The sequence below is a fragment of the Dreissena polymorpha genome, chromosome 9 (genome assembly GCF_020536995.1).
Source record: "Dreissena polymorpha isolate Duluth1 chromosome 9, UMN_Dpol_1.0, whole genome shotgun sequence".
Taxonomy (NCBI): Eukaryota; Metazoa; Mollusca; class Bivalvia; order Myida; family Dreissenidae; genus Dreissena; species Dreissena polymorpha.
In genome coordinates, this window is record NC_068363.1 from 99154340 (window position 1) to 99226428 (window position 72089).

Here is a 72089-nt window from a genome sequence, read left to right on the forward strand (position 1 = left end):
CAGGCAGCCACGGGTTACGGTTCCTAGCGTAGCTAAGGCATACTGATTTGCAAAATTCGATCTGCATTATTTGTGAGCTAACGCTCACAAATTGTGGTTAGGTTTGTATTCGTATCATATGTTTCTACTGTAAAAATTAATGTTATGATTTTTTGACACTCGAAGGTTTGCACAGAGGGGATTTCGGTACTGGCGCGCGTTTAATTTCTTGTGTAAAACTACCGAAATCCACGCTAAGAGGCAACACATGCTTAATAGTTACTAAAATGGGAGATTGTTGAGAGTCAACGTAGAACATCTAAGTATAAGTTGTTCACATATATTGCCAAAACATCCTTGCCAATTATTTCCAAATATATATTGCACAATCCGTGGTTTCTGCAAATATATCCTCAATTAGACATGGCGCATGCGTTGTTTCTGCCCCGATGTGCATTGTATAACTTTATACCCTTTTATCCTCGGCAAGACAACGTTGCTCATCTTAGAAGCATTTATACTCAGATTAAGCTCGTTTACGTCCTTGTCATGTAATTCCAAATAGATATTGCACATTCCGAACTATCGCAAAATGCAAGCTCAAACAGGTATATCATATGTGATAGTAATGTTGTTAATGATCAGAAAATGAATTCCAATTTACTCTGACCTATACACGCTGGTCGTGTAATTCCAAATAGATTTTGCACATTCCGTGCTATCGAAAAAAATAACTAGATCTATTACACTTGCGTTCAATGTGTTGTTTTGCTCTGAGGTGTGTTGTATGCGTTACACGCACGCCTTAACCAAAGTATAGTTAACGCTAAGAGAAAGACATCGTTGCACATCTAAGCAAATGTTTACACATATATTGTTTATTTCCAAATAGATTTTGCACATTACGCGCTTTCTAAAAATATAAAAAATATAACTCGAAATAGATATTTCGCATATTCGGTTAAAGTGATATTATGGGCAACGAACAGTATATGCTGTGTATAGGTGTCTATCGCAACCGTTGTTTATTTTTCGTGTTTTCACTTCATATACAATTATTTTTGTTAATGCAGCATCAACATACTAAAACAATATCCCGGAAAGAGAAAAATAATGCAGTTGAATATCAACCGTACTTTCGTTTTGACAACTGATGACAGAAATGATTCGATATACGATGTGAATCTAAATTTAGTTTTAGTGCAGATTCGTTCATACGACACATGAACACTTACTCCGATCCTATTAAAAAGACAGTTCTGCTCGGCTTAGAGGACTGGGTCAATCGTGTAAAATATCGAATAGTTTTATAAACAGCTGGTAGAAAGATGAGTTTCAGATTATTGATCAGTTAGAAAAATACAATACTGCACGTCTGAGTATAATTTACACACATATATTGCCATAAACTCTGGTAAATTATTTTCAAATAGATATTACACAATCCGTGGTTTCTGCAAATATATCCCAAATAGACATGGCACATGCGTTGTTTCTGCCCAGAAGTGCATTGTATAACTCATTGAGATGCCTCAAACTTGGCAAGATGACGGTGCACATCTTACAAGAATTCATACACACATATAGGAGAAACATCCTTGTCATGTTATTTTAAATACATATTGCACATTCAGTACTATCGCAAAATGCAAGTTCAAATAGATATCACATACGAGCTGTTAATGTAAAGAAATGCATTCTATCACTCAGTCGCACGTCTTATTAATAGTCAACACTCCCTGGCCATGTAATTCCAAATAGATATTGCACATTACAGGGTATCTTAGAAGAATACATACACATATAGGCCGTACATCCTTGTCATGTAATTACAAATAGATACTTCACATTTCGTACTATCGCAAAATGCAAGTTCAAATAGATATCGCACATGCGATTTTAATGTTATGAAATGCATTTATCACTCATTCACACGTCTAATAAATAGCCTACACTCACTGGCCATTTAATTCCAAATCGATATTGCAAAACCTTACGCGCTATCGAAAAAATAACTCCAAAATAGATATTGCACATATTCTGGTTAAGGGGCCTTTTCACAGATTATGGCATGTATTAAAGTGTGTCATTCAATGCTTTATACTGATAAATTTAAACATTGGACGTCAAAATCTCCAGTAAAAAAAAACAATAAGAATACTATTAAAAAAGATTAAAAAAAACCCACTTGGGCTCGAACCACTGACCCATCGAGTCCTAGAGTAAAAAGTCTTCCGCTTAGACCACTCGGTCATCCGTGCTCATGCTATGTGGAGATGTATTTTTTTACTTTATATAGGCAATCCCTCGTAGTTTAACACAATATAACGAAAACAACAGAAATTGCCAAATTATTCAATCGTTTCGCGTTGCAACGCTTTATAATTTTCAGGTTTTCAAATCGTCAAAAGCTGCATATAATGGATATATTAGAGCATGGATGATTTGCAGTATTGCGGTTTCCTCACAACTAGCATAACTGAAACGAAAATGTGCGAATCTGAAACAACTTTTTTTTAATTTTGTCAATTTACCAAAACGTGAAAAGGCGCCCCTTCAATGCTCCGTAGTGCATCTTTCACACGTTCAAACGCCTTCCACTTGACAAAGGATCATACTCGCCCGGGGAAAGACAACATTTTACATCTAAGAATAATTAAGACACATATATTGCCAAAACATCCTTGTCAATCATTTACAAATAGATATTGCACAATCCGTGGTTAAGGCTAATATATTTCCAAATAGACATGTCATATATGTTGTTTCTGCTCCGAAGTGCATTGTATAACTCTTTCATAAGCCTTAAACTTAGCAAGACAACGTTGCACAATTTAGAAGAATTTATACACATATTAAGCCCGTTTATGTCCTCGTTATGTAATTCCAAATATATGTTGCACATTCCGTACTATCGCAAAATGCATAGATATCGCAAATGTGCTATTAATGTTGATTATGATCAGACATGAATTATTTTAATCAATCACACGCCTAATGTATGTCCTATTCACCATGGTCATTTTATTCCAAATAGATTTTGCACATTCAGTGCTATTGAAAAATATAACTTCAAATACATACTACACGTGCGTTGTTTTTGCTCCGAGGTGTGTTGTATCAGTTATTAACACGCCTTTAACTTTACCATGGTAAAGTATCGCTAAGAGAGACATCGTTGCACATCTAAGCAAAATGTGTACGCATATAATTATAGTCTTTACACCCTGGTCATGTAATTCCAACTAGATATTGCACATTGCGCGCTATCGAAAAATATAACACCAAAAAGATGTTGCACATATTCTGTTAATGCCCCGTAGTGTATTGCTGCACTCATTCACATGCCTCAGACTTGACAATGGATTATACCCGTTCGGGGCAGACAACGTTGCGCGTTCGAGTAAAAACAATGTATACACATATATTGCCATAAACCCTGGTCAATTATTTCAAAAACATAGTGGATGATTCACTGTTTCGGCACAAATATCTCCAAATAGACATGGCACATGTGTTGTTTCTGCTCTGAAGTGCATTGTATAGCTGCTTCGCAAACCTTAAACTTGGCAAAGGTTGATTCTCGCTCAAAGAAAGACAACGTTGCATATCTCAGAAGAATTTATTCACATATATATAGCCAATACATCCTTATCATGTAATTCAAAATACATATAGCACATTATGTACTATCGAAAAAATCAAGTCCAAACAGATATAGCACATATGATGTTTACGATCAGAAATGAAATATTTTACTTAATCAGTCGCCTAATATATGTCCTATACATCCTGGTCATAAAATTCCAACTAGATTTTGCACATTCCGTGCTATCGAATAATATAACTCCAAATACATACTACACGTGCGTTGTTTTTGCTCCGTGGTGTGTTGTATCAGTTATTAATACGCCTTTAACTTTACCATGGTAAAGTATCACTAAGAGAAAGACATCGTTGCACATCTAAGCAAGATGTGTACACATATATAGTCTTTACACCCTGGTCATGTAATTCCAACTAGATATTGCACGTTGCGCGCTATCGAAAAATATAACACCACATATTCGGTTAATGCTCCGTAGTGTATCGTTGCACTTATACTTGACAACGGATGATATTCGCTCGGAAAAAAAACGTTGAACGTCTCAGTATAATTTATACACATATATTTTATATTTTTACAACCCGCTAACGGAAATTATATCCTACTGCTAACATTTACCGGTAATTATCCGTTCATAGACCGTTTGCACACGTGGCTTCTCCACTCGTGTATAAAGCAAACGCAAAATAGTTCCCATAATAGATTTAAAACTTTAGATTCAAATTTTTAAACGCATACAATATGGTAACTGATTTTATGAAAATATCTTATTTTTAATAAGAATCCTTCATCCGTATAGAATATTTTTGTAAACAGTATTTACTGTATCAATCCTCATTTGATTGATGTGTACCTGTTATTTGTGTCGTATCTATCTGGAAAACAATGCCGCCCGGGTGGCTTTGTGTTAGGAGATCCCCGAGCGTGTTTTGACCTCTCTGCCACACCGTTCGCAAACAAATGGCATTCTAAAAGTAAACAAAATATGAATATAAGTTATCGACAATCATGATAATTTCGAGTAACATGAACGTAGGATTATCATATTTAAGGCGCGCAAAACACTACCAACAATGTTTATTGACCAACTTGTGTTATTCAGACAGACTTTAAATATTATTGACGTTAATGTCAATCTTTCGATTCTCTAGTTTAGTTTGTATACCACACATAGCATTAAAAAAAATTGTCCCACACATAGCATCATTACTTTTCATACACACACTCCGAATCAGATGTTTTTGCGCAAACATACAATGTATGTAGCTTCTCTATGAAGAATTACAATGTACGCCCTATTTTTTAAACCCTCGACAACATTGTAATCAACGTTTTTGTTGATCGAATAAAAAATATACCACACAGAGCATTTCACTTCGTGTGTTTTCAAGCGCGCGGTTGCACTTTTTGGAAAAATTACTTAATTAATTTAGCGCAAACTTACCAAAGTTGTGTCTTTTGAAATGACCGGGCACTCGTCTTTGTTTTTTTGAAAATGGTTTTGAAATAATGAAGAAATTATCAAAAACGTTACCTGAAGCGACGTTTTGTTTACATCCGATTGTCCCACACATAGCCGAAAAAGTCACGTGGTTCAGGCACCTTGAAATCGAAATATCGTTAAATTTGGCAAATAAATATTTTTCTGATGAATTTCAACCGCAACGTTTCAGAATATTGCTCATAATCACAGGTAAAACTTTTTTCTGAGACTAATGCTTTGAACAAATCTTTTTTTTAACAAGAGTTCATTTAGTAGTGAGGATAATAATAATAGGGTATCGCATAGATCGAAGCAAATAATTTCGACAGAAATCGGGATTCAGGATAGCCTGATACATTTTAGACGGATTATATTTACCGATGTTGTGTTTGGAAAAAGTTATCGCGATTTGTGGTAAACCAGTCTGTGGCTTTTGGCTTTTTCCCGTAAAGCCGGGAAACAGGATTCAAACCAAACTTAAGTTAAACATCGTATTGGGCGGTAAAACATGTGATGCAAGAACAAAGAGTACTTTGCGCTACAAAATAATGATTTTCCTGTCGTATTTAGTATTGAGATATGTATATTCGTTTGATATATCATTTATCGGAGTTTTTATGGTGCTTAAAGGGTCTAGGATTTTGCATCGCGAAAAGTGGTGACGCGGGTAGAATTTTTTTAGTCTCATAGGTCTGTCTTTATTTACTAGTCTGTCAGAAAAAGATACGGTCACCGCACGCCGCTGCCCGTCGTGCTTAAACATGAGGGGTGTTTTTCAAAGGATGATTTACTAAAACATACGAATATCAAAGTGCACAGCCACAGTGCGTGGTACTTATGAGTTGTGACGATCAGGGGCGTAGCTGCTATTAAGCACAACAGGCCCGGGCCTACATTTTTTTGGAAAGATGAAAAAAAAAGGTTCAACTTCGGAAAAAGCATTAAAATGTTGACCCTGAGGGGCGAGGTGTTAGAAAAATGCACTTCATATTGACATAAGCATCAGACAATGGATTATGGTCGTGTTTAAATTATCAACTCTACTTCTGTCTATGTGCATAGATTCTAGCTCGCTTCTTTCCACGTGACTTGCTGTTACAAGTTTACATAGATCTACATGAGAGCACCATGTCTGGTGAAAGGCTGTCTGATTTAGGACTCCTAAACATTCACAGAGAAACGGATGTTTCGATCGATGAAATCATCAACACATTTGCCTCGGTTAGGTGTAGAAATATTGTTTTCATGTAATTGATGCACTGGTTAGAACAATTAGTGTAATAGATCGACTACACTCAACACGTTACCATAGGCGGATCCAGGGGTGGGTGGGGGGCGGACGCGGCCTAAAATCGCTAAAGTAAAGTCAATTCATTTGATGTTTCACACTTAACTAGATCTAAATCACCTATTTAAACTTGTCAAAGCCTTCAAAATCACTAAAATCGTGGAACTTCTTTTTTGGCATTATAAGGAGGTACTTTGATGAAAGTATATAAGGCGTGACATGCTCGAGAAGTGGTTGTCAAAGCCTTCAAAATCATTAAAATCGTGAAGCTTCCGGGGGGGGGGGGCTTCGCCCCTTGGACCCCCTAAACAATAAACTATGCACTTTTTGGCATTATAAGAAGGTACTTTGATGACAGTATATAAAGCGTTACATGCACAAGAAGTGGTTGTCAAAGCCTTCAAAATCACTAAAATCGTGGAGGTTACGCCCCAGCAAATCTTTGGGAATTCTTTCCAATAAAAATGTCTGCGTGTCTAAAACGGCACCGTAACCACGGGCGGTTCAAGGATTTCTGGTTTGGGGGGGGGGGCGGAATATTTAATGGTTTGACTTGTGAATAAGTGGAATGTTACACTTTTTAATGTTTTTCTGTACCATATTGTTTTAAAATTTAGGTCTCTGGTAAAAAGATAATACAGTAAAATTTAGTTCTCTAAAATAGAGATAAAAACAGTAAAATATCAAAGAAAAACAGGCCAAAGTCTTATATTTTCTTATCTTATAATTTGTCTAGATATGCTTTAAATCTCACCACAGGCGATATAGGATTTTAAAAAAATGTCAGGGGGAGGACCCCCGGAAACCCCCGTTTTTATGTACCATATCCGGGCCTACAGCTCAAAAAAAAGCTAGCTACGCCCCTGACGATGCAAGCTCTAAGCATTGTTAAATAAAACCAATAACCTTATATTTACGTGGTGGGAAGTTCAATTAACCTTGATACAATTATTCATAGCCATGTCGGTAATTCATCAAAGGGACAACACTTAATCGATTGCATTATAAACCATGTGCTCTTTTTACAGATACAAATAATAACCCATGTTTAGTTAACTCGAGCATAATTTGACAAATATCTACTGGTCAGATATAGCCCATGCGTTTGCTTTTCACAAATGCCATACAAGTTCGTCCAAATTTTGACTTTCACATGGGACAATACATGTCAATGGTACCTCTTTTTTTTTTAAACTTATGTGGTTATCGCCAAACTGTTTTTGTTCACCATACAATGTCTATTAATTAATAACAAATCCACAGCAATAGTGATTGTATTGTTAATCAAGGCATATACTTGCAAAAAGCTATGATTCAAATTTCTGCACACTTTATGACGTTTATTGCCTTTTTGAAATTCAATGTTGACAAACATAGATTTTCACTTCAACTACAATATTTCCGTTTAATACGTGGACCTGAAATTCTAATTCCAACTGAAGTTTCGCAAATTCGCTGGTATTCATCGTTACGCAGACTAGCTCGCCACGTGACCAAATTGTATTGGATCACGTGACCTAGGTGTACTGGATCATCTCGGCCCAGTCCACCTCCATGGCGACGTCGTCCCCGTGCCACGAGCCTTGCCAGTTGTTCCTTGCGTTCCAGAAGGAGTTTTGTGCGTCTCGCTGATTCTGACCGTTGTTCCACGGCTTCTGGGAGCTGTACTGCACGTTTTCCTGCCAGTAGCCACTCGTGCCGCCTACTGCCACGTTCAGGATCAGGTAGAACTACAAATACAGTTAACCAGTTACCTCTCAGTTACGCAATTTGACCTGTTTGTAGTCCCTTAGAAAATTAAATTAAATGGCAGACTTTTCTAAATGGATTCCAGTTAAAAAAAAACTTCACTTCCAAACCTTAGATACTGTTGAGCACAAAACAGCACAAAACCTGAACACCCTCCGAAATACACGAAGGTTGCTTTGGTTGTATGCTGGTTCCATATTGAAATGTTCACTTCATATATATATATATATATTCTGAGTGGGAAACGGTTAAGCTTAGGGAATTTTCTGGCGATATGTATATATTCATTATGATTAATCACGAGGCATGAGGGCCTCTTATGTTGCATTCTACCTTCCGACAGCATTTTATGATTAGATCGTACAGCATCAGGAAAGTATACTGTTCACATTCAAAATCTCTTTCTGCGTCATGCCTAATTAAAAGTATACTGCGGGGACTAAACACATGAGTTCTCTTGAACAATGCGAGTTTAGAACGCAAATAGCTTCAGTACTGACCGCTTGATCAAAAGGCGCCGCCTTTGTTCCGCTTCCCCAGATATTGTTGCCACCAAATCCGCCTTTCTGCCAAAAACCACCGTTCTCGATGTTCACCCAGAGAATATTCTGGCCGTCAACGAGAATCCTGTTGAAAAGTCGTTCAAGTATAAAATGCTTGCAATTTACCTCGATATCATATGCTCTACAGGTACTCTAGTTTATTAAAGACACGGTCTTACAACGAAAGGTCTATCTTCAAATTGGAACATGGACATCTCCGATATGCAATCGCTTAAGTTATATGACAACTGTTGTTGAATAGAAATGTATTATGAAAGAATATCCTACTGTACGAAGTATAATTGCCATAGCAACTCTAGTACATCGTACGTACTGAATGTGGTCTCCGGTCCATTCCAGTGAGTAGGTGTGGAATCCCCATGCATAACCGCCGTTTCTGAAGACACAGTGCAATGAATACTTATAATAAATTGATCAATGGAGACAAATATCGTCGTCTAGAGATTTTGTAGATTTTATCCACCAGTAAGCACTTAAGACAAGTACATGAAAGCGGAAAATGAACAAGAGCTCCATAGGGCGTTGACTTGAGACCCAAAGAACTAAACTGATCTTATCAGGAAGTGTTCCCAAATGAACTGCCCCTACAGCTGTTGTCCATTATGTTTTATGACAAAACATGATATTTTTACAATTATAACAACATACTTTTGATATATTCTTCGCAAGTTAGGTGGTGTATTGTCTGCATATGTAATTCAAGTGTTCAAATGTTTTGACTAAAGCCAGAAAAACTGCCCCGCCTCATGGTTGCCATGTTTTTCAATCGACTGGAATCATATCCTTTTGGTGGAGAAATCGTTAGCACAAATGTTCAAAGTTTCGTGAATATTGGGCAATACATGTTGACGAGTTTCTAACAGATTGTTCTTTATATCGACCTAGAGACCTAGCTATTGAAGCGATAGCGAATCGAGATATAATTAAAACTAATGTTCTGACCAAGTTTCGTGAAGACTTAAAATGTGGCAACCATAAGTTTTATTTAATTTGACCGTATTACCTAGTGTGAAACCCAACGAGATAAATTTTAAACGCGGTTGTTACGATTTCATTGTGAAATGTTCTGAAGAAGTTTAATAGAGATTGGGTAATACATGTGGTATCTAGAGTGTTCATATAACCTATTCTTTAATGTTAGCTAGATCCATGTATTGTTTTTAGTCCACATGATTCACTTTCGAAATCAGTTGAAATATAGTTGCGAAAATTGGTGTGAAAAGCTTCAAATAAAGATTCAGCAATACATGTGGCCTTTAAATTGTTCACATGGCTCGTTCGAATTACTATTATGACGAATGTTTTGACAAAGTTTTAGTGAGTCTTGGGCAATAAATGTGGCCTCTAGAATGTTCACAATGTTTTTCTCAAATATGATATTGTAACTTAGATTTTAACCCCATGGGACCCAGTTTCAGCAGATATATCATTGAGACAAATGTTCTGACAAAGTTTCCTGAAGATTTGCAAACAAAAATGATCTCTGAAGTGTTCACAAGCTTCTGTTTTTATATTGACCTGGTCATCTAGTTTTCAACCCCTTGTGAACCAGTTTTGAACTTGATTGAGATATTATTGCTATAAATGTAACCTTTAGTGAGTTCGCAAGCTTTTTCTTAAATTTGAATGGTGAATTAGATTTTGAACTAAAGCGACCAAATTTCGAACTCTATGCTTTATCATTGAAACAATTTTTATTGGCAAGTTGCACAAATATTTGGCGATAAATGCAACTTATATTATGTTTACAAGGGTTTACTAAAGCCATGTAAGGTAATTTTCCCCGCCTTCAGGTGGCCATCTTTTTACTGACCATAACCAGTTTTGAAATCGGCAGAGAAGTATAAGAACAGATCTTCTGAGTAAGTGTCATTGGTCAAAACACGTGACTTTTCATTAGTCAAAACATTTGACTTCCATAGTATTAACGGTAAGTTTTCACTGTGGCAGTATACAGGAAATTGCCCGCACTCTGGCTATGTTTTTGAATAGACTGCACCTTTTCTAACTCGGCTGAGTTATCATAAGCACAAATGTTCTGAGAAAGTTAATGGTGAATTAGGAAAAATTGTGACTGCTAAAGGATTCAAAATGTTGCACTACAGCCATAAAAAGAAAAATACCCCGCCAAATTGCGGCCATAATTTTTAACGGATTTTCAACGAACCGGAACCAATTTAGATCTTGGCCAAAATATCATTGGTACAAATGTTATGAACAAGTTTCATGAAGATTTTTGTAAAATGACGCCTCCTTAGTGCTCAAATACTTTTTCTTTAATGTTATATTGTGATCTAGTTTTTGATTCCATGCGCTCCACTAACGACTTCGGCCGAGATATCGCTGGGGAATATAATGTAAGCTAATAGTGTGTTCAGAAGGCAAATGTTAATCATGAGAACGTTGATTTCAAGTGCAAAGAAGGTAAAATGTTAGCGTAGCTTTAAAGAATATTGTGTTGTTGTTTTTTCATCCAAATAATTCGCGTATGCAGTGGACAGTGTACCATTTCGGTGTGTTTCAGCTGCAAAAAAAGTGTTTCCATGAAGAAACAATTAGGCCCGTACGGACGATGCCGCCCTGATCCGCATTCTCTCGAATTGCTCTTCAAACTCACTTATCGCCGTGGGTCATGTAAAATCTATTCTGGCCCGGATCTGGTCCCCAATGCAGAGTGGAGCCCACTTGGTTCATGCTTATGTCTCCACCATCGGGGGTCTGGGCCCGCGAGTTCCCTGCACGAGGTGTACAATACAATTTGCAAATTCGTTGACAGTCAGTGCAAGCTAGCATGTCAGTCACATTAAATGTTTTCCAGAATTGCACTGTGTGGTGTGGTGTTTACATGTTTTTTACAAGTTTTTCACGAGGCTTTTTATCGTCCTGACAAAGACGTACCTAACCTTTATAACGACCTCAATCTTGACGAGGGCTTTCAGGAAAGTTCATTCTCAGTCTTTTATATTATTATATACATTAATACATTTTGATGATATTTATCAAAATATAATGCCGTCGTAACATTGCTTCATAGGAAATTGTAAATAACATCACCAAAGCAACGGACTCGCCGTCTATTTCGTTTTCTAAAGAAATACCACAAACCTCTGCTCTCCATCAGGTCGATCTCGCCGGATCTCGGCCACTGGCCGTAGCGACTGTCTCTTGGCAACATCCAAATAGCTGCAGATATGAGACATAATGACATGCCCACCTTAGGAACAGGTAAAATAATGAGGGTATTTGCAATTTATCTTTTCAATGTGAGAATGTATTTAAGAATTATAAAATCTGCTGAGGGCGGGTCAACAATCGAATAGTAAGTAATGGTTGACATCAATTGTTGATGAAAGGGTTTTCAACTTTTTTGGCACGGTTATTGAAATTCAAGTATACATTGGGATACATACCTGGCCACAGCCAGTCACCTCGAGGAATCCTGGCACGAACATTGACCTTACCAAACCGGATTGTGTTCTTGCTCTTCAGTTTACCGGACATGACAGGTGGGAGAATGCCATCACGGCCGCTTCTGTGGCAGCCATCGAGATTAGGCTCCGTGCAGGATCCGCACAATTCTGGTACGATTAGAAACTTAATTTTAACACTTAAAGCTCTCCAGAGTTGCCGGTTGTGTTTAAGAAACACTTTGCAAAGGATTACTTTTCTTTACTTGGCAGACGATTCAGTATATCGATATATTAATGTGCTATGTCTATGGAGTCACTCGCCTGGCAAAAATGAATGAGGTTTCTTGTTGTCCATACCCAGAAAAGCCAAATAAATATTTTTTGTTTAAACACATTGGATATGCATTTTATATAAATTAAATATGCTCAGTTGATAACAAATATGGGGAATAATGATGATTTTGTCCTGAAAAATTAGATGTCTTGAAAATTGAATCATAGATATCAATATTTTTGTAAATACGAACGCGTCATGTCCATAGTTCCAGAGTGAAGGTACCCCTCGCCGTACTTCTCCGACGTCAGTGTCTGCAAGGATAAATGGTAGAAACTTGATAGGTTCTCTAACAACATGCTTTATGTAGACGGTGTTTACAGTCAAAACTGACCTAGCGTTCAACTGAGAACAGCGGTCAACTGAAGACAACGGTCAATCTGGAGCCCCAACCCCACCCCGACGAAAATCATTCTATATTACACTTTTAAATACGTTTCGCCCAGATTTCGACTTTTGATTGGCCATTTAAGATCAACTTACAACAAAAACATGTTACGTAAATGGGTTGTCTTTACTTTTCACTTTGTATTCGGAATTGTCAACACATTTGGATAAGATCTTTGCATTTTCGGGAGTTAGTTGATCCTACTGCTCACCCCGGAAACAACTCTGGAGACTGACTCGAGATCTTTCGAAACTTGACTGGACGTTCCATTTTAGAAAAAAAGGCTATACAATGGCCAATCAAAAGTCAAAATCAGGGCGAACCGTGTTCGATCAATGTTCGAAATCTTTACGCGTGAGTAATTAATAAGTTTTCTCGGCCCGAAACAAGGGAATGCCCTACATCGTCAGAGAGGTAGGTACTTAAGTACTTTACGTCTCAATTATATGCAGTTTTAAACTATATAAAAAACTAAAAAACTAATAACACATCATAGGGTCCATTTTACGATGTTAATTACAAGCAATCCTACAGACATAATAATTATTGTAAAATTGCATATTACAAACGCAAAAGAGTTCTAAACATAAAACCTAGTATAATACAATCCTCATTTCAATTGCTAAACATGTGTGAGATCATGTTAGAATCTAAATAATTTTGGCATAATAGGTTTTAATAAGAAACAAAAAAACTCGTCTAGTATTTGGAAACAACGATAATATAAAAATTGACCATCTCACAATACAAATAAAATATTTAAAAAAAAATCTTTAAAATTTGCAAGTACATATTCATAATGCATCACTGTGATAGTGTACGATTTAATTGCTACACTTTCAGTTGATAAAGAAACTGCTTACCGGCTTGATGAACAAGTGCCCGTCGCGTAGGAACACGTTCTTGGAGTCGCATGTATACACCTGGAACTCGCCGTTCTGGAGGGAAAACAATACAGGGCATGCTAGTGTTCGCATTTTAATTATTCCGGTCCACATCAAAGGCTGTATGTTCCACCTCTGTTGAACATATTTACAACCAAAATTTCTAAAAATTTAGGCAAAGTGAAACTTTAGCTTTGCCAGCTGGATAGATACCTTAGTATAGCATGTGGTCGGTTAATGACAATGGACCAATTGCCTAATAGTGATAAACATACCAAATATAATAGATAAGAAAAAGAAGAAGAAAACACGAATACCACGTTACTGACCGCCTTTGAACGGTAAATACAATTAACACTAACTAAACTTCCTTGAGTGAACCGATATTGAGACGACCACTAAAGGTTTGAGCAAATATCCTATCATACCCGTAGCCAGGGGGTGCGTTGGGTGCGTTCGCACCCAACATTTTTTTTGACGAGTAAAATTTAAAAAAAGTGTACTATGCTCAAGACAGGATAATTTTTTGGTGGTATGGCAAGAAAACAAATCATTTCTACAAAGCAATGCGGCTTGTTGTAGTTTACCGACCACTTAATGGTGGCATCTGTTCTGCTCCACATACAGAGCTTTCCACAATGGTTTAATTATGTCAAACTTGACACTAGGAAATATGTCCTACTCTTACACAGTTGTTATACTGAATTTAAAACGTTATAACATATGCTCAGGTGGACGTTAACGTTTAATTTTCATTAACTGTGACGGATCCTGAGCGTAATGGGCAAAAAAGGCCATCTTTTTTCTTCAACGTCCTGGTATTCATTGTTAAGGACCATAGGGCCAGTAGTTTGTGGTTATATAGTCTTTATGAAGCCTTAATTCGTTTAGAAAAAGATAACTAATTTGTTAAAAATAGTTAAAAAAATATAAGTAACCAGTTATACCATTTTCATTTCTGGAACACCCCCTCCCGCACCTCCCCCCTTCGCCACTTCGTTGCTCAATAACAATCGTTGATGGGAAAATTCGCACCCCCTTTTTAAAACACTGGCTACGAGCCTGGACTATACTGTTTAATCTTAAACAGAAGCACATAGATGATGGAAACGTATGTGTGTACAACCGGTATATGTTATATCATACACGCAACACTTTCAACAATGTGAAACATATATACATATTAAAGTCAACGTGAATAACTTTGAAGTTAGATTAATACCTGAAATGAAATGCGTGGTTTTATATTCGGTAACGTCAGAATATAATGTGAATAAATAAACCCTATCACTTACATATCCTCCGTACATGGACAGCTCTTAGTCCCAAAGGCCCCTGTTAAGGGAACTACCGTCAAAGTCGTCACGCATCACTCGTTGTTCCGCCCTGCGTGACCGCCCGTTCGGAAACAGGATTATTGCTGGTGGAGCTGGTAAAAGAAAACTTTATTCTGGTATCATTTCCGGTTTTTGCGTCTTATCTCTATTGTGAAACGTATTTCTGGAAAGTAGAAATTAAGAAGTATACGTACGTTGGCCTTATAAAATTAAAACGCTTTGGATTAGGTGCTGAATTAATTTTAACAATATTTGATGCGATTTAATCAGAATAAATTGTACTTAAAATTGTCATGTTATACGAACAATTTTTCATTGAATTCATTGCATTATTATAATAAAATTACACGAACCATTAATAATCTTTCAAATTTAAAAACAATTAAACAAACACACAACAGATTGTTCAAGAAAACACATGGTTCGACTGCTTTTTAGGGATATTACACCAGCTTTGGTGATTGTTTTCACATTTATAAATAGTTTCGATTTTTTTTCTAAAGATCACGGTGCCTATACCACGTGACTTTTTAAGATCTGTGTTGGGAGAATAAAGCGCGACTCATGCAGTTAACATGTTTAATGATGTCTTTTTGAATATTTCACCATTTTTAATGGGATAATGTGAAGAGCCCGCTTATTCGTGAGAGTTGTGTATAGGTATCATGATCGTTTTAAACAAATAAGTATTTTTTTCAGTTAAGTGCAAAAAATACTTATCTGTTTAAAAAGATCATGATACCTATACAAAACTCTCACGAATGAGCGGGCTCTTCACATTATCCCATTAAAAATGGTGAAATATTTAAAAAGAGATCCTTAAAAATGTTAACTGGGTCGCGCTTTCGCGCTTTATTCTCCCAACACAGATCCGAAAAAGTCACGTGGTATAGGCACCGTGAAGATACAAGTAAGGCTTGCAAATAGTATGTGAAAATGAAATAAAAACATTGTGTCAACATGCTTTGTTTTCATTTTATTTTCTCATGCAACAGGCATTTTTGCAATAAAATGCCTAATTTCTCCTTGTTTCCAAACTATATGAAATCACTTACAAAAGTTGACAATGGGAAAATGTATATAGTTTGTAATTCCATGTATAGCTATTAACATTGAACTTAAACAATTTTAACCAATGCAATCCTTTTCAGACACATATTTAAGATTTATCAAATATTCTATGTTATAGAATTTTGCCAAACTTTTTAAATGCATTTCTTAATATATTCTCACCATAAAACAATATTTTAAATAACGGTCACTGCAATATTTTTAGAATGAAAATTAAAAATGTATAAATATGACAAGTAATACTTTACATTATTCTATAATTTAGTAGACTTCAGTGAACCTTTTGATAATACGAGAACACCTTAACGAAAAAAGTACACCATGAAAAATATTACATTTAAACTATATATGCAACCTCAATCACAACATAACTACAAAACCGATAATCATATTTATGATGTGTTGTATTTTATTGTTATTATTTCATCACACAATATATTGTTTTAAAGCGTATACAACATCTTTTGATAAGAATCCGTCGTCTAATCTGCATACACAGAACAGTTCCGGTCTCTACATTCTAACATGTGGTTGAACATCACAAATCCGCAAAAAAGTATATTATATTGCGATTGAAATATCCTAAATATGTACGTTTGGCACCAACCAACAGAATCCTACGATCGGTTATTTTATGTTGTCAGTTTAAAAACTATAACAATAATGTCTCCAAAGAAAGATAATACATTTTGTACAGATAACTGATAAGACACCAAGAACGGAGACCAGGGCCCATATTGTCCAAACAATTTATAAACTTTAATATAGACATACAGAATATGCTTTCAACTGTAATAGTCTAATAGTATAATACAGTTGAATATGGCATGGAATTAAACAACACAGTTCAAAATTTAAAATACTGCATTTACCGTTATTTCATACGAAACATTTGTCAGTAGTATCTATTCAAACACTCATAGTACTTTGTTATATGTCTATTCTTTATTCTTTAGTCTTAGAATTGTTTGGTGTATACGACTCCAGGATACCTGTGTCCTGGGAGCCGTCAGCCACGACCATCTGTCCGTCCTTCTCCCCGACCAGGGTGTAGTGGACCTTGCCACCTAGTCGACCTGCGTCAGGCTTGTGGTGGTAGAAATCACCGCCATCTACAGCAAAGAACAGTAAGATAGACTGTACGTTAATCTTTGTCTAAAATAGTGTCGGCATGCGTATTGGTATGATTACTCTTTATTATAAAAAATGTTTTAAAAGTGCTATATTAAATAAAAGGGTACTCATTGTTTCAGTAAAGCGTTCTAAATTCATGCATATTTATCACCATATCCTGTTTCACAACATTTCAATGGTTAACATAAACATAAATCCAAACCACGATGACAGTAATGTGGTTACGACTGAGTGATGGTTATAGCACGAGCGAGCGCGTCTATACGAGACTGTGATTTATTTCAAAGGTAACAACGTCCTATCGGAACACCGTAACCGTGTGACTTACGCGACTTGTGGAAGACGCCGGTTTGCTGTACGCCTTCGATGGTATACCGAACCTGCTGCCATTCAATACCCGGGGAACCTGAAAATCGTTGCACAATATACGCCTTATGTTTGACATTAAAAATATATGATGAATTTGATTTTTATTGGAGCAAATGAAATTGTTGCCATCACAATGCTAAGGTACATGTATACAACACGAAAAGTTCTGCACACAATTGCATGAATGTCGGTTGTTAAATTATTAAATGCTATCCTCCAAAACATTTTGTACACCTGATCTTCAGTAATAAATCATGTACAGTTAACTTTCAGTTGGATAAGCATAAACATTACTATATTGTAAATTAAAGGTCATATACACGTCTCCTCTTTTACGCAGTCTCTGAATACTGACAACGTTTTTATTTTTATATTAATTGGATTAATATACAAGGAAAACTACAGTGCTTACCTTTGACGGCCAATTCTATTTCGCCCGACGGTAACTGGGAGATTCTTGGCTCGGGGACATTGTCGGTGACGACGGCAACAAACAACACCGGCAAGACGAGTAACATTTCGTCGCAGACACGGGAATGTCTTATCAATCCATGGACCGCAGTTTTAAACGCGCAAAGAAGGTCAAGTACGAGACACGTTGTTTTCGCACACTTAAAGGCACATGCGACTTGTACTCGGCGATGCGTAGGTTAACACTATTTATGAAGTCTTTGTATCATAAGTGAGCAATTAAAATGTTTGTCAATCCGTCATTTAGGATCTTGACATTCGCATATATTATAAAAAAAACGCGTTGTGCACGCATCAATAACGGTAACACGCATGTGATTCGCTGGAGAGATCTTATCGGTACAACTGTATTGCGTAAACTCCAAACAGAATTGAGATGAATTTATTTAGAATGCATATTATAAAGCACAAAGCGTTGGAAACAAATAACTTTTTTCATCCATTGGTCAAGTTTATTATATAAAATACAATGAGCATGTTTACAAATTGTTAAAGACTTGACATATCTTTCGAATGAAACCATTGACAACAATAGGACTTAACTCTTTGATATGTTAGCTTAAAACTATTAATTTAAGCTCGATGGCATCGAAAGCATTGCTTATTCAAACGCTCTAAAGTCCGCTTCCTGGGCAGTACTGCACTTGGGTGTCTTTGGGGCGGTCTAAAGAGCGCCCCCAGTAAAGATCAAACCCGTGATCTCGGAACGGCGATCTCTCTTTGATGTACATGCTATAATGTCGTCTAAGATACTAGTGAAAAGATAACTGAAATACTAAGTATAAAACACTAATGTGCTGCGATTTGCCTTGTCTTAACATTGTGCTGTCCTACAATTTGCCTCGTCCGTTATGAGCTCTTGTCCTCTAAATCGAATCAGCCAGTACGTCAGATGAAATGTTGGTAGACCTAAGGGGTTAACAGCAGTTCATTATCTAGATGATTTTCAACAGAGCGCATGATAGACCAATCTTTAAACGTCTCTTTTCACAACGCGTTTTTATCAATTTTTATTTAAAGCACACTGGTGCCTTAAGTTGTGTTTAATATATTATTGATCCATGCTAAAATACAATATTATATAATGAATCCGAATAAGCAGTAAATCCCATTTGAAACTAATTACAAACTTACCAGTAAATCGTACCAATCGGTACGTCACTTTGTAGATGATTTTCAACACAGGACATGATCGACCAATCTGTAACCGTCTAATTTCACAACAACGCTTGTTAATCAAATTTTGAAGAAAATATATGTTCATCGTTTGAGTTCGCGAAAATATTTTTCCATAATGCAATGTGATGAACCCTTGGCGATTTTGGCGATACCGACTTCTTAATCAAATGTTTAAAGTAAATAGTACCATGATTGCATAACACAATAAACAATACCAATTGCTCGTCCATACGCCATTTTATTAATGGCTCTATGAATAATTGCTATGGATTGAACAAATAAACCAATTTAAGTTCCCAAATCTTCTGAAAATGTATCAACCCCGAACAATAGGATTCAAAAACCTAGAGTAAAACTGTAGTAGTTTAGCGTTGTAATAGGACGCAAACCAATCGATATCTGGTTTACTCAAACCATCGAGCAGCCCTTAAACGTTGCGACATCCTTTCTTATAGCGGAGGAACTGAAACGAAAGTAAATAAATTCTGTGCTGAAGGAACATGTCGTTATGTTTAATAAAAAATGAACGAATGTGACATGTGAATAGTGCAATATTATTCATATTAATCAAACGGTAAGCCTAAACTAAGAATCGTAAAAGTGCACAAAGTGAAGCATTATTTTTGGTAGCTTCAATATTTGCAAATTTTATCCATTACCACCAATTAAGAGAAGTACACATGACTTCACGCACACCAATACAATAATCGGTAGGAATGAACGATTTCGGTAAAACCGCGAGCGGGATAAGCAAACCTATTGCTCATCTGTATTTTTTCCTTTAATATCATGGAGGGTAGTATGCGGACCTATGGCTCAAGACCGGTGTCAAGATGCCTTCATCGCCTTCCGAAACTTCAAATTTAAGAGAAATCTACAAATCAGAAGCTTTTACCATATCGTAAACATTAAGTAGTCTGTAAGCAAACCATGTAAATAACACATGGTCACATTCATTTCGACAATTCACATAGTAAACTTTTAAAGCATCCTGTTTACATCAATACAAAACAAACCAATTTATCAAACCATTACATTCATCAACTTACACTTCAAAATAGTATAAATAAATAATAAGAATTCGAATATTATGTTTATATGGTAAAAAACTATATTTTGCATGAGCTGCAGACATACATAAACGATTTCAAATGCCCATTCATTCGTCCAAGTTATAGGCCAAAAATAAGGCGACATCAATTCCTACCTCCCTTTTCAAACCAGGAAAAGCTACAATATTTCGTATGAGTCATGCAATCTGAATAAGATACTAAGCGCTTGTCAAATAAATAAATATTTCAAAAATCTTTAGAACACCGAGAGATACAGACATATAATACATACCTCACTATATATAGTAACAAATTTGTAAAGTATTTCATGCCATTATCACCATTGCGGGGTCATTATAAATAATCGGCCCTCAGAATGTGTACGCGTGACGTTCAACTGGAAAAATGGCGTCCACATTCAGTCTTAGCCACAAATCAACGAAATAATCAATCATAATTAGATTATTTAATGATAGGTAGCACGCATGCAATTTGGATAATACAAATATCGATTGAAACTGAAACTCTGCTTCACATTAGATAAATGCCCCTATTCGAGCTTTAACAGGATTCACCAAACGGCAAAATTTAAAAAGTCAAAGACACACTTACCTCTATGACACACTTAATCCGATGCTCATAATAATAAAATAAAAACGATGTGCAATCCGTTTTCTGTTATTCTATCCGTTTATCTATATTTATTTTGAATCACACTTTTTTAAACGATTGTAGCGAATGCTAACCACTGTCACCAAAACACGATTTACAAAATCGAATGACTTGTCGAAGCGATTACAAGAATTTAATCAAAGCTTCCAATTATGCACGACAAATGCACAATCCAAAATACGTTTTTGTTTTCGTTCGGTGCTTCAAAAATATTTAATATAACCATTCACTTTCGAATAGCTAAAACTGGTGTTTTCATGCCCCCGGATCGAATGATCGGGGGTATATAGTTTTTGGCCTGTCTGTCATTCATTCATTCATTTTTTCATTCATTCATTCATTCATTCATTCATTCATTCGTTCATTCATTGTATGTGTGTGTCACAAAACTTTAACCTTGGTCATAACTATTGCAATATTGAAGATATCAACTTGATTTTTGGCATGCATGTGTATCTCATGGAGCTGCACATTTTGAGTGGTGAAAGGTAAAGGTCATACTTCAAGGTAAAAGGTCAAATATATTGCTTCAAAGCGGCGCAATATGGGGCATTCTGTTTCTGACAAACACATCTCTTGTTCGTCACAGAAATAACGTTACAGAAATACGTCATAAATTGTGTTATCAATTGAATGAAAATTAAAGTACGGAAAGCTGGTTCTGTAATAAATTTTAGAAAAAGAACCAAACAAAGATAAACAGAACAAAGTAAGATATATATTATAGAAGTTAATACACGGAATATGACAGAAGGAGTGTAATTGCTATGGCAAAATATATGCACGAAGCGTTTACTACTCGAAAGAAGTTTTTGATTGATACTTAATTGAATATTACAGTGTTTCATTACGCTATAAGTACTCTTAGTATGAAATATATAACTTCAATTACTTACATGTCAAAGTTATGATATGATATGATATATACATTGTATGCTTATGTCTTTGTGTTACATGTTCTGCTCGTTAATAATATCTTATTAATTAACATATCTCTGTTGTCACCACATTGGATGATTATTGAACAATTGTATTTTCGGCCGGAGGCCTTGCATTTCAATTAACCATAGATTATGTTATGTTATTATAAATCTTTTTTTTTTATAAAAGAATCTTTTCTTTATCCATTTTTTTTATAATTATCTTCAAACTTAACTGAATTTTTCCATAACTGTTTCAACCTCTTTTAAATTCAATATCAAACACTCTGTGCCGAAACTATTAACCGAACCGAATGTGGCTCTATACATTTTTTAATTTAACACCTATCTAACCAATCATTTAAAGCTTCAAAAGCAAAATCAGATTCTAAAAGAATATACTTATTATTCTTACAAACTATTTTGTTCGGCTCAATGAACATTATTATTTAAAAACCATTTTGTATAACGATCTATAAAGAAATCGTTTGTAATTATTGGCGTCGCCCTGAAGGGCGGCGACTAGTATGTAATGCATTTTGTTTTCGCTTATGGGAGGAGAAGTTATTTTACGGATCAATGTATATATTTTAGTTTTAAAAATATCTTGCATTGTGGTGATTTTTAGTGTAAATTAGTGTAAATAAGTACTGCATTTGTGCCTATTACATTTATTGCAACATTTATTGCCAATAATGCAAAGCTAATTGTTTTAATTAATAACTGACCCACAACTGATCACAGGGGAAATATCACAGGGACTGGGCAAATACGCGAAACTTTCTGGTTTTGTATAAAACAAATGATGTTTTGTATAGAAACAAAACATAATCAAAATATTTTTATTTTGTGGTATTTCTAATTTCCTTATTTAGTGGAGAATCAATGTAGTACGATATTTGACGATCTATCGCGCAAGCAAGTTTATTGGAAGGCGAAGTGGTACGAAAACGTACAATGTATTAGTTTATTAATAGACATATAATAACGATCGCTATACACAACTTCACCAAATAGCAGTAAATAAGTGAATGTCAGCCGGAATAGCTCAGTTGGGAGAGCGTTTGACTGAAGTTGTTTACGCAACAGTCATATAAAGGCCCCCGGTTCAATCCCGGGTTCCGGCACGAACGGAACAGTTCGGCGGCTGACAATTTTTTTCAGTCAGGTTAATAAATATAATAAAGCTTTATTTTATGTAGACATTTTAAAATCCATTTTACTACAATTGGACATTTTTATTAAAATTAATGGATGCAACGTGGTGACAACGTTAATTAAAATTTCTAACATCACTTAAATATCTTATAAAAAATACACGTGTTTTCATATTAACAAATAAATGCAAACAACACATCTATTATCCATGTATTTTTATGGTTGTATATTATAGGCCTATCCCTACTACATATAGAGCGCGAAGCGCGACACGTATTATTGATTGTAACAATGAGTTGCGATAAAGGAAGCAGCCGCTTATCAACGAGGAGCTGTGTCCGAGCAACCCGTTTCCCTAGAGTCAAGCACTCCTCGGAGTTTTTTTAAGAACCACATATAGAGCGCGAAGCGCGACACGTATTACTATCCAGGTGGTATGGGACCTTTAGCATTATCCGACCATTACGTCCATAGTTATCTTCCTTAGAATTTGAGAAATTTTGAAATCCTTGTTCGAAGAACAAAATTTTCAACCAATTGTTCCCAAAATTTCACAGGTTTTTTATCATTGAGGACCCAACCCAAACTCTATATGAGCAATATCGGAACATAAGTCCAGAATTATGTCTCTTTGAATTTAAAAATAAAAGTGAAAAACTGCTTGGTTAGGTGATTATGTCAACATTTTTCATCAGATTCTTTTCAAACTTACAGTGTGTTCATATCAATAAGCATTTTTACCTCATTTAAAATGAGAAACATCGGGAAAATAAGTCCAGATTTTTTTTCCTATTACATTTGACAAAATAAACAATTTCCACTTGTTTAAAAGATTTCACAACTTTTGTCTGAATCTTTCCAAACTTGTTAAGTGTTTTTATATCAGTATTACTCGAACCCTATTGAAAATGATGAATATCGGAGCAATAAATCTATTATAATCTTTTACTGAATTCAAAGTATTGTGAAATGCAGCTTCTTTATACAATTTACAGTTTTCATTCATTTTTTTTCAAACATTTACAGTGTTTTCATATCAATGAATACTCAACCCCTATCGTAAATGAGCAACGTAAGAATAAGTTCAGAATCATCTCCCCTTGAAATTGAGAAAAATATGAAATTACGCTTACAAGATGAAGCAGATTTTTTAAAACCTACACAGTTCTGTTCCATTAATGAAAACTGCACACGGATACCAGTATAAAAAAGAAAACCAATGTATATAAAATAAACTATGAAATATTTGGGAGTTACAACACAAAATCATGGATAATGGTTATTTGGGGGTTATAACACAACATCATAAATAATGGTTATACCAGGTTTTTTTTCTATTTTGTTTAAAATAATCGGCCAATATATTAATATTTACAGAAGAAAAAAAATCGTTCCATGTAACTTCATTGAGTGCCTTTTACACCGAAATTCCTGACGCCCTTTGATGCTTTGCATCAATACTTATCTTGTACTCATCTGTGATGGATTATTTGCCTAGCAACGAGGAGTTTATGCGACGCTGGTAAAGGCTCTGACATGAGTGTAGTTGCTCCGGAAGTGGGATGTCTCTCCGCATGCAAAGCAGGGGCCCGGGGCAACTGCTCTAGTAAACCCGGTGGAAACCCTGTATCCAGAACCGGATGCAGTTCCGGTTTACCAATGTCTATCGACCATGAATATGGTTTTACTTTCTCCAACAGCGCATTGATAAATCTGACCTGAACACTTTTCCCTCCAAAACGCCATTTTATGTCATTGCCAGACTGCTTTTTTTCATTTTGAAAGAAATTAAACGAGAATTAATTTCTTTTTTTATTCAATATAAGACACATAATGTATACATGTGTACACATGTATATAATCATAAAACAAAGTAATTCCATGTACCAGCAATAATGTTCAAACATGTTATACAAGATATGCTAATATACACTTTTTGACCTTGTGGTTTCCTTTTGATTTAAAGAAGTGAATATGTATTTTTTTCTTAAGTTGTTGGTGATAGGTGTTTTAAAAAAAGAAAAACAACGAAAAACCACAGAGTAGTTATGAATAAGGCTGAGTTGCATAAAGTGGGTAGAAAGCATACTGGACTTGTTATAAAAGTTTAATGTGTTTTCATTTGTGTTCATATATATGAAGTGTTTCATTGTTTAGGGCTATTTCTTTTTCAATTTGAATCTGCAGTTTTAAATAATTGATAAAACAGTTCATTGTATGTGCTTGTTTTCTGTATTTCATGCTGAATAAAAAATATTTCATTAATATAATTATGTAATTCACAGCGTTATTAACCTCTTGTATTTTGAAGGTATTTACCCCAAAACTGATGCCTAAGAGAGATAGTTTAACATTTAATTGTTGTTTCTCTAGAAAGGTTGTCAATTGATTCCGCAGAGGTTGAATATGTTTACACTCCCAGAAAATGTGTTCTATTGTTTCAATATCTTTACTACACATATCACATAGATTTGTGTTGGATAGGTTGCACTTAAAAAGTTATTTATTTGAAGCTATGATTCTCTTGATGTATTTATATTGAAAATTTCTCAGTATGCTATCAGTAGTTGTTTATATGGCATTACAAATATTTGTTTCCAATTAAAAAAAAAATCTCCAAGAAGGTTTTGCCATTTAGTTTGAGCTTTAGAGATTTCGGCAGGGTATTTAATTTGAAGTGTGTAAAATATTGTGTTTGTTTTGTGTTTTTTTTGCAATTATGTTTTCTCAGAAAAGTTTTTTTAGTACATGGTGTGTTCTTTGTATTGGTAACTGCTTTACTATGTATGGTTATACTTTTGATCAATATGTAGTACATGAGGAAATTACTTGTAGGTATTCCGAATATGTAGCATAAGTTATTAAAAGAATAGAAGTCGTTTATTCTGTAGTCGTACGATTGATCTACATATTTTATGTTTCGTTCGAATCAATTTTCATAGAAAAAACGTTTTGTTATTATGAGTTATGTCTTTATTGTTCCATAGAATGATTTTACTGTGTATTTGGTTTCGAAATTATAAATAACTTTACACCATGTCGATAGAACATTCGATAGAAATATGTTTTGGGTTGAAATTTCGTCTAAGATATTATTGTCGATATTACATTCAAAAAGTAAGGAATCACCATATATTTTAAGGATTTTCTGGTATTATAATTTCCATGGACTCGTATTGGTGTTATCTAAATATTTTTTGACCCGACTGCATTTGATTGCATTCAGGAATGAATCTATATCCGTTAGTCTGATTCCTCCATATTCTACTGATTGAATTAATTGAGTTCGCTTAATTTTATCAGGCTTACCGTCCCATATGAAATTAAATATTTCTGATTTTATATCTTCATTAATATCATTTGTTGGGTTTGAGAGAACTGTTAGTGTAAACATTAATTAAGGGAGTGCAAACGTTTTCAACACGGTGTTTTTTTCCGATTAGTGTAAGTTTACGATGCTGTCATGATTTCAAACAATTTTAAAATTGTTGTAATTCAGGCAATATGTTTTTTTAGAATTGTTTCATTTTCATTGTTTGAAAAGGTTATTCCTAACGTTGTTGCTTCATCTGATGTCCAGTTGAATTTCATTTCTTTTTTAAGATGAACATTACTTTGTTTAAAATTACCAACTCGTAGCACAGTGCATTTACTTTTGTTTAGTTTAAGACCCGATGCTATTCCAAAGAGGGTTAGCGATTAAATAAGATTATCGAATGAGTCACTACTGTCATTTAAAAAATATGTTGCATCGTCAGCAAATAGGGATTGTTTAACGAGAATTACCATGCATTTCGTTCCTTCAGGCTAGTTCCGATAAAATATCCTTAAATTGAGTTTGTATGGGAGTGAAAACTCCACTGCTACTATCAACTTAACATAGTGTGTCCAATTTTTTCAGGGGGGGGGGGGGGGGCAGGCGTATACGGGAGCTTACCGGATTTAAGTGAGGTTAGTTGGAACGAAACTTACAAGATGGCGTCGTTTTCGTGTTTTTCGTGAATGAGTAGCGGATATGTTCACCCGGTAAGCCGGTTTATATTTATATTTCTTTTAAATGAATAAGCCCTTTCGGCTCTACGGTGTTTGTGCTCCCCTCGGTTTTTTGTTTCAATACCGTAGACGTCGGAATAATAAAGTTATTGAAGCAAAACCGTCCACAAAATTGTTGTTTAATTTCTTTACCTTCGAGATGTTGGTTGATCGAATATCATTTTCTCCCATAATAAACAGTATTTTTGCATGTTTACAGTAAAATATAACATAAATCACGATTATTTTATTATCTCGATGCGTTTTTATGTCTATTAATTCATTTAATGCCGACTTATAACAGTTTAACACCCTTTTTGGAACTAACTTCCTTTTAAGCATATTTTGGGACCTGACTTCCAAATGATAAACAGCGCTTTTCTATGTTAGAAGGTTTTATAAGAAATAACTGTCGTGAATAAATTCCGCATTGGTGCGAATGTTTTGGAAAACGTTTTCACTTGAGAAAACCAAGAGTTATCTTTTTTTTTTATTAATTGTTATATTATTCATTTTTATTATTAAATGTTTTATCGTATACTTAACGCTAACATTAAGTGTGAGTAATATAAGACATTCGACGGTATTATTAACACAGTGTAATTCTTACTTGTTTATTTTAACACATATGGACATACTTATGTTTGAATATGTCTCAAACGGAATACTATGCTTACTAAACGGAATACTATGCTTACTATTTCCAGATATCAATACGCCAGTTGTATATGTTAAGGATGCCAATATTAAAAAGACGGCGTAACGAAGTGTCTACCGCTCTAGAAAGCGAAAGGTACATGACAACCCACCAATTAAACAAAAAATATTACGTCGAAGTACCACGCCAGTTAAACACACAAAACATCCACATATACGTGCAATATAAGTGTAATGAAACAAAGAAAAGTGTAAAGCCGGTTCGTTGCTAGTATAAGGTTGCTCTAACCAAATACTACAATTATTGCGATTTGGAATTCATATAGAAATTTGGAATACCTGACACCTGCTTAGAAGATGCATATCGGTGGATGTTTTTTTATGCAAATTTAAATAATAATTGTTTATTTAATACAATGGCATTTGACGCGTTTTACCATAACGATACTGATACATATATGTCGCTTTGATGTGACACATTTTGGACGACCTTCTTTTAAAAAGTTCTGAGTTGGTCACTATATTAAAAGTGATATTCGCAAAAAAGTGATATTCAAACATCCAACATCTCGAAGGTCAAGAAATTAAACAACAAATTTGTCGACGGTTTTGTATTGAAACAAAAAGCCGAGGGGAGCACAAACACCGTAGAGCCAAAAGGGCTTAACCATTTAAAAGAAATATAAATACCAACTGGCTTACCGGGTGAAAATATTCGCTATTCCTTCACGAAAAACACGAAAACGACGCAATTTTAGAAGTTTAGTTCCAACTAACCTCACGTAAACCCGGTAAGATCCCGTATACGCATGCCCCCCCCCCCCAGTTTTTTTAATCAAACCAAACACGAACTATGTGCACGCGTACATCAACAACAAACTTTACTGTTCGACTGTCCGATGCTCTGTGGCCGAAAATCACCAAACACACTCGATTTCCTTGTGCACACTTTCAGTGCGCCATATCGTTCACAGAGGGTGGGGGTGGAAGGGTGGGGGCATAGTTAGCCTGGAGCTTACTGGGTATAAGTAAGATTAGTTGGAACTTAAATCCAAAATGGCGTCGGTTTTATGTTTTTCGTGAAGGAGAAGCGGATATTGTCATCCGGTAAGCCACTTTATATTTATATTTCTTGTAAAGAATACGCCGTTTCGGTGTGTTGATACTTGCCGCGAAGTTGTTTTTTTTTCAAAACCGTAGACGTCGGAATAAAAACGTTGTTGAAGCAACACCGTCCACAAATTTGATGTTTAATTTTTTGACCATCGAGATTTTGGGTGTTCGAATATCATGTTATCGTATAATAAATATTATTTGTGCATGTTTGCAGTAAAATATAACCTAAATCGCGATTATTTTATTAGCACAGTGCCTGTTTATGTCTATTTCTTCATTTGATGCTGAATTATATAGAGGATATTTGTTGGATTTGGTGGAATATCGATTTCAACTCACGAGTGATGATCGAAACTTATATACGAGTAAAAAAATATTTTTTCTATGATCACGAGTGAATTTAAATCAATATTCCAACAAATTTTCTTTTTTATTTTATGCTTCCAAATAATTATTTTTGTATTTTTGCCATTCCGGACAAAATAATTCCCCGTTGGGCGCCCCCGTGTATTTTAAATTGGAGCTCTTCAGTATGTTTTTATAAACATCTATGCGGAGTAGCCCCCCCCCCTTCTTTGTAAAATTTGCCTTTTATTGGGGGTCAAAATGGGGAAATCAAAGATATCTAAAAATAGTTCAGGTAAAACAATGAAAATTATCGATAATTTTGACTGTTATTTTTCACTGTTTGAAACAGTGAAATATCAGTTTTAATTCACTCATATTTCTCTATAAACCATCGGAAAGCATACAATAAAATGGTTTAACCCCCCTTTTTGGTGCTGACTTTCTTAAAAGAATATTTTGGGACACATTCAAAAAATATTTGAATCTTTTTAGAGAAAATTATAACATAGAATTGTTAAAAGGAAAAGATAAATTTTAAAAGGCTAATGAAATTTGTAACATGAAAACACCTACTGTGCTTTTTGCATCAACGCCAGTTACGAAAGTGGGGTTACTATGCTCACCGGGTATGAGATATGGAGGTTAATTTTCGAATTCTGATGCATATATTGCGCTTGCCTGTTGGAATGATCCTGGTGTTCATACACGGTAAACTATGATGGGTTTTGAGTCCACCTTTCCATGAAAACTGCTGCGGACACCTTACATATGACCTAAAAATGCACATACAATGAACAAATCGTAAACCATCAAGCCCTTGCGTATAAAATCTTCAATAACTTTGTTAATATTGAGTGTGATTGCATTTACAGGATTTATTACAATGTTCAATGGATATCATTAGATCATCCTGCGCGTAAACTTTATGTCGAATAAGAAAGGTAAATGAACTCACCTTTCAAATGGACGAAAACGTCGCACAATCAGTCGTTGGCCGCCATTTTTAACATCAGTTACTATTTTTCTCACTAACGCCCCACCAGTTACTTGCGTAGACTACAATCTACCCCCTGTATTAAACGAATGCGATCAAACCTTATTACTTTTAGGTTACGAAAAATGGCATTATTAAAAAAAATACATTAATGGCAAACGTGAATGAAATATTTAGAAAATAGGTTTTGGAATTTTTCCAGATAAATGAACTCTTACATGTTTTTCAACATATTTTTCACACCAGTTTAAACATCGGTCAATTTAGTTTAATTTAGTTCATCCAAAAAGTTTTCAGACTCGCACAATCACAAACCATCACGAAACGTGAGGACCTTTGTACGTTGTAACATGTTGGAGTTTTGAATGCAAATCGATGTTTTTGCCTGTGTGACGAGTAAATTTCTACACAATTAATCGCTAACGGCTTCACTCGGTTTTTAATTTCAAAATGTAAGGCCTGAATGGCACTTCTGTCGTGGCGATTGCACATGATGTCTAAGAGGTTTTACGGATTGTAAATGAATTCTTATGTCATTAAGCTGCGAAGGGTTTACTTTATCGGTAAAACAAATAGCCATGCACTTGTCAAATATCATGTTTGAACACTCTCTAATGAGCTTCTCCGCAGCCTGGCGTAAAAGAGGCTACTCTGTGGTCAGGATCACCAGTTCATGTATCACACCATGATTAACAAAGCCTTCAACATCTCTGTTATAAAATATGTTACAGTTTCCCTGTCATTGTTATTGGTGACTTGAATTTCATCTAAAGTACACGTCTATCAACTTTGGTGCACAGTTCGCATCAAAACCGTTTTAATTCACAGCCTTTAATCACGGGCGCCGCATTATTTTTGCGATGCATCGGTAAATGAGCCAATGCTACTTTCGATGTGGCGCTAAGAATCCGATGTTTTTAAATGTCAATGATATTTCTACAGAGATAGTAGGTTTTATATCTGTTTTTTTTTAAACATATTTTGCATTATTTTTAAATTCGGTCAATGATGTGCAATTCAGCGAAGATTTATTCATCCACACATGTACAGAAACATATCATAACAACCTATTTGCAAACGTGATCGTTTTTATAAGTTGTGGCATGGTAAAGATTTTAACAGAAAATCGATGTCTTTTGCCTGTGTGACGAGCACATTTCCACCCAATCAAATCGCTTGCAACATCAAACTATTGCTTTGAACATGTTTAAGTTGTTTCATGCAGAAAAAAGGCTTCTTGTCGATCTCATAGATAATTATGTATTTTCCAAAAGAGATGGAATCAATGCAAAGGAAGTGGCGTTAATGACAGGAGGTGGCGCAAATGCATATCTACAGCTATTTTAATTGTCGGTGCTTACAACTATTGGGTCGTATTCCAGGTTGAGTGTTCGATCTTTTTTATCAATTTAATCATAATGACATATAATAAAACATTTAAGTCCATATTATTATGAAAACAATGTCTTTCAATGAGATTTTGAAGATTTCTGTCATTAAACATACTATAAAACTGGAAAGAAACGATTAAAGCCTGAGCTATCCAAATTGTTTTTGCTGATATTAGTAGGAACAAACGACATATTTTAGCCTATTTATGATTCGGGCACCTTTGCCTTTAAGTGAATAAAGCAATTGGAACAGGGGAAAACAAATCACCGCATCAAGTAGAAGTAACATTTTTTTAAATTATTTAATGAATAATGTTACTGCGGTAACACAATTTTTGTGAAAAAAAAATATTTTGAGAATATTGAGAATCAATTATTGGATTCATTGAATATTATATATTTTGGGTTTATTACGTACAATATGTATTCCAGATTATTGACTTCTTAATTGAGTCGGTTATTTATATACTTAAGTATGTACATCTTGTTTTAATAGAATGTGTATATGTTCTGTATAGATTTGGATTTGAGTGTTTACGTTGAAAAAGATAAAAGAACAAGAAACACAATCTATAACATGTAAGTCATGTGATGGTTCATCTATCGTGCATGGGCGCAACCTCATGACCTTATCACCACCTCATTGGCATTGACTCAATCTCTTTTGGACAAATACAAAATTATCTACTACTTCAGCAAGAAGCCAATTTGTTTACACAGGCAGCAACTAATATAATTAATCGGGTGGAAATTTGGGCAAAAGACATCGATATTCTTTCAAATACTCCACCATGCCACAACTTATAAAGGTCTTCGCATTTTCCAATGGGTTGTTTCTGTACATTTGTAAATAAATTAATCTTCGCTGAGTCGCACTACATTTTCTGATTTTTTTAATAATGCGAACTTGTTTCTATGTTGGAATAAAAATATTAAACAAACTCGCCCTGAAGAATTATCCATGAAATTTCAAAACATCCTGTCATTAGCGCCACCTCGGACTCGGGAGTAGCATTGGCTCATTTACTAATGCATCGCCAAACAGAGGTTGCGCCCATGATTAACGGCGATGTTATTGATAAGCTGCTGTCGCGCTTTTTGTTGACTATCCTGATGAAAAAATTGCATGTGTTAAAGTAAGCTTCATCCAATTTATTTTAATGGTTTTTAAGAGCCCCAGGGTTCCTTAAACATTAATTCACGGCGTTCTATAATTCGTTTGAATCCATGTGGCATGTCCTTTGAATTACATTACATTTGTCTTTAGAATTAAACATTAGTTTAAAAATGAATATTTATCACAGTTATGACCCGATATTCTATCCACTTTTATTGCATATTCGGGGTGTTATGCTGACACCATTTGTAATCAAGTTTGTAGAACCTTCTGACACTATAGTTTGAGGAGATGGTGTTGGTAAATGTTGTGAACATGAGATTTTTTTTTCAAAAGGTTATTTACTAAAAATACTAAAACATACGAATATCAAAGTACACAGCCACAGTGCGCGGTACTTATGGGTTGTGACAATGCAAGCTCTCTGGATTGTACAATGAAATAAACAACACTTTATTAAAGTGGTGGGTAGTTCATTTAACCTGGATACAGACATTCCTAGCCATGCATGTCGGTTATTTATCAAAGAGACAACATTAAATCGATTGCATTATAAAATCATCTGCAATTATTTACCGATACAAATGAAAACCCATGACTAGTCAACTAAAACATTAATTAACAAATGTCTTCTGGTCAGATATAGCTCATTCGCTTGTTTTCCTTAAATGGCATACGAGTTAGTACAATTTTAGACTGTCAAATGGGTCAATGCATGGCAATGGTATCTCCAACTTTTTTGGAGAACTTATGGTTATCGCGAAACTGTACTTTGCCACCATACAATGTCCATTAATTAACCACAAATCTACAGCAGTAGTGATTGTTAAGATAACGTGGCATTCAATGCAAATAATTTCAACAAGCTACGGTTCAAATTTCTGCATGCTTTATATCGTTTATTGCGTTTTTAAATTCAATGTTAATAAACAATTACAACGGATAAAGTAAGATTGTCACTTCACTTCAAATTCAATCCGTAGAAAATGGAGGTATCCAATTAACGAACATTGACTCATTCTTGAAGGCAATCAAATGCAGCTGGGTCAAAAGATACCTAGATAATACCAATACGAGTAAATGGAAATTATTCTACCAGAAAATCCTAAAAAAATATGGTGACTCCTTACTCTTTGAATGTAACATCAGCAATACTATCTTACATGAAATTGAAAACGAAAACATATTTCTGTCTGATGTTCTATCAGCATGGAGTGATGTCACTCATAACCTAGAAACCAAAACCAGTAGTAAAACTATTTTATGGAACAATAAAGACATAACTTCAAACAATAAGACGTTTTTCTATAAATATTGGTTTGAACGAAGCATTAAATATGTCGACCAATTATATGACTTCAGAATTAAGGATTTTTACTCATTTGATGATATATGCTACATATACGGAATACCTTCAAATAATTTCCTGAAGTATTACACACTAATCAAAAGCATACCCATACATATTAAATCTGAAATCAATACAAATAATACACCATGTACCCAAACAAAATTCGTAGAAAACATACTTGGAAGAAAAAACAAAAATAAAATATTTTACACACTACAAATTAAAAACCCTACAGAAAACTCCAAAACCCAAAATAAATGGCAAGTCCTTTTCGGAGAACATGAACTTAATTGGAAACACATATTTACCATGCCATATAAAGCAACTGTTGAAAGCACACTGAGAAATTTTCAATATAAATACATCCATAGAATTATAGCTACAAATAAATATCTCTTTAAATGCAAATTATCTAATTCAAATCTGTGTGACTTCTGCAGTGAAAACATCGAAACTATAGAACATCTTTTTTGGGAGTGCAAACACATCCAGCCTATTTGGAATCAATTAGCAATTTTTCTTGAACAACAGCAACTAAACGTTAAACTATCTTTCTTAAATGTAAGTTTCGGAATTACCTCATTGAAATCAATAGACTGTAATAATATTGTTAATTTTATTCTTATAATGATGAAATATTTTATCTTTATTATGAAGTACAAAAAACAAGTACCAAATTTTAATTGTTTTGTCCATAGTCTTAAACTAAAAATCCAGATTGAGAAAGAAATAGCCCTCAGTAATGACAGATTACAAATCTTTGAACAAAAATGGAATCGGATTAAATTCTCATAATGTTTGTCCACTTATATACATTTCACTCTTATGTTAGTTTATCTTTCTGAAATATATATATATATATATAGATATTTCAATCTTATAAGATCATTGTGAATGTACAACAAAACACACAAGTCCAGTATGCTTTCTTCCGACTCTATACAACTCATCATTTTTCATAACTATTCTTCTGTTGTTCTTTCCTTTTCTCTTTGAAAAAAATATATACATATTAGCATATCTTGTATAACATGTCTGAATTTATTGCTTTGTACAATCACTATACTATGTTGTATGATCATATACATGTATACATTGTATGTATAATATTGAATAAAAAAAAGAAAAAAGATTGTCACTTCACATTCAAAATTTCAATTTCATACGGATACCTTAAAATCTTATTCCAACTTTTTACACAAGTTTATTAAAAATCGTTGTTATTCATTTTAACGCGGACTAGTTCGCCACGTGATCGAAGTGTATGAGATCACTTGACCTAGGTGTACTGGATCATCTCGGCCCAGTCAATCTCCATGGCGACGTCGTCACCGTGCCACGAGCCTTGCCAGTTGTTCCTTCCGTTCCAGAAGGAGTTTTGAGCGTCTCGCTGGCTCTGACCGTTGTTCCAGGGCTTCTGGGAGCTGTACTGCCAGTTTTCCTGCCACCAGCCACTCGTGCCGCCTACTGCCACGTTCAAGATCAGGTAGAACTACAAATACAGTTAACCAGTTACCTCTCAGTTACGCAATATGACCTGTTTGTAGTGATTTTCGATTTGGTCTTGCTCAGGATATTTTGAAATTTGGATTGAGACTAAAAAATAAGTTTTGTTGAACATTGCGAGTTTAGAACGCAAATTGCTTCAATACTGACCGCTTGATCAAAAGGCGCCGCCTTTGTTCCGCTTCCCCAGATATTGTTGCCACCAAATCCGCCTTTCTGCCAAAAACCACCGTTCTCGATGTTCACCCAGAGAATATTCTGGCCGTCAACGAGAATCCTGATGAAACGAGGAACAAGCGTAAAAATACTTACAATTTATCTCCGATATCATATGATCAACAGTTACTCTAGTTTATTAAAGACGTGGTCATACAACGAAAGGTCAACGATTATCTTCATATTTGAACATGGACTTCTCCGATATGCAATCGCTTATGTTTTATGACAGCAATATGAATAGAAATATATTATAAAATAATATACTCATGAACATAGTATAATTGCCATAGCAACTCTAGTACACCGTACGTACTGAATGTGGTCTACGGTCCATTCCAGTGAGTAGGTGTGGAATCCCCATGCATAACCGCCGTTTCTGGAGAAACAGTGCAATAAATACTGTTGTTCATTTTCTTTTATGACAAATTATTTCATTTCTACAGATATAACAACATACTTTTTATGTATTCTTAGCGAGTTACTTGATTGTTTTGGCTACATGTGTACTTTCTAGACTGTTTAAAGGTTTGACTGCAGTCATGGCGGCCATGTTTTTCATTGAATCATATCTCACTTGGTGAGAAAATCGTAAGCACAAATGTTCAGACAAAGTTTCGTAAATATTGGGCAATAAATGTAGCTTCACGAGTTTCTAACAGATTGTTCTTTATTTCGACCAAGTGACATAGCTCTTGAGTCGGTAGCGAATCGAGATAAAGCATTTCTTTTAATTTCACCTAGCAACCGAGTTTTTTAATTCCATATGATCCAAATACAAAGCAAACATTGGTCTGAACAGGTTCAAATGACGATAGAGCAATTAATTTGGCATCTTAATTGTTCACAAGCTATTTTCTTACGTTTGACAAGGAAACATGTTTTGAATCTTCTTCATCCAGTTTCGATCTCGTTTCAAATACCGTTAGAACAAGTGTTTTGACAAAGTTTGAGTGAAGCTTGGGAAATAAGGCCTCTAGAATGTTCACAATGTTTTTCTTAAATTTAATCTTGTTACCTAGATTGTAACGCCACGCGAGCCAGTTTCATACACAGTAGATATATCATAAGGATAAATGTTCCAACAAAGTTTCATGAAGATTTGAAACAGATATGATTTCTGAAGTGTTCAAAAGCTTCTTCTTTAAATTGACCTGTTCATCTAGTTTCAATCCCTTGTGACCAAGTTTTGAACTTGATCGAGAGAGAGTTCTCAAGCTTTATCTTTAATTTGTCTGGTGACTTAGATTTTCAACCCATGTGACCAAGTTACGAACTCGATACTTCATCATTGAACCAAATGTTATGGCAATTTTCACAGAGATTTGTCGTTAAATGTAACTTCTAGAGTGTTAACACAGGTGTCCTATATTCATTTTAAGGAAAATTTCCCCGCCATCCGGTGGCCATGTTTTTACGGACCAGAACCATTTACGAAACCGGCTAAGATATCATAAGAACAAATTTTATTGCAAGTTTCATTTGTCAAAAATGTGACTGTTATAGTATTAACGGTAAGGTTTCACAGTGGCAGTGTAAAGAAAATTGCCCCGCACCCTGGCTGTTTTTCAAAGGACTGCACCTTTTTTTCTTTCTCGGCTGAGTTATGATAAGTATTCTGAGCAAGTTCCTGGTGACAAGGAGAAAATGTGAGTTCTAGAGTGTTCACAATGTTACACTGCAGCCGTATAAAGAAAACTTCTCAGCCAACTTGCGGACATAACTTTTTACGGACCGGAACCATTTTAGATCTCGGCCGAGATATCAATTGGACAAATGTTCTAAACAAGTTTCATGAAGACTTTTGCAATTAATGGCGCCTCCTGAGTGCTCACGTGCTTTTTTAATGTAATTTTTTTATCCGGTTTTAGATACAACTAACGACCTCGGCCGATTTATCACTGAGAGAAATATTCTAAGCAAGATTCATGAAATTTGGGAATAAATGTGGCTATAAGTGTGTTCAGATGGCAAACCTTACCCACGAGGACGTTCATGTGAAAAGAAGGTAAAAACTTTAACGTAGATTTAGTGAATATTGATTTTGTCATCCGAACAATTCACGTCCGTAGTGGACAGCGTAACATATCTGTTTGTTTTTTTTTCAAGATGAAAAATAGTGTTTCCTTAAAGAAACAATTAGGTCCATACGGACGATGCCGTCATGACACGCATTCGGTTAAATATATATGCTAACTAACTTAGCTCCGTGGGTCATGTAGAATCTGTTCTGGCCCGGATCTGGTCCCCAATGCAGAGTGGAGCCCACCTGGTTCATGCTTACGTCTCCACCATCGGGGGTCTGGGCCCGCGAGTTCCCTGCACGAGGTGTACAATACAATTTGAAAACTCGTTTACATTCAGTTTCAGTTTGCATGTCAGTCACATTTAACATTAAATTGTTTCCAGTTTTGCACTGCGTGTTTCGATGTTAACAAGTCTTTTAAAAGATATTTGCGAGGCTTTGTACAGACAAAGACTGTGTCTTACCTTTATTATGCCCTCTATCATTTCTCATATACGATAGTGCATTCACATTATTTGTATAAATGAAGCTATTTCGATGATATTTAACAAAATATAATGCCGTAAAAACAATGCCTCATATGAAACTTTTAATAACATCACCAAAGCAACGGACTATCATCTATTTCGTTTTCTAACGAAATATCACAAACCTCTGCTCTCCATCAGGTCAATTTCGCCGGATCTCGGCCACTGGCCGTAGCGACTGTCTCTTGGCAACATCCAAATAGCTGCAGACAATATCGGAAATACATTAAACAGGAGAAATTACACTAAACACGACCAACATGCCGACAAAAGAACTTAAAAAATGCACACCTTAGGTAACATAAATATATTTAAAAAAATAACGGTGAGATTGAAATTTATCTTTTTAATGTGTGAATGTATTAAAGAATTATAAAAGCTGCTGAGGACGGGTAAAAATTGAACAGTAATAATTGGTTGATGTAAGGGTTTTGGCAGGGATATTGAAATTCAAGTATACATCGGGATACATACCTGGCCACAGCCAGTCACCCCGAGGAATCCTGGCATGAACGTTGACCTTACCAAACCGAATTGTGTTTTTACTCTTCAGTTTACCGGACATGACCGGTGGGAGAATGCCATCACGGCCGCTTCTGTGACAGCCATTGACATTAGGCTCCGTGCAAGATCCGCACAACTCTGGTACGAGAAGAAAATACTTAATTTTAACACTTGGCGCAAGCCCTCGAGATGTCCCGGTTGTGTTTAAGAAACACGAGACAGTATATCTATCTATTAATATGCTATGTTTATGAAGTCACTCGCCTGGCATAAATGAATGAGGTTTCGTGTCATCTATACCCAGAAAAAGACAAATAAGTATTTTTTTGTTCAAAAAATTAGATATGCGTTTTATATAAATTAAATATGCTCAATTGATAACAATTATGAAGAGTGGTGACGATTATGCCGTGAAAAATTAGATGTCTGGAATATTGAATCGTAGATATGAATATTGTTGTAAATACAAACGCGTCATGTCCATAGTTCCAGAGTGAAGGTACCCCTCGCCGTACTTCTCCGACGTCAGTGTCTGCAAGGATGAATGGTAGAAACTTGATAGGTTCTCTAACAACATGCTGTATGAAGACAGTGTTTACAGTCAAAACTGACCAAGCGGTCAACTGAGAACAGCGGTCTACTGCAGACAATGGTCAATCTGGATTTCCCCTCCCCCCCGACAAAAATCATTTTACAAAACAATTTTAAATAGGTTTCGCCCAGATTTCGACTTTTGATTGGCCATTTAAGATTAACTAACAACCTTAACAGGTTACGTAAATGTGTTGTCTTTACTTTTTAAATTTGTATTCGGAATTTTCAACACATTTGCCTAAGCTCTTTGCATTTGAGAGTTAGTTGATCTTACTGCTAACCCCGGAAACAACACTTGAGACTGACTCAAGATCGTTCGAAACTTGGCCAATCAAAAGTCGAAAACTGGCCGCAGTCAAACATTACATTTCGACCACAAATAAGCAAGGAAAACAATAAGGTGAAGAATCGTCCCGGACTTTATCTAACATTTATAATATGGCGTTGAATGCTTAAATTCCTAATGGATCCTGAAACTGGATATCACCACTTAATACACATACACTAAAATAATATACTGATATAGTGCAGTGGACATTTCAGTCAACAGAAATTATCATCAGGTTACCGAATGAAAACGTATGTACACAAAAAAGACACACTTCGAGTTTATGAACTAAATTGTTAACATTTCAAACAATATAAGTGTTCCTTTGGATATTTCGAGATACATTTGGGCCATGATGACAAGCTACAATGCCTCATATTTTAAACCTTTACTCGTGAGTAATTAATAAGTTACCATGGTCCGAAACAAGGGAATGCACTACATTGTCACAGAGGTAGGTACTTAAGTATTTACGTCTCAACTATATACAGTTTTTAAATAAATGAAAACCTGCAAACCAATATCATAGATATATTTTATGACGTCAATTTCAAGCAAACCTATAGACATACGTTTTATTATAAAACTGCAAATAACCAACGCAAATAACCAACGCTAAAAAGTCCTTAACATAAGCATAGTATAAAACAATCCGTGTTTCCATTGCTAAACATGTGTGGGATAATTGAGAATCTAAATAATGTTCACATTATTGTTTTTAATCAGCAACACAAACTCGTCTAGAATTTAGTAACAACGATAATACAAAACTCATCTCAAAATCAAAAAATAATAATATATGATCTTCAAAAATGAATGCAATCATTTTCATTTTTATGTAACACTGTGGCGACAACAACTCTGCGATGTAATTGATACTACATTCAGATGATAAAAGAAAGAAAGTATACCGGCTTAATGAATAAGTGCCCGTTGCGAAGGAACACGTTATTGGAGTCGCATGTATACACCTGGAACTCGCCGTTCTGGAAGGAAGCATTATTACGAGGTCCATAAACAATTTATAGACTTAAGTCTAAGAATAAACATAATTACTTAAATTGGCATATTCAAGAATTGCTTTATTTTGAGTCAAAGATCATTTTATATGTAGATTATTATTTTAAGGATATGATCACAAGTGGTAGCCTGTTCATATTCAAACTCTCGACGTATTTTTCTTTGTTCTTAGTCTATTCTTTACTGTCAGGTCTCAGAATAGGTCGCTGAATATGGGGCCCAGTGCATGCTAATGTAAACGATTGAATTCTTCCCATCCTCTTCAAAAGCTAGATGTTTCACATTTGTTTGACACATTTACACCGCGAATGTCTAAGAATACATACAAAAGATAATGTTCTTTATACCGGCTGGATATAAACCTTTGCATAGCATCTGGTCCGTTATGTCAATGGACCAATCGCCAAACAGTAAGACGCTCACCAAATGTACTAAACAAGAAAATGAAGGAAAAAACAAACACACACACACACGAACAAAGCTTTTGCGACCACCTGACATACCTTAAGTTACACATAACGAACTATTTTGAGTGGGTCGATATTGACAATTCCGTTTAATGTTTGACCATATGTATTTTACTGTTTACGATTAAAGAGAAGCACACATATATAGCGAGGCATGTATACAGAATCGTTAAATGTAATACTCCACGGGAATGGCTTGCAAGTTAAATAAATAACTGATAATGAAATGTGAGAGATTATATATACGGTTACTTCAGAATATTGAGTGGAGAAATAGACCCTATCACTCACATATCCTCCGTACATGGACAGCTCGTAGTCCCATAGGCCCCTGTTGAGGGTACTCCCGTCAAAGTCGTCACGCATCACTCGTTGTTCCGCCCGGCGTGACCGCCCGTTCGGAAACAGGATCATTGCCGGGGGAGCTTGTCACAGACAAAATTATTTTGGTAGCATATCCGGTCTTATTTATTTTACCATTTGTGAAAAATACTTCGGGCTAGTAGAAATTATTAAGTAGATGTATGTGAACGCTTGCCTTTTGAAATTTCACCGCTTTGCTACGATTGATTATCTTTCAGAGAAATTGACTAGGGAAGACTTTATTTCAACAAGATTCCATTCGATTTAATCAGTTTAAATTGTACTAAGATCTTAATTTTATTATTTCAATTGTATACACGAACCATATGTAGCTTTCAAGTTTAAACATCACTAATTGATAAATCAATACTACTGATGCTGTGTTTAAGGGTTGTTGCACCTACTAATAGTAGTAGTAGTAGTAGTAGTAGTAGTAGTAGTAGTAGTAGTAGTAGTAGTAGTAGTAGTAGTAGTAGAAGTAGTAGTAGTAGTAGTAGTAGTAGTAGTAGAAGTAGTAGTAGTAGTAGTAGTAGAAGTAGTAGTAGTAGAAGTAGTAGTAGTAGTAGTAGTAGTAGTAGTAGTAGTAGTAGTAGTAGTAGTAGTAGTAGTAGTAGTAGTAGTAGTAGTAGTAGTAGTAGTAGTAGTAGTAGTAGTAGTAGTTGTGTTGTTGTAGTAGTAATAGTAGTATTAGCAGCAGCAGCAACAACAACAGCAGCAGTAGTACGTGTAGTAGTAGTAATAGTAGTACTAATAGTAGTATGTGATGTTATATCAGAGCCTTGCCTTTAGGACGTTTTCATGGGCTGATTAATTTGAGCGACCCAGATAGTATTTGATTGGCTGACTAACTCGTGGCCACGAGTTAGCTAAGTCGGGATCTCCAGATCTCGAAATTCTCTCCTCTTTTGTGTAATGCACCCTTCCTTTATTTACTGCACCGCTCTTTTTTTGATTGCACTCCTCTTTTTTTTAGTTTTACACTTATCATTTTTCTATCTCGTGGCCATGACATAGCTAATTCGTGGCCACGAGTTACTAAGTCGTGGCCACGAGATAGAAAAAAGAGGAGTGCAATTTAAAAAAAGAGGAGTGAATGTCACCTCTATGCCACCGTATTTTTAATAAATAATTTGGAGTTTTATACAGTTATGATTAATACAAGTAAATGCTATGTGAAACGTAAATAAGAACAATGGCTTTGTTAATATTTTATTTACTTATACAACATGCACGTTCGCGACGAAACGGCTAAATTTCTTCTTATGTCAAAATATGATCGAAACAAAATCACCGACAACAGTTTTAAATCGAAAAATGTATTTAGTTTGCAAGCTTTAGTATAACTATTGATCTTAAACAAACAAACAAACAAAATTAATTGCATGTTGGAGAAATCGAGCTTTATGTTACCAAAATAAATCTTTCTCGATAAGACACATGCTTAACGAATAATAATTAAAATTTAATAACATTTGAAAAATAAAAATTTATCAATGCCACCGTTATATTATTTGTGTAATCAATAAGTCCATGGATTAAAGTGCAGCATTTCGGGAAATTTAATTAGCATAGTTTTAATGAATTTAACAATATTTGATGAATTAAGAACACATTACAACAAGAAACTAAAAGTCATCATTAAAATTCAGGGACATCTAAGACTACTAATTGAATTCAGACATTCGTACGAATCCGAAATAGCGTGTTCTCAATAATGTGTTCGTATAAAGTACGACAACCAAATGTTTTTATGTTGTTTTGTATTGTAATATCATAATTTTAGAAAAAAACACACTGTTATAACTCGTAAACACAATATTTTGGTAAGAATCGACCTCATAATCCGAATATACAGAACAGTTTTGGTCGCTTACATGATAGCAGGTGATTACACATCACAAAGGCGCAAAGCAATATAAAAACATATGTTGGTGCTAGGAATTAAATATCCTCGATAAACAATATATACATTTGGCGCAACACACCTTAAAATCCTAAGGTCGAACATTTCCATGTTGTCAGTGGGAAAACTATAACAATGATGCCCTCCAAAGAAAGCCAAGACATATGTAGCAGATAACTACCATACCACCAAGAGCGAAGACCTATGCCCATGTTTCCCAAACAATGCTTAGAGAATAAAGAATGTTATTCAAATGGAATATTCAAACAATTCTATAATGTTGTAGTAAAACTAAGCTTTAAGTGACTCTTTCAACATCAGTCTTCATGGATAACATTTTGCTAATAGCATAATCACCGGTGATAGCCTGCATATATTCTTAAGTTGTATGTATTTTTATTGGTTCTACCTCTATTATTTCTGTTAAAGTCTTAGAATCTATTTATGAATACGTGCCCTGGTTATACCTGTGTCCTGGGAGCCGTCGGCCACGACCATCTGTCCGTCTTTCTCCCCGACCAGGGTGTAGTGAACCTTGCCGCCCAGTCGACCTGCGTCAGGCTTGTTGTGGTAGAAATCACCGCCAGCTGCAGCAGAGAACAGTAAGATAGACTTGCGTTAATCTTTGTCTAAAATATTGTCGGCATGCGCATTGTTATGATAACTCTATATTAGCAAAAAATTGTTTTAAAAGTGCTTAATCAAAAGGGCACTCATTCTTTTAGTAAAACGTTCTAATTTCGTGCATATTTGTCACCATATGCTGTTTCACATTATTTCAATGGTTAACATCAATATATTCCAAACCACGATGACAATAATGTTGTTACGATTCAGTAATGGTACGAGAGAGCTCTTCTAATCGAGATTGCGATTTATTTCGAAGGTTACATTGCGCCTTTCGGAACACCGTAAACGTGTGACTTACGCGACTTGTGGAAGACGCCGGTGTGCTGTGCGCCTTCGATGGTATACAGAACCTGCTGCCATTCGATACCAGGGGAACCTGAAAATCGTTGCACAATATACGCCTTATGTTTGACATTAAAAACAAGATTAATTTGATTTTTACCGCAGCCAACGAAATGGTTCACAATGCTAAGATACATGTATACAACACGAAAAGTTCTGCACAAAATTACGTGAACGTCGGTTGTAAAATAATTATACGCTATCTTCCTAAACATTTTGTACACCCGATCTTCTGTAATAAATCATGTACGGTGAACTTTCAGCTGGGTAAGCATCAACATTACTATAACGAAACTGAACTGTTCATCACGAAATTTCATTCGAAGCAGAAAGACCCAGGATTTTATTAAAGTCCATATAAAAGTCTTATGTTTTTCGAAGTCTCTGGATACTGACAAAGTTTTTATTTTTGTATTAATTGGATTAATATACATGGAGAACTACAGTGTTTACCTTTGACGGCTAATTCGATTTCGCCCGACGGTAACTGGGATATTCTTGGCTCGGGGACATTGCCGGTGACGACGGCAACAAACAACACCGACAGGACGAGCAACATTTCGTCGCAGACACGGAAATGCCTTATCAATCCATGGACCGCAGTTTTAAACGCCCAAAGAAGGTCAAATCCGAGACACCTTGTTATCGCACACAAGAAGGCACATGCGACTCGTACTCGGCGATGCGTAGGTTGACACTATTTATGAAGCCTTTGTATCATAGTCATAGTGAGCAATTTAACTGTGTCAATCCGTCATTTAGGATCTTGACATGCATACATATTATACAAGAGGGCCATGATTGCCTTGTATCGCTCCACTGCTGAAAAAAAGGCTGAAACCAATATTCTCGACACGTGCAAATACTTAAATATAGGCCCTATATAGCACATGACCACTTTTTTGACCCCCTGGGCTGGGTCAAATTTAACCCCAGGGGCATAATTTGAGCAAACTTTGTAGAGGACTACTATATCTCACTACATACAAAATGTGGTAGCCCAAGGTCCTAGATTTAAGGACAAGAATATTTTTTAAGTTTTCACAAAATAAGCAAGATATAAGCGTATATAATGTTCAATTGTGTGACCCGCGGGTCAGGGTCAAATTTGACCCAAAGGGCATAATTTGAACAACCTTGTTAGAGGACTATAAGATGTTACTGCATACCAAATTTGGTAGCCATTGTCCGAATGGTTTTCGACAAGAAGGTTTTTAAAGATTTCACAAAATAGGCGCTTTATAAGCGTTTATTCAATTTTGTGACCCCCGGGCAGGGCCAAAGTTGACCCTTAGAGGCAGTATTTGAACAAATTTGGTAGAGGTTTATTAGATGCCACTACATACCAAATGTGGTAGCCCTAGGCCCAATGGTTATGGACAAGAAGTTTTTTAAGTTTTCACAAAATAGGCCCCATATAAGTGTATGTTCAGTTTTGTGACCCCCCCCCCCCGGGCAGGGTCAAATTTGAACTAAGGGGCATAATTTGAACAAACTGGTAGATAACTATTAGATGTCACTACATACCAAATTTGGTAGCCCTATGCCTTATGGTTAAGGACAAGAAGTTTTTTAAAGTTTTCACAAAATAGGCCTTATATAAGCATATGTTCAATAGTGTGACACCCCGGGGAAGGGTCAAATTTGACTCCAGGGATAAAATTTGAACAAATTTGGTAAAGAACTATTAGATGTCACTACATACCAAATTTGATAGCCCTAGGCCCAATGGTTATGGACGATAATTTTTTTTAAAGTTTTCACAAAATAGGCCTTATATAAGCATATGTTCAATTGTGTGACCTCCCGGGGCAGGGTCAAATTTGACTCCAGGGATCAAATTTGAACAAATTTGGTAGATGACTATTAGATGTCACTACATACGAAATTTGATAGCCCTAGGCCCAATGGTTATGGACGAGATTTTTTTTAAGTTCTCCCACAATAGGCCTTATATAAGCATATGTTCAATTTTGTGACCCTCGGGGCGGGGTCAAACTTGACTCCAGGGACATAATTGAACAAATTTGGTAGAGGACTATAAGATGTCACTACATACCAAATTTGGTAGCCCTAGGCCCAATGGTTATTGACAAGAAGATTTTTAAAGATTTCACAAAATAAGCCCTTTATAAGCATGTATTCCATTTTGTGACCCCGAGGCAGTTTCAAATTTGACCCCAGGGGCATAATTTGAACAAACTAAGAAGAGAACTATTACATGTCACTACATACCAAATTTGGTAGCCCTATGCCATACAGTTACAGACAAGTAGATTTTTAAAGTATTCACAAAATAGGCCTTATATAAGCATATGTTCAATTTTGTGACCCTCGGGGCAGGGTCAAACTTGACCCCAGGGGCATAATTTGAACAAACATGGTAGAGGACTATAAGATGTCACTACATTCTAAATTAGGTAGCCCTACGCCCAATGGATATGGACAAGCAGTTTTTTTAAGTTTACACAAAATACTTTTAGTAAGCACTTTATAAGCATTTTATCAATTTTGTGACCCCCGGGGCAGTTTCAAATTTTACCCCAGGGGCATAATTTGAACAAACTAAGAAGAGAACTATTACATGTCACTACATACCAAATTTGGTAGCCCTATGTCATACGGTTATGGACAAGTAGATTTTCACAAAAAAGACCTTATATAAGCATATGTTCAATTGTGTGACCCTCGGGGCAGGGTCAAACTGGACCCCAGGGGCATCATTTGAACAAACTTTGTAGAGGACTATATGATGCCACTACATACCAAATGTGGTAGCTCTAGGCCCAATGGTTATGGACGAAAAGATTTTGAAAGTTTTCACAAAATAGACCCCATATAAGCATATGTTCAATTTTGTGACCCCCGGGCCAGGGTTAAATTTGACCCCAGGGGCATAAATTGAACAAATTTGGTAGAGGACTATTATATGTCTCTACATACCAAATTTGATAGCCCTAGGCCCAATGGTTATGGACGATAAGATTTTGAAAGTTTTCACAAAATATGCCTTATATAAGCAAACTTTCAATTGTGTGACCCCGGGGCAGGGTCAAATTTGATCCCAGGGGCATAATTTGAACAAATTTTGAAAGAGATTCACCCCAGGAACATTCCTGAGAAAATTTTATCAGAATTGGACCAGTAGTTTGGGAGAAGAAGATGTTTAAAGGAGAAGTTAATGCACGCACGGACGGACGGACGCACGCACTCACGACGGACACAGGACCATGACTGGCCTTGGCCATTGGAGCTCAAAAACCGCCTTGTGCACGCATCAATAACGGTAAACACGCAGGTGATACGCGGAGAGACTTTATCGGTACAACGTAAACTCCAAACAGAATTGAGATGAATTTATTTAGAATGCATATTTAAAGCACAAAGCCTTTGAAACAATTAACATGTTTTATCCATTGGTCAAGTATATATCATAAGATACAAGAAGCATGTTTACATAGAGAATACTAGGTTAGCGTTGAATACAGAGAAGTTTATGTTGCGAGGCTTAGAACGCCGGAAGCGCGAGCCTTGGCGAGCGCTTTCGGTGTTCGAGCCGAGCAACATAAACTTCTCTGTATTCAACGCTAATCCTAGTATTCTATTTATCCCATTTGATTTTTTCAACGTGACATTTAACATAAATAGATCTAAAAACCTTAACAATAATTTTAATTCAGTCATAAAAGCGCTTAAAATCTAACAAATGTAACCATGCGTAGTGATATACATGTATTTGTTCTGGTACGCAAAATAGTCTTTAAAATATTCACACACAAACTGTAAAACAAGTAAAAATATCACCATATGCCTCGATTCAATTTTACGCAGTATGCGAATTTTAACACATTACGACCGCAAAAAGAAGATTTTACTTTACTATAATTCATTTTATTTTCGAAAGAAAATGATCAAAATCCAATATGGCGGCGATTGCTCCTGACAAAATGCTGTCGATGTCAGCATACATGTACACCATCGACGACCTAGTTCTGGCTACCATAACTTTAAATGTCGCTTTTTATGATTTTTGACTGGCGCTACTTTGTACAGGTCTGTCAATACTATATAAACTGTACGCTGAAGTTTCTTTAGCTATCGACGACCTTGACAATTTTGACGAGTAAACAGACAATTGCAGCGACTGACACTTTATTTGACAAAATATACAGGGCAATACGTTTTCCGACTTCGGACGACGAATTTAAGGACGCGCAGAACGTGTTTTTTATATAATGTTATGGGTATGCCGTGTGTGATCCGATGCATCCATGTAAAAATCATTTCCCCGAGAACAGGGAACGACAAAAGTACAAACAAAAATCAAAACACGTAAGAACTAGACTAGTATCTTACCTTTAATTATCCTTTGAAATCCATCTAATAATCCATTTTACTCAATAATTGACGATTTTACATCTAGGGTCTTTAATAATTATTTTAGCATAGTTAAATAAAGACCCTTATGCCATTCTATCACTTTAGTTCAAATGAGTTTATGAACTCAATATACTTTCTTCTTCGTCACACGCTACGTCATGTACTCTACATTACTGCTCTTCAAATGAACCGGAGCAGTTTCTCTAATAATAGCCGTTGGTAAACTCGGTTGCGTTTGCAGATTTCTGCATACAAACATAATTATGTTTAAACTTGCACAATGTTTTATTTATCTATGGTAAATGCCCTTATTGTACGAGAAAATAATTTAATATATAAATACACAAAGAATGGAAAACATTCCAGTACACAACAGATAAATGAGTAGAAAAAACCGTGTACAAAATGGGACGTTCCCAATTCCAGTGTGGTGCTATTTTTACCATCTTATACTTTACACAGCTCTATGCCTAACGTGAATTAAATAGGAAAGCAAACATAGCAGATTATTCATGAACTGTGCTATATGTGTATGGCTTGTTGTACATTCATAATTTTTAAGTTAAATGTCAAAAGTATATGCATTGGTTATAAGTTTTGTCGACTTTGTTTCTTATGAAAAATCATTCAGTGGTCAAGTATATATAAATAAAAAAATAACAAAACAAAAATCGTGTAATTTTATATTTTATTTCAACATTTCTTTTGGTGAATATGTCATATATATTTTTTTTCCTGCAAAATATGCACATTTTCTTCCAATGGGTGACCTTAAAATTCGATCAATGAACCAAACAATATCGACCTAATTTTAGCGCATATCACATGACGTCATTTAAAAAGTAGTCCGTGCACGCGACAGGTATATTCCACAGTGTTGAATACAAACAAGTATATTCCACAACGTGTTATACCGTCAATGTCGCGGTGAAAATGGGATAAAAATAGTTAAAGACTTGACATTTCTTTTGAATGAAGCCATTGACACCACTAGGAGTGAACTCTTCAATGTGTTAGCTTAAAACTATTACTTGTAGCTCGATTGCATCGAAAGCCTTGCTTATTCAAACGCTCTAAAGCCCGTTTCCTGGGCAGAACCAGTTCTTAAGTATCTTTGGGGCGATCTAAAGAGCGCTCTCACAATGAGGATCGAATACGTGACCTCGCAACGGCGATCTCTCTTCGATATACATACCATGAAATTAACCAAGATACTAGCGAAAAGGTTACCGAGGTACAAAGAATGAAACCAAATGTGTTACGATTTGCCTTGTCCTCACAATGTTCTGTCCTACAATCTGCCTCGTCCGTTATCAGCTCTTGTTCTTTAAATCGAATGAACAGTAGGTCAGATGAAATTTTGGCACAACTAGGGGATAACAGAAGTTCACTATCTAGATGATTTTCAACACAGGGCATGATCAACCAATCTGTAAACGTCTCAAACGCTTTTTGATTAAATTTTAATTTACGAATGCTGATGCTTTGAGTTTTGTAAAATGCATAATTGATCCACTCTAAAATACAATGTTATATCATGAATAAGCATACTTTAGAATAAGCATCAAATCGAATTTTAAACTAATTTTTAACTGAGTTAAATTGGGCCAACCGGCACGTCACTTTGTAGATGATTTTCAACAAAGGACATGATCGAACAATCTGTAAACATATAATAGCACAGCAATGTTTGTTTATCACATTTGAACAAATCTGTTGGTTTTTAATCGGATTTCCTTAAGAAAAGAATATTCATGCGCAAGGAAATCCATTATTTTTGCAAACTTCCATTTGCACGTGCATCACGAGGAAACCAAATGTCCAGAAGAGTAGGAGCTTCAAGGATTGGTGATTTAAACGCATCTTTGCAATGTAAACATTTACCTCTTTTGAATTTAAGAATAGTTCGAACTGTTTATCAACCTATTTGTGAGGCATTATATACCATACTGGTGCTTTGAGTTGTGTAAAATACAACTACTCCATTGTAAAACACTATGTTGCATGGTGAATAAACGCAAAGCATTGAATCCCATTTGGAACTACCGTAATAACTCTAAGTTTTAGGTCACCCCAAAATTTCCGACACCCAAAGTTGTAAGCCAAAATAATTATTTTTCGTGACTCTTAATTTTCGGACATACATACATTCAAAGAGTATACAAGACTGTGCATAATCCCTTTGATGACGTTTAAACGCAAGTGACGTGACCACTTACATATGCATACTTACCTGACTTAAAGACCAATATTAAAGTATCTATGTTGATTGAACCGATTGGGAAAATGCCCATGGTTTGGTCCGTTGAAACATTGAGACAACTCTTTATATTGCGAAATGACAACATGCTGGACTGTTCTTGCTCATGCGAGGGTTTCTAGTATTTTTATAAACAAACTATAAGATGAGGACGCAAATAATTTAACTTCAAATAATGTAACTTATTTAGGGCATTTTTCATGTTTAGTAGCAGTGACAGTGATGAAGTAGCAGTGACAGTAAGGAATTACTGGATAAATGGTATCAATGAATGCATTTACAATTGCTAAATTGGTTTTTAAGTTATTTAACATAAGCAATTACCTCAATTTTTACTTTCAGTTACCTAGATCCCACACACTAGATATGCAATCTCATATTAGGTTTGAATATGAGGTATTGATGTAAATTGATGTAAGTTGTAAAGCAATAGCTTGATATGCTATAGAGTTAGAGAGAGAAAATCTTTTATCTACATTTAGTAACTGATACCTTGACTCCATCTGAAATCTTAAATGATGTTATTAACTTATAATAGAACATATATATCATCTTAACGTGTAGTTGAATGGCAATATCTCAATTAATTCTAAAATTATTAGGTCGAATCCATTTTTGAAGATGCTGCGAAGCAGCTCGTCTAAGTTATCAAACCATGAAACAAGAAATATCTTTAAAAAAGATATACGGCGTTGATAGTTCAATGAATGAGATCATGGATAGCGAATGTCTTTTTCTGTGCATTTCTTAGCTGCATCACACGCAGTACGGGATGTTACGCGGAGTTTTCGCGGCTTATTTTACATTATTACATATTGCTGGTCATAAACCTATAGAAACAGAACAGAAAACCAAAAGAAGAATGGAAGTGAAATTAAAACATATGAGTCAACCGGCCACACGCGAAGTATCCGTATTTATAGGCGCGTTCTTCGAACAAACCTGTTTTAGTGGTTTGTCGAGCATTGCCATTTGATTCGATTATTAACAGTATCGAGAATCATCGCGCTCATCCTTAATACATTAGTCAATATGGTGGAAAAATTATTGTTAAATTAATAAAAAATAATATTTATCATTGTATGTTGATAACATATTAAGAATCTATTATTGACATACCATAATTATATTGCTGAACATATTTCTGGTCTAAAGAAAATTCCAGGTCACCTAGTTCACGGATAGAGTCTTTTATTATATAACGATTATTTTACTGGCCGCGAACTCCGGTGATGACCTGTATATAAACGCGATACCTCGCGGGTTGAAATGCAATCCATTAAAGTGAGGCCTCGCTTCCACTGCTCTTTATACTTTTACATGTTTACATGTTGACAGGAATGTGGAAGTAAGTACGTAAATAAGAACATAGCCTTTAAGTATAAACGCTTTTGGAGAACATAGCCTTTAAGTATAAACGCTTTTGCGCTGGTAATTCTATGAAAATAAAAGGTGCACGCACAAACTGTATTAATGTCGAGAATTGAGTGTAAAATTGTTCTATTTATTTAGCCTTTTCATTAGAGATAAAATTGTTTCATGCAGTAGAACAGTGTTACAAAGACGCGGATATGTTTCCAATGTTCTGGTGGTATACTCAAATTAGCCAATGGAATAAATGGAGTGTATTCACTCGTACCTAGCCGTGGGAAATTTTATTTGAATTTTATTGGACACTTACAAAGGTCAGGTAAGGTGAAAAGCTGGCTTAATACAGCTATGCCGAATAAAAGACCGAGAGAGTCCGATTGAGATTTTTCTAATCGGCATACCTTGCTGATTATCTTTGATAAAGGTATAGGAAGCTCAGCTATAAATAGGAAAGCCCTTCTGGGAAAAAGATTTAATAATAGTTTGAAAACGTTAATTTTAAATCAGTTATATTCAATCCATTATATGTTTATATATCAATGAAACAACTGTGCATGTTCTGTATTGTATTTGACATTTGTCGTGATTCAGTAAATACATTGCGAATTAAAACGTGTATAATTAACTTTCAACGCGATCATGAGTGTAAAGAAAACGAATTATTTCAAACCTGCCATTTGTAAACGTTGTAGCGACTATGGTATATAAACAGCCAAGGTGCCTGTACCACGTGACATTTTCGGCTATGTGTGGGACAATCGGATGTCAACAAACCATCGCTTCAGGTACGTTTTTGATAATTTCTTCATTAATTCAAAACCATTTTCAAAAAAAAACAAAGACGAGAGCCCAGTCATTGTCAAAATTCACAACTGTGTTAAGTTTGCGCAAAATTAATTAAGTATTTTTTCCAAAAAGTGCAACTGCGTGTTTGAAAACACACAAAGTGAAATGCTATGTGTGGTATATTTGTTATTCAATCAACAAAAACGTTCATTATAATATTGTTGAAGGTTTAAAAAATAGGGCGGACATTGTAATTCTTCATAGAGGAGCTACATATATTGTATGTTTGCGCATATACATCTGATTCGGAGTCTGTGTATAAAAATGCAATAATGCTATGTGTGGGACACATTTTTGAAATGCTATGTGTGGAATGCAAGAATTTTCCCGTCAGTTCTGCATTTAATCTGAACACAGTTTTGTAAGAATCTAAAACATATACTTCAGTCTGTACTGAAAATATATCAAATTAACCAAATGTTACATGATGGAATACTGAAGTAATTGTGTAATGTTTAAACAATTTATGTTTAATTTAACATAAATTTTAAATAAAATACACTGCGTAATTGTTATCCAACCAATGGTCTTTTTTAACAAACACGTTATTTTGAACTATAATATTTTCTTTTTGTGACTTCTTGTCTTTAAAAAAATATCATGATTGATATTTCTGCCTGATTATTAAATTATGTACTTTTTTATATATGAATGACAAAGAAAGTAAAAGCACTTGCTTTATAATGGGTTTTACTTCTGTTGTTTTTCAGACTTGACATGGATTAGTCGAAGGATTTGTTACGCTTTAAGGCGCGAAGCTGTGTTAGAATTAGATGAACACCATCAAACCACACGGAAGGTGTTATGCGGCAAGTTAATTATCAAAACCACAGTGACAGAGACGGACCCAGCACCATTCTGTGATGTTTACGGAAAGCTATTTCAACTGACTATGCAAACATACCATTTAATATGTATTTTGGCATAATCAAAACAAAGTGTATGTATTGATATTTGTGTATATTTATGTGTTTTGTATCTATGTTATTAATGAAATTGATTAGATGAAAATAAAATCTTAGTATATATGTTAATAAAACAATTGTTTCATAACAAATAACAATATAAATCCAATAATAATTGTTTGTGGTCTATTAAGTTCATTTAGTTTCCAATATCATCTCCATATGAATATCTTAAGTATATCAAAATAAACACTTCATTAATAATAACATTGCTTTATAACCAGCATGCACATGTTACAATAGAAATTAAAGCAACAAGTACATAAAGAAGTACATCAGTATTCGCAAAGTAACAAATCTGGCTATAAAAACATATAAATGATCAAATTAACACGTAACAAATGATCATCGCAAAAAAAGTCTTGGCTTTGGGGGTTTATTATACAAACAAACATATTTAATTGTATTAATACTTCATGAACTCAATTTCAAATGAAATCTGAATAACTGAAAATAGTGTAAGATGTTTAATGAAAATACTCATTCGACCCGGTCATGAAAGGGGCTGCAAGATCTTGTTACCACCGCACCACAATACATGTTGTTCAATTTGTTGAATTGTCAAATGTGTATTTAATGTTTACTTTGATTGTTTTCTTTCACTGCAATACTTGCACCATCTGTTAACAAAACAAACAGTCGTTTAAACTTTTGAACATTAACTGTATATGACAACTTTTCATTGATCAAGATATCAGTACGTCTCTTGAAGGTGCTTCCAAAAATACTTCAATCTCCCTGAAAAAGAACAAAATACACATGAAATAAACTGTAAAACTTAAAAAAAATAAATAATGGTCATGCGTAATATATAAGATAGCACAATAGGATTTAGATACGAATACATGATTTTACAGAAAAATACGTTATTGATCCTTTTGTCTATTTATTTAAATAATGCTGTATTATCTCTTTATGCTTATTTAATAACTCTTGTTACGGTCTAATATGTTAACACATTCCTGATAAAAAGCACACAACCATTAAGTTCAATAACACTTTTTGTTATTTTGTTACAATTATATTCACATGACACCTTGCACAAACAATCCTTACGATTTTGTGTATTGAACAAGTGCCTTAGTTGGAAGTAACAATTCACTGAAAATTTAACATTTTGTAACAATAAATTTTATAGAAACTCACAAGAAAAGGTTTGCCGCAACAGAAATATTTTCCATTCTGTGCGTGGGTGGCTTTGTGTTTTGAGATTCCCGACTGTGTTTTGACCTCTCTAGCACACTGTTCCCAAACAAATGGCATTCTACAAGTAAACAATATGAATATAAATTATCGACAATCATGATAATTTTGAGTAACATGAACGTCGTGATTATCATATTTTAAGCACGCAAAACAGTACCAACAATGTTTTATTTACCAACTTTTGTTATTTAGACAGACTTAAAATATTATTGATGATTAAGTCAATCTTTCGATTCTCGAGTTTAGTTTGTATACCACAAATAGCATTTCAAAAACGTGTCCCACACATAGCATGACTGCATTTTTAAGCACACACTCAAAATCAGAAGTGTTTGTGCAAAGATACAATGTATGTAGCTTCTCTATGAAGAATTACAATGCCCGCCCTATTTTTTAAACCTTCGACAATATTATAATGAACGTTTTTGTTGATTGAATAAAAAATATAACACACATAGCATTTCATATCGTGTCTTTTCAAACTCGCGGTTGCACTTTTTGGAAAAAATAATAGATTAATTTTGCGCAAACTTAACACAGTTGTGTATTTTGAAAATGACCGAGCTCTCGTCTTTGTTTTTTTGAAAATGGTTTGGAATTAATGAAGAAATTATCCAAATCGTTACCTGAAGCGATGGTTTGTTGACATCCGATTGTCCCACACATAGCCGAAAGTCACCTGGTACAGGCAGCCGTATGACATCTGTGAAACTCGCTCTTATGCGTGCTTTCTCATTTTTCATATTTAATAAACTTTTCAAACAGAAATTACAGAGCAACATCAGTGCACATACTGTTTGATAATTTATTCGTTTGTTGGATATTGTTTGCTGTTTTAAACACATATAAGGTCATATCGCGGAGATTTAGTTAACCTTACGATGTGTTCATGGGCGAACTCACGTATTCAAGTGCTCTTACGACTATGTGCTCATACCTACTTTCGGGAATCTTCATGAAATTATTGCCGTACTTAACGAACAAATATGCCTAAGCTTATTGAATTAGAGAAAGAAAAAAAATAATCAAAAGACAAAAATTATATGTTCATGCACATGGGCATGTGAAATCACGTCCGTACACATCATTAACTAAGGAAAGGAAACAACGAAATATAAAGTTTGGTATGATATACATGTGAAATTAAAGAGCATGGTGTAATTAAAGAGCATGTCAAGTTTTGAATTTATATGCTGAAACGTAATGTAATAACCCACAAACGTTTTACTGTAACAGAGCGTTTTTTTCAGATAAGTGGTACAGAAAATACACGTCGAATATCTTTTTAAAGATATTTCTTGTTATATTTGATCGAGAATGTAACCCGCCTCCCAGTTTCGCTGAATGAATCAAGTTCCCCACGGGTACTACTTCCCTGTACCCCCATTTTTTTGTCGAACCCTACATTTTTCGTACCCAATTTTTTTCATACCGAAATTTTTGGCTCGTAAACAAAATTTTTTCGTTCCCAATTGTTTTGTCCCACCCAAATTTTTTTCGTAACCAAATCTTTTTTCGTACCCATTTTTGGGGCATTATTTTTGTACCCAAAATTTTCGTACCCATTATTTTTCCTACCCAAAATTTTCGTACCCACATACATCTGGTGATGTAGATAAACTTAAATAGATGCTTTTATATCAATCCTCTTTAAAAGCATCGTCACACCAGTACTGTCAGTACTTTGATACTATTATGTAATAGTGACCTTAATCTCCTCTATGCCACACTTAGCCCTAGTGAGATCTAGATCTTATATATGTGTTTATTTGGTTTCATTTCCATTTGCTCAATTTGTTCTTCTTATTATTCCACAAAAGAATTGTTCAATATTTGATAACATGACCTTCACCCTTACCCTTGAACTCCAAATCAAATCTGTATGAAGTTAAAATAGCTCATTTGTTGTAAAGAAATAAAGTGAAATCTAATATGATCTTTTTGTTATCATTAACCTACCCATCGCATACCCAATGAATCAACATAAGAATTTGATGGAAATATTTAAGTTCCAGAAGCTGTAACCTGTGTGTATAGCTTACATGAAACATGTCTAAGCGTAAAAAGCTTTTATTTCAAACAAATATCAAACTAGAGTAACCAATTTAAGCCTATGAGGTCATTTTAATATTGTGAGAGCATGTTGTAAGTGCTGATGAAATCCCTTTAGCCATTCAAGAGAAACATCTTACTTAAAATCTGTAATATGCCTTATCTATACATGCACACTTCAAAGTATAAAAGGGTCCTTCATTTTGACAAACTTTAAACCAAAGTTACCAATCAATGATCTTGGTCTACAAGGTCATTTTAATATCAATAAGAAATGTTTCGAGTTTAAAGGATTTCAATACAGCCATTAATGAGAAATTTGTCCTGTCTATAAAGTTTTATGTATAGTTTTAAGTATAAAATGGACCCTAATTTTAACAAATTTTGACCTTCAGTAACCAAACTTAGCCTATGAATCCATTAAAATGTGCGAAATACATATTCAATGTTTAAATTAAATTCCTTAGGCAATTTTTAAAGGTAGACTATGTTATTAATATAAGGTAAACTATGTTTATTTGTATGTAAATGGTCAAAGGCGATTTGCAGATATTCAAATAAAAATAGGTAAAACTTGAATATTGTAATTTATATCACCTGAATGGTAAACTGCAATTAAATGTTTAAACCAGACACAATAAATATGCTACTGAGGTGATTGCTTAATAAGTCATCACTGTTTGTTATTGATTAATAGTATTATTTCATTGCTTGAATTTGCTAAAGGATGGAATAAATCAAAGAACAACACATTTGACTCCTAAATGTCTTAATGAAGTGCAAAATGCAAAATAAACACTAAAGCTTTCAAGCTAATAAACCTGCTTATTTACAGAAATGAGATAGAAAGTACCAAAAAAGTTGGCTAGTTTAAGGTTATAATTTATTGATCATTTTAAAAATAAGCACAACTAACACATCAATTCTGTACTACAAGTCTTTGCCAATCCTGTCTCCCAGCCATCTGTATTTGGACCACTGGTTATCACCTGATCTGTAGTACTCATCATGCTTGTGATAGTTCCAATAAACAGCTTCTCTCCACCTTCCTTTGCTGTACTCATCTCTGTAGAACCCTAAACCTGTCACCAACTGCATCTGCTTATGTCTGGGTTTGATTGAGCATTCAACGTACAGTCTGCCCTGTCTGCGTTCAAAATAACACCCAGCACAACGTAACTTCAGTTTGTCCCTAGGTTTGTAAGTTCGACACTGCTGTAAAAGAATCCCTTGAAGAGGAGTTAAAGATAGCCCTTGTGGTTGTAATAAAGAAATTTCTGTCACATCTTTCTGCTGCCGATGATTAGTTAGTAACAAAGATGATCTGACTGATGAAAGTACTGTGAGACTTTTCTTTAACTGACATTGTGGCCCTCTGGCCAGACTGGATATTACTGTCTTTAAGCCGGCTAGTAATGCCATAACCTGCAAAGATAAAGAGTTAATTCAAGAGAAAACATAAATATAATTAATGACAAATATAATTTTTCACACAAATCTTGTTTGCATATACTCCAGTCCAGTCAACTGTCAATAATAGTAAAATTTACAGAAAGGCAATAATTTCACAAAATGTGTTGCATGTACAACCAAGTCCAAATCAAACAAAAACATGAAGGTCTTTCAGATGTAAAACTGTAAGTGAACATAATGTATGCCAATTGAACATGGCGAATAAATTAGATTTTTTTAAGTTTGAAGTTTACAGCAGTAGGTGGGTATTTATTTTTATTCAATTTATTGCATAGTTAGCTGAACTTTAAAGCCGGACAAAGTATCCCAAATAGTCTGCATCATTAGAGTACATAGTAGCAATTGCATGTTAAAGTGAGTAAGAACAAAATATTCCCACAGGGCGATTAGCATTCTTTTACATAATACATCCTTGCACATTAAACTTTTTTATTGTATGATTTTTGCCCTAGTGAGACCAGTGTGAAAGGTTTACAGTCAACTCGTACCCAAGTCAACTCACACGGTAGTCAACTCGCACGTTTTTTGGTTAACTCGCACGGAAGTTAATTCGTACCTAAGTCAACTCGCACTGTAGTAAAAATATTGATGTATTAATGGGTTCTAAATGAGTAATTTATGCATAAAAACAAATGATTAATACTATCAGAGTTTAGTTAAAACTTTTTATTGAATTTTTTTTACAAAATAACAAAAAAAAAAATTCACAAAATATTGTTTATACCATGTAACGTTATCGGCACATTAAAACTGACATTTTAAGTACTTTTAAAAATATATTTTTTAACAATTAGTTTAATTTTTATTACATTATTAATATACATTATCAAAGCTTTATATATGCACACAAGTAGACATACATCTATATACTTTTATTGTAATATTTATTTCAATATATTTACACACAGTATCATAGCTTTACAATATGTACACAAGTAGACCTACATCTCCATACTTTTCTTTTAATATTTATTTCAATATTTACACACATTAACAAAGCTTTACAATATGTACACAATGAGACATACATCTATTTTTTTTTTTTAAATACTTTCACACATAATCAAAGATTTACAATATATACACAAGGCGACATACATCTATATAATTTTTTTTAAATATTTATTTCAATATTTTCACACATAATCAAAGATTTACAATATATACACAAGGAGACATACATCCATATACTTTTGTTTTAATATTTATTTCAAAATGTTCACATAATCAAAGATTTACAATATATACACAAGGAGAGATACATGTAAGTATTTTTATTTTATTTCAACATTTACAAGATATTTACATTGTAGTTCAATCAAGCAGTGCTTGTACTTTGTGCTCATCTGTTTCAGTAGTGCCGTTGCGGATACCTCGCCCCGCCTGTACAATGACCACAACCTGGCAATCTAGGTTTGCATGGTTTTCTGCTGCCGTCGCTGGTAGCGAGTCAGTTGGCTCCGTAACCAACTGTACGTTCCGAAGTGCAACGTTTGCCTCGTCAGAAAGAAGGCGGATGAGGAGGTACATGGGAGGGGCAATCCCCGCACTCCCATTGAGACGTCTGTGCTAACCTGAAGTTAAATTTGAAAGGAAATTAATGTTTCGTCATTACTTAGCATTACAAAATCATAATAAAATTAGTCGCAATAAAACACATGTTTAGATGGCAATAGCATCAGATTTTTTTTTACCTTCCACGTCGTTGTTGGTTCGAATGCTCATGGCGAACACCGACCAGCAGGACACAGGCCAAGTTGAAGGCACGAACCATGTTGAGCGTATGTAGCTCAAAAGTCAATCAAATCTGTGAGGCGCGATGTCGACCATGGACTCGAACATCTCAGGAATGTGTTCTGCCGGTAGGAACGGCAGACACAGTATTTTCCTTATGTATGCGTACGTTTCTCTTCTCGGAACCCGCCTGTGCTACATTCTGTGCAGACGTTGAAATCTGAAACGTATGAAGCGCACCATAGCAAGGTGTATGATAAGTACTAGTAAAAATAATAAAATATACCAAACTGTCCCGATACACTATGAATAGAAATTATGGAAAGTTGTACAATACCTGTTCATTAACAGGCGTGTCTTCTGTCTCCATGTCATCGAATGGCGGCAAAGTACTGTTTTTGTGTAATGCCTACAAAGACAAAACATTTTCCCCCATAACTGTTACGAACATTCAAACCATTGCAGGTTTTGCAACAATGTGCGTTATTAACAAATAGTTATACACCTATAACATAATCCAATCAAAATTACAATCTTGTGAAATATTTTATTATCTCAATTTAATAAGTTAATTAATCCTAATTAACAAAGATTTATTTAATTTCAATTAACGAAGTCTCAAATATTTATTGTATACTGTTAGAAACGCTTAATTTTATGTACGGAATTGTGCATCTTATTTTCGGGTAACAATATATCAAATTAATAGAAGTTTACGCACTTGCGCTAAGACCCGGTTTCTCAAAGCAAATACTCATTTTGTAAACACATTTTCCATTTGGAAGTTCAAATCATGCTTGTAATTTATGAAGTTGTAGAAATATTTAATACATGAACAAATAATAAATAGAAAATGGAATTAATAAACAAATAAATAATGCATGCACATATTTATTAATAACTATTAATTATTAAGACGTTAAACAAATAATGAAGATCCCGTTTCGTATGGAAAACTTATTGAGCACACAATTATAGGAAAAAAACGTATAACAATAATGTCAACGTGAGTACAAATACATATAGCTTAGCTTAGTATCATATAAACCGCGCATATATGATTATCATACCTACACGTATTTAAACATGGTTGTACGAAACAATGATTAATTTTACAATAATTCTCAATCATACAATTTTACAAGAATCAAATGTTTATTTATTTAATACTTTAATAAAATTTACCAACATTTTTAAAATGTGTACATGAGTTACGGTTCTACATTAATTAATTAAATATTAAATTGTATAGCATGAACAAATAAAAAATATTTATTTAAGTATTCCATACCCTATCAGTAATAGCCTTATCTACTTCTCGATAATCAGTACTCTCATCAGCTCTGAATGACTGACAGATTATCTGTTTATTGTAATTTTAGTGGTGAGAAATAGGGTATTGTTACTGATTAGGTGACAGCTGTTTTCAATATCTTTCATAGCTCATTAAACGTTAAAAATATAAGCTTATACAAAGTTTATAACAATTCAATAGAAATTAGAATACAAATAATTAAATACTTTCCACTATTATAAATCAACACGCGAACAATTAAACGTATTTGAATTAATAATTGCAAATTACATATATTCCGATATTGGTTAAAAATAATTGGATCGAGTGATAACAGTATCACAAAAACAAACATTCATCTACAATACAATACAAATAAACAACGTTTATTAAATAACTTCAAGCAAAGCTGGTATATTGTGATAACTACTTAACTTTATGACAAATCAGAAATAAGAAATACAACACACCACTACCACGATTTCGTTTATCTTCACATTAATTAGAAATCTAAAGAGGTCGTTATAATAACATAATACGCGAAAATGGAAAATGTAAGTTTTGCAATGGACACGCTATAGAAAATGAGTATCACTTTTCCACTTGTTTGAAATATTATAGTATACAAATGACATGAATGGTACTTACCGGTTTCGCATGTTCGGTGTTGCCATTTTTGGCAACTATCATATGAGTATCGCATTCAATTGCTTGCTGCCTTAGACCCACATTCCTTGAACACAATATACACGGATAATCCATCACACAAAAAACGCATGTATTCCGTAGCACATATATGTTGATAATGATAACCTATTCTTTAATTTAGTCGATTTATATACATAACTAAGAAAATTTGATCTATTATGAAATAACCGCATGCAACAAACATCACCTAATTTTCGTTTTAATATTCTTAAATTTAACACACACCTGATTATAAAAGTAAAACATTTATATTACAAGCTAAATTAACATTCTCCATTTTGTGACAAACATTAAAGTATCACTGATTAATTATCATACCAATTTAGTTTAATTGATTAATGCTTTGCCATTTTAATAATTGTTAGTTGTATATAAGACCTTTCACACCTATTACAAACATTCATATAACCCGTGAAAAACACTGACCACAAGTGTAAAAGAGCCATTAAATGTGACAACCGTATATTCAGATTATTGAAAAAGGACATAATTATTATTATTTTTACTTATAAACTTCTTATAAACTACTGATCATATTACATCATTCATCTATTTCTGTATATTTTTTCGAGGCGTGCGAGTTGACTTTGAAAAGTGCGAGTTGACCAGAAATGCCGTGCGAGTTGACCAAAAAACGTGCGAGTTGACTACCGTGCGAGTTGACTTAGGTACGAGTTGACCGGCACCCGTGTTAAAACTGTTGAAAAATTGTCGTCGCGAAAACATATCACAAACCAAATTGTTTGCAAATCATCATTATGAATACATTTTAACGCATTTTGAACTGCATTTTAAATTAAAAAAACACATGTTTTGAAGCACACAAAAAGCCCATTTCATTACGATACATAAGATAACAAAACAAATGTATTACTCGATAGAGGTTATTTTGATTTTATCGGGGTGCTACAGGCGTTTGATGACTTGGCTACACACAACTATACATGTACACAAGAACAACTGCATCTCAGACAGAAGAGCTTGTCAGTCAACTTACATTTTATTCATCGATCTTTGTCTCAGGTAAAGTGGTTTTGTCCACATATTTGTGTTAAAAACACATTCATATTGAAATATGCATTGTATCATCAAAACAAAATGTATAAAAATTATTTGAAGATACAACAATTAAGCGCATAACTAAACGTTTCTGTTTACATAATAGAGGGTATGATACAGTATCACTGCCAGGTACTGTGTGGTATTTGAATTATCTTATATTATGATATATAAATAATTGTTTATCAAACTTCATTTGAATACGTAAGAAAAATGCACATGTTTAAATTAAACATACACATCTGAATTAAAGGGAGATATATATATATCCTGCTGTATCATCCATGCAGTGACCTAATTCCGGTTACATAAGATTACAAATATCACAAAAATAAGATCAGGATATTTATTATAATTATTTGTTATTACATTATGGGAAGAATATTATCTACTGGAAACTATCCATAATAGTCTAATATGAAATCAGATGCACATACACATACGCACATGATGAATCTTGTCCCAGCAAAACAGGTTGGGCTGATAGTGAATAGTAAGATTTTTTTGCTGTAGGCAATACATGTATTACAAAAATATCAGTACATTCAAAAATTTATCATTTATTAGACTAGTGGCAACCATGCCTGGGACTGTTAGAAGAGCGACATTTGCACTGAGCTGATTCTGGTTCCCGGAGGCGCAGTTCGGCTGTGCCCCGGGCGTGAGACGGACCCGAGTCGGCTTCTCTGGAGGATCCACACCAAACCCAACATACAGGAACATGTCAGTTGTATAAAAAGAGAACATTCTTCTTCCCATTAGGTGCATGGCTCCTCTAGAGATTTGGACGCTTTTTGACTATACAAGGAGTCCTGGGTAGAACCACTACTTGGTCTCTTAGGGGGGATCTAAAGAAAACTCTTTCTGTGGGATTGAATCTGAGACCTCAGAATCCCTAAGCAGCTTAAGATGCATAAAATGGACATTTTAGAACATTGTAAATGGTCAGTTTTACTGATTCCTCGCATTTCCATTTTTTACATTCTTTTAAATTTACCAAAACGTGAAAAGGTCCATTTAATATAAACATATATTCAAAACATCACATGCTATTTTTAGCTCACCTGAGCACAACATGCTCATGGTGAGCTTTTGTGATTGCCTTTTGTCTGTCGTCTGTCGTGCGTTGTCCGTTGTGCGACGTCAACAATTGCCTTGTTCATTCTCTAGAGGCCACATTTATTGTCCAATCTTCATGAAATTTGGTCAGAAGATTGGTTTCTGAAATCTGGGATGAGTTCGAAAATGGTTACGTTTGCTTGAAAAACATGGCTGCCAAGGGGCGGGGAATTTTTCCTGATATGGCTATATATGGCTATAGTAAAATCTTGTTAACACTCTAGAGGCCACATTTATTTTCCGATCTTCATGAAACATGCTCAGAAGATTTGTCCCACTGATATCTTTGATGAGTTCAAAAATGGTAACCTTTGCTTGAAAAACATGGCTGCCAAGGGGCGGGGCATTTTTCCTTATATGGCTATAGTAGAATCTTGTTAACATTCTAGAGGTCACATTTTTTGTCCAATCTTAATGAAACTTGGTCAGAAGATTCATCCCAATAATATCTTGGACGAGTTCGAAAATGATGCTGTTTCGTTGAAAATCATATCCGCCAGGGGGCGGGGCATTTTTCTTTATATGGCTATAGTAAAACCTTGTTAACACTCTAGAGGCCACATTTATTGTCCAATCTTCATGAAATTTGGTCAGAAGAACTGCTTTATGATATCTTGGATGAGTTCTAAAATGGTTACGTTTGCTTGAATAACATGGTCGCCAAGGGGCGGGGCATTTTTCCTTATATGGTTATATAAGGCTATAGTAAAATCCTGTTAACACTCTAGAGGCCACATTTATAGTCCGATCTTCATGAAACTCGGTCAGAAGATTCATCCCAATAATATCTTGGACGAGTTCAAAAATGATGCCGCTTGGTTGAAAAACATGGCCACCAAAGGGGCGGGGCATTTTTCCTAATATGGCTATAGTAAAACCTTGTTAACACTCTAGAGGTCACATTTATTTTCCGATCATCATGAAACTTGGTCAGAAGATTTGTCCCAATGATTTGTTGGATGAGTTCGAAAATAATTATGTTTGCTTCAAAAAAAGGGCTTTCAAGGGGCGGGGCATTTTTCCTTATATGACTATGGTAAAATCTTGTCAACACTCTAGAGGTCACATTTACTGTCCAACTTCATGAAACTTGGTCAGAAGATTCATCCCGATAATATCTTGGATGAGTTCAAAAATGATGCCGGTTGGTTGAAAAACATGGCTGCCAGGGTGCGGGTCATTTTTCCTAATATGGCTATAGTAAAACCTTGTTAACACTCTAGAGGCCACATTTATTTACCGATCTTCGTGAAACTTGGTCAGAAGATTTGTCCCAATAATATCTTGTTATCTCAGGTGAGCGACTTTGGACCTTTCAGGCCCTCTTGTCTTTTTTTCATGACAATTGTATACAATACTTTTATTTACAGTGGTGACCATACAGAGACAGTAGATATCGAGTTTGATCCTCACAAAACCTCCTACGAAACTTTGCTGAACTGTTTCTGGAAGTGGCACAACCCAACCTCACACCATGGCCGCCAGTACATGTCAGCAATCTTCTACCATGATGAGGAGCAGCGCAATCTTGCAGAGAAGACACGCGATGCGCAGCAGCAACACCTGGTGCGCCCAATTGTGACTACTATTGCCAGGGCAACACCATTTTACGAGGCGGAAAAGTGAGTGATCTTTGTACTGTATCATCTTGAGCTGAATATTAGAAGTTTTATTTTGGTCAAAAGTTCTATTTTTCTATTCCAAGAAAGAAAGAAGGCGGTTAGGGTAAATTGGATTAACCATGGACAGACTGACTTTCTGTCTGTTTTACACATTTAAAAATACAATATTCACACTTATGCAATATTTCATATGATATGACGTTTTGCCAGTGTATTTTGTTTTATTCTATGGTAATAATTACTCAATTTGTATTAATTTTAAACTAAAAGTTTCTGTCAAAGGTTTATTACAACTTGCTTCATATTTGTCATAGTAGTTCTACAGTATGGGGCTTTGGAAATATATGCATTTGCATCACTTCTTCCATAAGCTCTAGTCAACACCATTTAACAGTTTAATCTTTGAATAGACATCAATGTCTACCGGTACATTCTTTCCTGTTGTCTCTTCAGCTACCATCAGAAGTATATTTTGCGTCAACATCCAACGATACTGGACAAACTGGGGCTAAGTGACAGCGAACTCGTCCAGTCATCTGTGGCATGTCGGCTCAATGGCTATCTGGAAGGGTTCGGTTGCTTGGATGACTTCAACAAGGTTTGTGCACAAAGACAATAGTATATCATGCATACTGGTTATCAATTATAGCTCAATTATGCTTGATGTGGCTCACATCGTATTAGTTTATTTGCCAATAAATAATGACATGATTTTATATACATGTGTCCAGTTCAAAGGCGATACTTAGTTAAGTTTATCAGTCATGTGACAATTCCAATTAGTAAACCTAATCACATTTTTGTTGGGTAAACTGTTAAAAATAAGTTATACATGATATTACTCAGATGGTAATTTTGTTATTAAAATTATTTCCTGATGAACAGTAAGCAAAAAGATTGATGGAAAATAGACTCATAACACCTGTTGTACCTACTTTACTTTTTTCAGTTAAAAATACACACTTGATTTACAGAACAATTGTTTTTCTTCAGGAACAAGAAACCTTTGGTTTACCAGAGGCTTCACTTTCCTACATCAGGAAACAGATAGAGAAGAAGCAGCCTCATTAAACCCTTCATATCATAGTTTACGATAGTGTTTACCTTTTTTGATATGTTCAATAACAGTTTTTTATATTCTTATCTTCAAATTGTTAAAGATAACATTTTAAGCATTTTTACTTGATACGTTTAACTTGGCTGAGCAATTATACATTACTTTGTCAAAATGCTAGTATTTACATATAAAATTGAAATTCCAACAAGTGTAAGATCCTATATACAGGGGTGTGATTTAGGTGAAGTCCGAGGGGAGGAAAATAATAGGAGTCGTGTTCTGAGAAAACTGGGCATAATGCATGTGCGTAAAGTGTCGTCCTAGATTTGCCTGTGCAGTCCGCACATGCTAAATACGGATGAAACTTTCCGCTTTTATGGTATTTTTCGTTTAAAGAAAGTCTCTTCTACACAATAATCCAGTAAAGGCGGAAAGCGTCATCCCTGATTAGCCTGTGCAGACTGCACAGGCTAATCTGGGACGACACTTTACGCACATGCATTATGTCCAGTTTTCTCAGATCACAACTAATATAATTGATGAATTCTCTGGCATGCTACTGCATACTACATGTACACTACTACCATTGTTTGTTTCCTAAGTAACTCTAACCATTGAACAATTTGTTTAGTACTGAAAAATAGTAAACACAAAAGCACTCTCGTGTGTTCAAGGTCCATGATTAGACCTGCTGACCTTGTTTTTTTCAACTGAATGTGACCCATTTAGCCTAGACATGGTAGAGATAAACATTCAGAGGAAGTTTCATCATAGTTAGGTCACAAATTGGGGCATTGAGTTTTAGCTTTTATAACCATTTGACTTAAAAAATTTACCTCACTTAGCATTGGCCAAGACAAAGATTCTGATATTCTAAAGATAAACATTCTTACAAAGTTTCAAGACTAAAATATTTGTGTGGGTTTTAGAGTGGTAACAATAGTTTTTAGGTTATTACCTTATTTTGACCCCATTTAGTACTTTGGTCTAGACACTCTAAAGATAAACATTCTGATAAAGATTCAGAACAACACAATAACTCACCTTGAGCACTTTGAGCCTAGATAAGCCAAAAATCATTAATAATAATTGGCATTTTTCAGTGTAATATCATCCCCAATTACATGCAGACTATATCAACTTTGAGCCCTTGATTGTGGTAAGGCAAAGGCCGATGGGCATTATCCTTTATCACATGATATACATCAGTTTGGTATGGTGTGCATGTGTTACAGTCATATCACTGTTTCATCCTTATTGTCTATACTACTGTGGTTACATAAGTACTGTTATTTTGTTATTTATGGGTTGTTGTTGTTGATAAATAAAATAATGAAGATTTCAACTAGTCTCTGCTTCTGCCTTGGTAGTAATTTAGAGTACTGTAGCATGTTTAACTTTAAGAAGTATTTTTATTATGCCCACAAATCAAATGATCGGGGGAATATTGTTGTTGGCTTATCTGTCTGTAATTGTATGTGTCTGTCTGTCATTGTATGTGTCTGTCTGTCATTGTATGTGTCTGTCACAAACTTTAGCCTTGGTTAAACTTTTGCAATATTGAAGATAGCAACTCGATATTTGGCATGCATGTGTATCTCATGGAGCTGCACATTTTGAGTGGTGAAAGGTCAAGGTCGTTCTTCAAAGTCAAATATATGGCTTCAAAGCTGGGAAGAAGAGGGTATTGTGTTTCTGACAAACACATCTTTTGTTGGTGAACAGATTCATAACTAGAGCTATAACTTTAACCCAAATGTTACTTAGATCTCTGACCTGCTTTGTCAGTGAAACCCAAGGGCAAATAACTTGGGGAATGTGTGGATTGATGGCGTTGAAAGTGGTTTGCACATCTTCACTTTATTGTAAAACTACTCAACTGCATTCTCAGACTAGACTTTTGCTTTCAAAGTTTCCACACTCTTGCAATTATTTTGTGCTGTAAGGAATTTTGTTTCAAGCATTTCAAAGACTTTCCATTACGCACTTTTTTGAATATGGGTCTTATACTCATATATGATGATGTTCGCTATTTTGCTGAAAGATGGCGTTTTATACTCCTTAAAAAGACCTACAAACAAAAGGTTATCATTAGAAATGACCGCTTAATCTCTACCAGGAAGTATAAAGAAAATCAACAAAACAAATTTACTACAATGTATTTCATACAAGGAATTACAATATATTGATCATAGTGAAAAGCGATTTTGCGGGAATATTGACCATGTAAATAGTATTTTAGACATCGATTCTTATAAGAAAATTTGAGATTGATGGTAGCACAATACAAGTAGTAACAAACACATAACACAGAGCATATAAGGCATTTAGGCTACAATTCCGTGAACAACAATCACGTGTGGTGATTTCATACTTGTGAACCAGTGCTACCAAACTGTACGTACGCAATTTATTGTTGTGAAAACAGCACGTGAAAAAAGTTGTTTCTATGTTAAGATGAGTATTTTCATCTTCAGTTGGGTAAGTGTAAAATAACTTCACATACCTGTATCATGTAACCATGTGTTATCATTATAAAGAGAGGAAGGTTAAAATATACTACCCTGTTAAAATGCTCTATAACGAATCCTTCTTTTATCATTATGGGTATTTAAAAAAGCATTCCATTCATTTGTGACATGTCAACTGTAGCAAAATCATGTACTAATTTGTAGGCACCCGTTGGTGACCTATGAAAGATTACATTCATTTGAATATTGGTGTAATGTTATATTTATATTTTCTGAATTTCAAGTACAAAAATAATACTGTTATATTATCAGACAAATTAACAACATTCACTTCATGAAAGCTTTCAATTAAACATGTTAATATATTTTTTATCAAGTCAAAAACCCTAGTACTGTGTATATAAAATCACACAAATACAGAATATTAATTTAACATATTGTGGGTAATGAACATTCATAAGTACCGGTACAACCATTCTAAAAATATTAGCAAATGAGGTAAATAGAGTAAGATATTCTGTCACTCTGCATGATGACCCAGTTTCAAGCCATCATCATGTACTCGTATCAATATCAATTTCTTGTACAAACTAAAACACACTCATTATTTGTCTGAACAAATTTTTAACTGAATAATATTTTCATGTACCAATTTGGTATGGCTAAGATGTATAAGCATACAACAATGTAGGAAAAAGATGTTTAGCTATGCAAGTGTTGCCTATAAGGAATAAATATTTACAAGTCAGTATTAGTCCCAATATATTGAAATTCATAATAAGAATAACAATTTGATCACCATGCTCTTGATAACAAGCAACCACTTAAGCATGACAATAAGAAGACAACACAACTATAGTCATAATCTAAGTAGAACACTTCCAATCCAATGTCTTACCTGACAGGACAACATTTTTTAGTTTGATTGTATTCATCTTAATCCTTGATATTGAATCAAACCTTATTTTTTGCTTACTAATATGTTTTTCCAGATGTCAAAAACTTACAAAGTTACAGTCCATACAATCTTAAGTGCGTGGCATCACAGAAGAATCACATATACTTTGCCCTTTCAAGAGATATTAAAAATAAGTGTGTTTTATGTTTGCAAGGACGTAGAATGTTGGCATTCAACCAACTGCAAGACATGCAGGGTAAATAATAATTAAAATCATGTAAAGCAGAAAAAATGTAAGAAAATAAGGCTCTTATAAAAATACATCAATTAATACTTTACATTGTATACAAAACTAACAAGTACATGTAGCATGCATAAACTTATAAGCTCATTTCGTAAATAAGCATCAGGCTATGGTGACATTTTATGTATCTTAACAAGTGAAGAAGTCTTTAACAAATCACACTTTGATAGCACGATGGAAACAAACTCACAAAAACATGGCTTAAATTTTTCTTTTCAATAACATGAAAAAGGTAATAACACCTTAAAAAAAAATACACCGCAGAATTCTGGTTCAAAACAAATATCTCTATTGGAGTCTAAGTCGACTCTAATTCATCCTAAAATGAGAACAATTACTAAATTAAATTATAATTATACAAAGTTTTAATAAAACTGTTTTGACAATATCATCTTAGACAAATGATGCAATGCATGTGTTGTTAATACAAAATTCACATTTCAAAGACTTTTTCCTTTTATATAGCAAGTGTGTATGTACATGTAGAACTAAACTTTTAATTTTCGAAACACCCAATTTACTACCATTTTGTTTTTTATCACTATTTCTTCAAATACACCTAAATGGCCACACTTTTTACTTCATTTGCCTCTTTCTTACCTATGGATAAGCTCAACACATTGCAAAATATGCAGCAAAAAATGCAAAAGAGCATTTACAATTAATGTATGAAACAACATCAAAATCACATAAAATAATGAACAAACAAAATACATGGATAGATAGTGTGTCATTTGAAGCAAATACATGCTGCGAAATATCCATTATTTCCAGAGATAAGACATACATT

General features: G+C 34.7%; 3 protein-coding genes, 2 long non-coding RNA genes and 1 pseudogene across 5 annotated transcripts in view; 2 read left to right on the forward strand and 4 right to left on the reverse strand.

Annotated features, from left to right (window-relative positions):
- Positions 1-7684: 7684 nt before the first annotated feature.
- On the reverse strand, positions 7685-18269 carry LOC127844323 (beta-1,3-glucan-binding protein-like; annotated as a pseudogene).
- A 16966-nt stretch (positions 18270-35235) lies between these two features.
- LOC127844322 (beta-1,3-glucan-binding protein-like) lies at positions 35236-45098 on the reverse strand. Its single transcript, XM_052374426.1, has 12 exons — positions 44934-45098; positions 44437-44514; positions 43976-44095; positions 41534-41667; positions 40667-40741; positions 39305-39365; positions 38804-38971; positions 38455-38532; positions 37978-38095; positions 36093-36155; positions 35711-35837; positions 35236-35546 (listed from the first exon to the last, which is right to left on the reverse strand). Exons 1-12 carry the CDS (start codon positions 45037-45039, stop codon positions 35334-35336), a joined length of 1341 nt encoding a protein of 446 aa, XP_052230386.1. The 5' UTR covers positions 45040-45098; the 3' UTR covers positions 35236-35333.
- Positions 45099-52603: 7505 nt separating this feature from the next.
- LOC127845022 (uncharacterized) lies at positions 52604-54504 on the forward strand. Its single transcript, XR_008033022.1, has 3 exons — positions 52604-52810; positions 53184-53276; positions 54048-54504. It is a non-coding gene; the product is annotated as an uncharacterized LOC127845022 (long non-coding RNA).
- A 5380-nt stretch (positions 54505-59884) lies between these two features.
- LOC127845023 (uncharacterized) lies at positions 59885-61667 on the reverse strand. Its single transcript, XR_008033023.1, has 3 exons — positions 61105-61667; positions 60728-60987; positions 59885-60607 (listed from the first exon to the last, which is right to left on the reverse strand). It is a non-coding gene; the product is annotated as an uncharacterized LOC127845023 (long non-coding RNA).
- Positions 61668-61765: 98 nt separating this feature from the next.
- Positions 61766-68971, forward strand: LOC127846308 (peptide methionine sulfoxide reductase-like). Its single transcript, XM_052377475.1, has 4 exons — positions 61766-61773; positions 66318-66569; positions 67023-67167; positions 67563-68971. Exons 1-4 carry the CDS (start codon positions 61766-61768, stop codon positions 67638-67640), a joined length of 483 nt encoding a protein of 160 aa, XP_052233435.1. The 3' UTR covers positions 67641-68971.
- Positions 68972-69770: 799 nt separating this feature from the next.
- The window catches only part of LOC127844233 (plasmanylethanolamine desaturase-like), a 15928-nt gene continuing 13609 nt past the window's right edge, over positions 69771-72089 (reverse strand). The window contains exon 5 of the mRNA XM_052374296.1: positions 69771-72089. This exon is cut by the window's right edge and continues 819 nt beyond it. The gene's annotated coding sequence lies outside the window, so the exon portion shown is untranslated.

Coding starts and splice junctions, on each gene's coding strand:
- LOC127844322 (XM_052374426.1), bottom strand. CDS start 45,039: ATGTTGCTCGTCCTGTCGGTGTTGTTTGTTGCCGTCGTCACCGGCAAT. Junction 38,533..38,803: donor GGGTGACTGGCTGTGGCCAG/GTATGTATCCCG, acceptor TATTGTCTGCAG/CTATTTGGATGTTGCCAAGA. Junction 35,838..36,092: donor TGGACCGTAGACCACATTCA/GTACGTACGGTG, acceptor TCGTTTCATCAG/GATTCTCGTTGACGGCCAGA.
- LOC127846308 (XM_052377475.1), top strand. Junction 66,570..67,022: donor CCATTTTACGAGGCGGAAAA/GTGAGTGATCTT, acceptor TTGTCTCTTCAG/CTACCATCAGAAGTATATTT. Junction 67,168..67,562: donor GCTTGGATGACTTCAACAAG/GTTTGTGCACAA, acceptor GTTTTTCTTCAG/GAACAAGAAACCTTTGGTTT.